This window comes from Lithobates pipiens, unplaced genomic scaffold (assembly GCF_037356315.1).
Source record: "Lithobates pipiens isolate NorthernLeopardFrog02 unplaced genomic scaffold, aLitPip1_a1.2 Scaffold_24, whole genome shotgun sequence".
NCBI classification, from domain to species: Eukaryota; Metazoa; Chordata; class Amphibia; order Anura; family Ranidae; genus Lithobates; species Lithobates pipiens.
Genome location: NW_027507786.1, coordinates 21235388 through 21307476, shown reverse-complemented (window position 1 = coordinate 21307476; position 72089 = coordinate 21235388). Strand labels below are relative to the sequence as shown.

At 47.7% G+C, this 72089-nt stretch overlaps 2 protein-coding genes across 2 annotated transcripts in view; one reads left to right on the top strand and one right to left on the bottom strand.

Moving 5' to 3' along the window:
• The first annotated feature begins 17064 nt into the window (after positions 1-17064).
• Positions 17065-37633, top strand: CYP2R1 (cytochrome P450 family 2 subfamily R member 1). The gene is made up of 5 exons (XM_077453682.1): positions 17065-17322; positions 27865-28006; positions 31711-32343; positions 33557-33886; positions 36522-37633. Exons 1-5 carry the CDS (start codon positions 17116-17118, stop codon positions 36695-36697), a joined length of 1488 nt encoding a protein of 495 aa, XP_077309808.1. The 5' UTR covers positions 17065-17115; the 3' UTR covers positions 36698-37633.
• An 18246-nt stretch (positions 37634-55879) lies between these two features.
• Positions 55880-72089, bottom strand: part of PDE3B (phosphodiesterase 3B) — a 140151-nt gene continuing 123941 nt past the window's right edge. Inside the window, 5 exon segments of the mRNA XM_077453679.1 lie at positions 55880-58961; positions 58964-59009; positions 59011-59033; positions 66516-66762; positions 70358-70519. Of these exon segments, the coding sequence (XP_077309805.1) occupies positions 58804-58961; positions 58964-59009; positions 59011-59033; positions 66516-66762; positions 70358-70519 (636 nt within the window). The 3' untranslated portion in view covers positions 55880-58803.

The window sequence follows — 72089 nt, the reverse complement described above, 5'->3', positions numbered from 1 at the left end:
TATGGGTGGAGGACAAATGATGGGTGTATGGGTGGGAGAGAGTAGATGGGTGTATGGGTGGGGGATAGAAGATGGGTCTATGGGTGGGGGATGGAAGATGGGTGTATGAGTTGTGGATGGATGGATGTATGGATGGGGGATGGAAGATGGTTAAAACATGGCTAAATGGGTGGAGGACAAACAGTGGGAAGGGGATTCAAGAGAGATCTATGGGTGGGAATCTAAGATGGGTCTATGGGTGGGGCATGAAAGTTGGGTCTAGGTGTGGGGATGGAAGATGGACCTATGGGTGGGGCATGAAAGGTGGGTCTATGGGTGGGGCATGAAAGGTGGGTCTATGGGTGGGGCATGAAAGGTGGGTCTAGGTGTGGGGATGGAAGATGGACCTATGGGTGGGGGATGAAAGGTGGGTCTATGGGTGGGGCATGAAAGGTGGGTCTATGGGTGGGACATGAAAGGTGGGTCTATGGGTGGGGCATGAAAGGTGGGTCTAGGTGTGGGGATGGAAGATGGACCTATGGGTGGGGCATGAAAGGTGGGTCTATGGGTGGGGCATGAAAAGTGGGTCTATGGGTGGGGCATGAAAGGTGGGTCTAGGTGTGGGGATGGAAGATGGACCTATGGGTGGGGGATGAAAGGTGGGTCTATGGGTGGGGCATGAAAGGTGGGTCTATGGGTGGGGCATGAAAGGTGGGTCTAGGTGTGGGGATGGAAGATGGACCTATGGGTGGGGGATGAAAGGCGGGTCTAGGTGTGGAGATGGAAGATGGACCTATGGGTGGGGGATAAAAGGTGGGTCTTTGGGTGGGGCATGAAAGGTGGGTCTATGGGTGGGGCATGAAAGGTGGGTCTAGGTGTGGGGATGGAAGATGGACCTATGGGTGGGGGATGAAAGGCGGGTCTAGGTGTGGGGATAGAAGATGGACCGATGGGTGGGGCATGAAAGGTGTGTCTAGGTGTGGGGATGGAAGATGGACCTATGGGTGGGGGGATGAAAGGCGGGTCTAGGTGTGGAGATGGAAGATGGACCTATGGGTGGGGGATGAAAGGTGGGTCTATGGGTGGGGCATGAAAGGTGGGTCTAGGTGTGGGGATGGAAGATGGACCTATGGGTGGGGCATGAAAGGTGTGTCTAGGTGTGGGGATGGAAGATGGACCTATGGGTGGGGGATGAAAGGCGGGTCTATGGGTGGGGCATGAAAGGTGGGTCTAGGTGTGGGGATGGAAGATGGACCTATGGGTGGGGGATGAAAGGTGGGTCTATGGGTGGGGCATGAAAGGTGGGTCTATGGGTGGGGCATGAAAGGTGGGTCTAGGTGTGGGGATGGAAGATGGACCTATGGGTGGGGGATGAAAGGCGGGTCTAGGTGTGGAGATGGAAGATGGACCTATGGGTGGGGGATGAAAGGTGGGTCTATGGGTGGGGCATGAAAGGTGGGTCTATGGGTGGGGCATGAAAGGTGTGTCTAGGTGTGGGGATGGAAGATGGACCTATGGGTGGGGGGATGAAAGGCGGGTCTAGGTGTGGAGATGGAAGATGGACCTATGGGTGGGGGATGAAAGGTGGGTCTATGGGTGGGGCATGAAAGGTGGGTCTAGGTGTGGGGATGGAAGATGGACCTATGGGTGGGGCATGAAAGGTGTGTCTAGGTGTGGGGATGGAAGATGGACCTATGGGTGGGGGATGAAAGGCGGGTCTATGGGTGGGGCATGAAAGGTGGGTCTATGGGTGTGGGGATGGAAGATGGACCTATGGGTGGGGGATGAAAGGTGGGTCTATGGGTGGGGCATGAAAGGTGGGTCTATGGGTGGGGCATGAAAGGTGGGTCTAGGTGTGGGGATGGAAGATGGACCTATGGGTGGGGGATGAAAGGCGGGTCTAGGTGTGGAGATGGAAGATGGACCTATGGGTGGGGGATGAAAGGTGGGTCTATGGGTGGGGCATGAAAGGTGGGTCTATGGGTGGGGCATGAAAGGTGGGTCTAGGTGTGGGGATGGAAGATGGACCTATGGGTGGGGGGATGAAAGGCGGGTCTAGGTGTGGAGATGGAAGATGGACCTATGGGTGGGGGATGAAAGGTGGGTCTAGGTGTGGGGATGGAAGATGGACCTATGGGTGGGGCATGAAAGGTGTGTCTAGGTGTGGGGATGGAAGATGGACCTATGGGTGGGGGGATGAAAGGCGGGTCTAGGTGTGGAGATGGAAGATGGACCTATGGGTGGGGGATGAAAGGTGGGTCTATGGGTGGGGCATGAAAGGTGGGTCTATGGGTGGGGGATGAAAGGCGGGTCTAGGTGTGGGGATGGAAGATGGACCTATGGGTGGGGCATGAAAGGTGTGTCTAGGTGTGGGGATGGAAGATGGACCTATGGGTGGGGGGATGAAAGGCGGGTCTAGGTGTGGAGATGGAAGATGGACCTATGGGTGGGGGATGAAAGGTGGGTCTATGGGTGGGGCATGAAAGGTGGGTCTATGGGTGGGGCATGAAAGGTGGGTCTAGGTGTGGGGATGGAAGATGGACCTATGGGTGGGGCATGAAAGGTGTGTCTAGGTGTGGGGATGGAAGATGGACCTATGGGTGGGGGGATGAAAGGCGGGTCTAGGTGTGGAGATGGAAGATGGACCTATGGGTGGGGGATGAAAGGTGGGTCTATGGGTGGGGCATGAAAGGTGGGTCTATGGGTGGGGCATGAAAGGTGGGTCTAGGTGTGGGGATGGAAGATGGACCTATGGGTGGGGGATGAAAGGCGGGTCTAGGTGTGGAGATGGAAGATGGACCTATGGGTGGGGGATAAAAGGTGGGTCTTTGGGTGGGGCATGAAAGGTGGGTCTATGGGTGGGGCATGAAAGGTGGGTCTAGGTGTGGGGGTGGAAAATCGACCTATGGGTGGGGCATGAAAGGTGGGTCTATGGGTGGGACGTGAAAGGTGGGTCTAGGTGTGGGGATGGAAGATGGACCTATGGGTGGGACATGGAAGGTGGGTCTAGGTGTGGGGATGGAAGATGGACCTATGGGTGGGACATGAAAGGTGGGTCTAGGTGTGGGGATGGAAGATGGACCTATGGGTGGGGCATGAAAGGTGTGTCTAGGTGTGGGGATGGAAGATGGACCTATGGGTGGGGGGATGAAAGGCGGGTCTAGGTGTGGAGATGGAAGATGGACCTATGGGTGGGGGATGAAAGGTGGGTCTATGGGTGGGGCATGAAAGGTGGGTCTATGGGTGGGGCATGAAAGGTGGGTCTAGGTGTGGGGATGGAAGATGGACCTATGGGTGGGGCATGAAAGGTGTGTCTAGGTGTGGGGATGGAAGATGGACCTATGGGTGGGGGGATGAAAGGCGGGTCTAGGTGTGGAGATGGAAGATGGACCTATGGGTGGGGGATGAAAGGTGGGTCTATGGGTGGGGCATGAAAGGTGGGTCTATGGGTGGGGCATGAAAGGTGGATCTATGGGTGGGGCATGAAAGGTGGGTCTAGGTGTGGGGGTGGAAAATCGACCTATGGGTGGGGCATGAAAGGTGGGTCTATGGGTGGGACATGAAAGGTGGGTCTAGGTGTGGGGATGGAAGATGGACCTATGGGTGGGGGATGAAAGGTGGGTCTATGGGTGGGACATGAAAGGTGGGTCTAGGTGTGGGGATGGAAGATGGACCTATGGGTGGGGGATGAAAGGTGGGTCTATGGATTGAAGATAAAAGATGGGTGTTAGAAATGACGGGTGAAATATCCTGACATCTCACCTTTGAGACAGAGATTGAGGACACAGACTCTTCAGTTCCTTTCTCTGAGGCTCCTGATTATTCATAAAAATAAAATGAAAGCAGCCAAGTGCCAAAAGACACCCAATAGGCAGCGATCAATCCAATAGGAACGATCTCAGCTATTGCTATAGAGATGGAGAAGAAATCTACACGTATATTATATATATATATATATAGTCAAAGGCATAACTATAACCTTCAGGGCCTGGGTGCAAGAAACTGTGAAGGGCCCCCTGATCCTGGTGCCCTTTACTCCCATCGTGGGACCCCTTTTTTGCGGTCCTGCAGCGGGCTACCTTCCTGCAGGGGGAGGCGGAGGGGGGGGGGGGGCGACAGGGAGGCACACAGGGGCCCAGGGCAGCAGGACATCAATAGGGAGGTGGTGGGAGCAGCATGTAGAGGAGCTGGTGCCCTCCATTTCCCTCCTGCAGCCGCTCAATGTCTGTGGGAGGTGGAGGAAGCCCGGGGGGGGGGGGGGGGCACCAGGGAACCACACAAGGTCCCAGGGTAGTAGGACAGGAATAGGGAGGTGGCAGGGGCGGCATTGCTCTCCATTTCTCTGATGCAGCTGCTGGAGAGGGAGGGGGGGGGGAGAAGCGGGCATTCAGAGGCAGCGTGGATCGATCGGTTCCTCTTCATGCCTCCGCCCTGCCACCCTCCTATCCAGGTGCACAGGAGGGCCGCAAGGGCCCCCTGGAGCACGGGGCCAGTTCGTAATGGCGACCCCTGTATGTACGCTCCTGACCACAGTAATCAGCAATGCTAAAGGGTGACTCTAACAATAAAAAGCAGTCACCAAACCGTGGATTGAAACATAAGATAGAAGAGGGGGGTCGCCGATTTGGTAAACATTGAAACTAGCACCACAAGGTACGCCGGTGATGGAAATATGGAGGAGAGGAGACACCACACAAGCCCATAGTGCTGCACAAGGACCTCTTCAAATGGGTGGACCAATCGCTTCCTCCCCTCAGTTTTTTTTCCGGTGGACCCGATCGTACCCTCCATTGCCCTCTATGGAGCGGCCGATGTCAATGGACGTGTCTGCTGACACCCCCCTGCATGCAATCCGATAGAAATAAACAGATGGGGGGGTCCGTTCCCCATCCATCTAGCTGATGGGATGAAAGTCGGATTTAAATTCCCCTCCCCCCCCCCTCCTTGTGTCCTGTTGAGGATCAAAAAATCGAAAAATTGGGGCTCATTCCACACACAATGTCATATGTGTCCTGATTGGACGCCCGGCTGCGCGTGACGCCACGTTATGAATTGCACTTCGGGGGCTCTCGGTGGCGGCGCTGCGCAGGAGAACCGCCGTTTCTTACCGCCGGGCCACTCCGCGTCTGATCCCATCAGCTTTTTCTTGGAAGTCGAGTATCGATGGGAAGCGACAAGCTGATTAGAATCGATCTGTTTGCTAATTGAGCGATCGTTACTCCTGAGAGGACCTCTAATGATCCGTCATGTGACGGGAGGGATGCACATTACAGGGGGGGGGGGGGGAGATTAGTATGAGCTGGAGTGCCGCTGACATCACCCGGCCTGGCCGCAACGACCGCAGGGGTGACGAAACAGGAAACATCCGATAAGAGGGAACGCAATCTCAAATATTTAGTAGAAAACTGAAAAAAAAAAAAAAAAAGCCGTCTACTCTTCAAGGATTTTAGGAAGATTATCGCCTGCTTCTGTCCTGCAGATATCGAGATCATTCCTGCACATTATACCTTTATATATAGACCGGCAAGTTGTCACTGCGCTGCTTACCTAATGGCTCATTTACATGTGCGGTTATTACCACCTCCTCTCTGAAAAGCAATCCCCGGTGATGATTTCTTTTCAGAGGGTGTTTAACAGGCAGCAAGAATGTGACATTTTGTCTCCTCACCATCTGCTTTAATATTCAAAACGGCAAACCACCGCTGCATAACGGCATGCATTACATGTGGCTGCAGCACTGCCACACTTAAACGGCGCCCCCCATAGAGCCTAATTCAGTATAAGAAATCCATTTGGCTAGGTTTACGCTTGTGGTTGGGGGAGGGTAAAAACTCGAGGCTGATCTGCATTTCACCGCTCCCCCTTAGGTTAGATGTAGACTTGCAAATTAAAAAAAAAACACTGCGTCTCTAAAGAGCGATCCACGTTTGGATCACTTTTTAAAGGAGATTGACAGGCGGTGAGGAGGCAATGTGACGCTCCCTCACCACCTATTCTAACCACATTTATGTTGAACCAACATGAGGAAACTGCAATTACAGGGCATTTGTGTGTCGCTTCCCCTGTTTGATTGCAAGGGTCGCGTTTGGTGGGCTTACCGCCTGCTGATCGAAAGATGCTGGAACGTTTTTGTCGCAGGTGCAGAGCGGAGCATTGTGCCCACGGCATTTAAACACCTCTGTCCACTGTAATTGCAGCTGAAGGGGAGGCGGTAAAAATCAAGCGTGCATTATTAACGCCCCCAACACTCAACCTAAAGCTGCCAGGGCAGCCGGAGGGGGAAGGAATGCAGCTAAACGGGGCCACGCTGCAAGTGCCCCACACCCGAGTGCAAGACATGTGGTTGCGGTGTGATGGTGAGTGTTTTCCAGGACTAAATCTGTCTTTGTGTTCTGGAGCCCTGAATACAAGATCAGCAGTCACAGGGAGATCCCCCAACTGTTGTCCAACCAGCCTGGAATGGAGCTTCTCACCGGCAGGAACTGTGTCCTGGCAATGGGACTGAGAGCCTATCCACTCTGCCCTTTAGTCCTTCCCTGGTTGGGTCTAAAATAATAAGAATGGTATAGAAACTCTATTGAGATTAACTTACTAATACTTACCAGTGGCGGCTGGTGGTAATTTTTTAATTTGGGGGGGACAACAAACAGTGCACCCACAGCCACCCCCTGCTCCGGAGCACTTACCCCATCTATGGCAGGCATCACGGGCGGCAGGCATCACCAGCAGCGGGGATTGCGGGCGGCTTCCCCTTCTCTCCTCCGTGGGCATCACGGGTGGCGAGCATCATGGGCAGCTGCCCCTTCTCGGCGGCTTCCGTCTCCTCCCTCCTCCTCGGTGGCCAATCTGAACTCTTCTCCTTTCGGCCAATTGGGAAACGGGTCCCAGGCCCGCTTCCTGATTGGCGGGGAGAGAAGATTCAGTGTGAAAATAGCGAATGTTCATTCTCTATCGTCGCACAACTGGGCGGGCTCGGTTCGCAGTGCTCTGCGTCCCAAGCCAACCCTATTTTGAAACCTATTAGAGCCTCTGGCTCTAATCATGTGCTTCAAGAAAAATACCCCCCCCCCCCATTGGAATTCATAGATCCAACGTCCTGCAAGGGGTCGGACACATGGATAGGGGGGTGGTGCCCGTGTGCCCTTAATGGACGGGCCACCCCTGATAATATACAGCAAGCTGACCCCTACATACACACATACATACATACACACATCCATACATACATACATACACACATACATACATACACACATACATACACACATACATATACATACATACATACATACACACATCCATACATACATACATACACACATACATACATATACATACATACATACACACATACATACACACATACATACACACATACACACATACATACACACATACACACATACATACACACATACATACATATACATACATACATACATACACACATACACACACACATCCATACACACATACATATACATACATACATACATACACACATACACACATCCATACATACAGTGGTGTGAAAAAGTGTTTGCCCCCTTCCTCATTTCCTGTTCCTTTGCATGTTTGTCACACTTAAGTGTTTCGGAACATCAAACCAATTTAAACAATAGTCAAGGACAACACAAGTAAACACAAAATGCAATTTGTAAATGAAGGTGTTTATTATTAAAGGTGAAAAAAAATCCAAACCATCATGGCCCTGTGTGAAAAAGTGATTGCCCCCTAAACCTAATAACTGGTTGGGCCACCCTTAGCAGCAACAACTGCAACCAATCGTTTGCGATAACGTGCAATGAGGCTTTTACAGCGTCCTGGAGGAATTTTGGCCCACTCATCTTTGCAGAATTGTCCTAATTCAGTTACATTAGAGGGTTTTCGAGCATGAACGGCCTTTTTAAGGTCATACCACAACATCTCAATAGGATTCAGGTCAGGACTTTGGCTAGGCCACTCCAAAGTCTTCATTTTGTTTTTCTTCAGCCATTCGGTGGTGGACTTGCTGGTGTGTTTAGGATCATTGTCCTGCTGCAGAACCCAAGTTCGTTTCAGCTTGAGTACACGAACAGATGGTCGGACATTCTCCTTCAGGATCTCTTGGTAGACAGCAGAATTCATAGTTCCTTTTATCACGGCAAGTCTTCCAGGTCCTGAAGCAGCAAAACAGCCCCAGACCATCACACTACCACCACCATATTTTACTGTTGGTATAATGTTCTTTTTATGAAATGCAGTGTTCCTTCTACGCCAGATATACTTGGACACACACCTTCCAAAGAGTTCCACTTTTGTCTCATCGGTCCACAGAATGTTGTCCCAAAAGTCTTGGGGATCATCAAGATGTGTTGTGGAGAAATTGAGACGAGCTTTGATGTTCTTTTTGCTCAGCAGTGGTTTTCTCCTTGGAACTCTGCCATGCAGGCCATTTTTGCCCAGTCTTTTCCTGATGGTGGAGGCATGAACGCTGACCTTAACTGAGGCAAGTGAGGCCTGCAGTTCCTTGGACGTTGTTGTGGGGTCTTTTGTGACCTCTTGGATGAGTCGTCGCTGCGCTCTTGGGGTCATTTTGGGCAGCCGGCCACTCCTGGGAAGGTTCACCACTGTTCCATGTCTTCGCCATTTGTGGATAATGGCTCTCACTGTGGTTCGCTGGATTCCCAAAGCTTTGGAAATGGCTTTATAACCCTTTCCAGACTGATAGATCTCAATTACTTTCTTTCTCAATTGTTTCTGAATTTCTTTGGGTCTCGGCATGATGTGTAGCTTTTAAGGATCTTCTGGTGGACCTTACTGTGTCAAGCAGCTCCTATTTAAGTGATGCCTTGATTGTGAACAGGTGTGGCAATAATCAGGCCTGGGTGTGGCTAGAGAAATTGAACTCAGGTGTGGGCAACCACAGTTATAGTATGTTTTAACAAGGGGGGCAATCACTTTTTCACACAGGGCCATGATGGTTTGGATTTTTTTTCACCTTTAATAATAAACACCTTCATTTACAAATTGCATTTTGTGTTTACTTGTGTTGTCCTTGACTATTGTTTAAATTGGTTTGATGTTCCGAAACACTTAAGTGTGACAAACATGCAAAGGAACAGGAAATGAGGAAGGGGGCAAACACTTTTTCACACCACTGTACATACACACATACATACATACACACATACATACACACATACATACACACATACATACATACACACATACATACATACATACACACATACATACACACATACATACATACACACATACATACACACATACATACACACATACATACATACACACATACATACACACATACATACACACATACACACACACATACACACATACATACACACATACATACACACACACATACACACACACATACATACACACATACACACATCCATCCATACATACACACATACATACATGCATAAAGTAGCACAGACCTAGCTCTCTGGCACTGTGCATGTGAGATAATAACAAAGAGGTACTCTGTCTGTCACAAGGGTTTAGATATACACTCAGCAGCTGCAGTTAAGCCATTGGATGATAGGAATACTTACATAATAGCCTCTTCTGGGGGGAAATACAACAGCAGCAAGTCCATGGACAGGACATGTGGCTCAGTTTTCTCTCACTTCCTGGAAACTCCCCTTTATAAAGACATCAAAGTCCTCCAATCTGGGGTTTCTGACCCAGCTTGCAGGGACAGGAAGTGATTAAATAACTCTATAACAGTATGAAGCACATCCACTTACAATGACAGACAGTAGAGGGCAGCAGATCCCAACATGTGCTAAGAAGGGCTACACTGATAGGAGAAGAGAGCAGAGTGACAGAGAGGGGAGCTTTCTTACAGTACTGCTCCTCATTTTGCTGGTGAGAGAGTAAAATCTGATCTTTTTCCCCACATTGTCCTCCAATCATCTCCAGCCTCCTCCTATTACAGCGAAGGCCCCGCCCATTTCCTTCCTGGAATTCTGTAACATGGACCCACTATGTCCTGTGAGGGGGCACTGCTGTGCCACCCCTTTTCACAGAGACCCCGCCTTCTGAGGGGAGGGGTTTTGGGAGGCGGGATCAGCACAGGAATCAGCAAGATACCATGGGATATGTAGTCCTTAGCAATGAAGAAGCAGCAAGGCATGCTGGGAATCCAGGAAGTTGTGGAAAGAGGTGGCCAGTAGACAGGCAGCACTCACAGAATGAAAGGAGTAAGGAGGATGTTTCCAGTAATCTTATGTCGGATTGTCAGTAATAACGATTGTTTGTAATCTTATTCCAATGCTGATAGTATAGAATGGATCTGTATGCTGTGACCGGAGATCTCCTTTATCTGCAGCAGAGAAAAATCAGGGCTCTGTGTACTATGTGATGGAGCTGTGCAAATCTCAGGACTGGATGGACACAAATACAAATCCTTTGGCAGATAAAACGGCCACACCACACACATTACAATCTTTGTAACTTCGGATTTACCAAAACTGTGCACTATGGCAACCTATATACACCATCCATTAAATTTGTATCCAATCAGGTACATACTTACATTAGATAGCTGTTGATAGATCTAACGTAGATTGTACAATCAGATTGTAATGTGTGTGGATAGATCTGCATGTATTTCTGTATTCAGCTCTGTGTCTGGAGTTCAGCATTAGCAAGAGGATTATTCTGTTAATAAAAGTATGTTGTAGTAACAGAAGGAGGCGGGGGGGGGGGGGGTCGCTTTGGTGGACCCTCTGACCTCCAGAGCCCAGGGACCGCCCTACACTCTGCCCCCCTGTAGTGTCACCCGGGTAATGTCAGATCCATCAGACCAAAACCCTGAGTTAGGTAACATTGTGATGTTGGGGGAACTCCGGAGAGGGTTGTACGAGACAGAAAATTAGGAAGTAAAATTTCCTGTGAAAAAAAACCTCAAACATTTCCTGTTAAATCGCCCCCCAAATTCTGCATCATCCGGGAGGACACGTCAGATGAGTGACACGGGAGACGAGTCAGGAGGACACGTCAGATGGGTGACACGGGAGACGAGTCAGGAGGACACGTCAGATGGGTGACACGGGAGACGAGTCAGGAGGACACGTCAGATGGGTGACACGGGAGACGAGTCAGGAGGACACGTCAGATGGGTGACACGGGAGACGAGTCAGGAGGACACGTCAGATGAGTGACACGGGAGACGAGTCAGGAGGACACGTCAGATGAGTGACACGGGAGACGAGTCAGGAGGACACGTCAGATGAGTGACACGGGAGACGAGTCAGGAGGACACGTCAGATGGGTGACACGGGAGACGAGTCAGGAGGACACGTCAGATGAGTGACACGGGAGACAAATCAGGAGCACACGTCAGATGAGTGACACGGGAGATGAGTGACAAGGGAGACGAGTGACACGGGACAAGAAACAGCTCATAAAAACTCCAGGAACGCCAAAGTGGAACCTCAGAAATGCGCTCGGAAAACACGGCAACTGAATTATATTGTAACCATTTGTGTCGGAAATATTGCTTTAATAATAATGTCCCTCTGGGTGCGGATGGTGAACAGTTCTACACAGAGCCCACAGAACCCACAGAGCCCACAGAACCCACAGAGCCCACAGAACCCACAGAGCCCACAGAGCCCACAGAGCCCACAGAACCCACAGAGCCCACAGAACCCACAGAGCCCACAGAGCCCACAGAACCCACAGAGCCCACAGAACCCACAGAACCCACAGAACCCACATAGCCCACAGAACCCACAGAGCCCACAGAGCCCACAGAACCCACAGAGCCCACAGAACCCACAGAGCCCACAGAGCCCACAGAGCCCACAGAGCCCACAGAGCCCACAGAGCCCACAGAACCCACAGAGCCCACAGAACCCACAGAGCCCACAGAACCCACAGAGCCCACAGAGCCCACAGAACCCACAGAGCCCACAGAGCCCACAGAACCCACAGAGCCCACAGAACCCACAGAGCCCACAGAACCCACAGAGCCCACAGAACCCACAGAGCCCACAGAACCCACAGAACCCACATAGCCCACAGAACCCACAGAGCCCACAGAGCCCACAGAACCCACAGAGCCCACAGAACCCACAGAGCCCACAGAGCCCACAGAGCCCACAGAACCCACAGAGCCCACAGAACCCACAGAGCCCACAGAACCCACAGAGCCCACAGAGCCCACAGAACCCACAGAGCCCACAGAGCCCACAGAACCCACAGAGCCCACAGAGCCCACAGAACCCACAGAGCCCACAGAGCCCACAGAGCCCGACGCCAGGCAGGTCTCCTGACAATGCCGACATTCCACTTCTGGGATCTCCACTTATCATTCTGACATTCATCTTCTGCTTTTACCCACTTCAATAGCCTAATACTTCTCTTTGCTGGTATCCACCGACTGGTCCATAAATATAAGCCAATGAAAATACAGCCAGTGCCTTCCCTGGTCTTAGATCCACTTAGTTTCTGAGCTGACAACTGCCTCCTTGCCACTCCTGAACAACCAGAGTCTGCCTATGCAGGGCAACCACTACCACTCCTCCCTAACTAGACTCCATCTTTGTAGAGCCCACTACCACTCCTCTCCAACTAGACTCCATCTTTGTAGAACCCACTACCACTCCTCTTCAACTAGACTCCATCTTTGTAGAACCCACTACCACTCCTCTTCAACTAGACTCCATCTTTGTAGCGCCCACTACCACTCCTCTTCAACTAGACTCCATCTTTGTAGAGCCCACTACCACTCCTCTTCAACTAGACTCCATCTTTGTAGAGCCCACTACCACTCCTCTTCAACTAGACTCCATCTTTGTAGAGCCCACTACCACTCCTCTTCAACTAGACTCCATCTTTGTAGAGCCCACTACCACTCCTCTTCAACCAGACTCCATCTTTGTAGAGCCCACTACCACTTCTCTTCAACCAGACTCCATCTTTGTAGAGCTCACTACCACTTCTCTTCAACCAGACTCCATCTTTCTAGAGCCCACTACCACTTCTCTTCAACCAGACTCCATCTTTCTAGAGCCCACTACCACTCCTCTTCAACTAGACTCCATCTTTGTAGAGCCCACTACCACTCCTCTTCAACTAGACTCCATCTTTCTAGAGCCCACTACCACTTCTCTTCAACCAGACTCCATCTTTGTAGAGCCCACTGCCACACCTCTAGAACAACACTTTATTTTTGTAGGACCCACCTCCACCCATCTCCAACTAGACTCTATCTTTGTAGAGCCCACTACCACTTCTCTTCAACCAGACTTCATCTTTATAGATCCCACTACCACTTCTCTCCTACTAGACTCCATCTTTGTAGAGCCCACTACCACTCCTCTTCAACCAGACTTCATCTTTGAAGGGCCTATGACCACTCCTCTATAACTAAACTCCATCTTTGTAGAGCCCAACACCAATAATCCCAAATAGACTTCATCGTTGTAGATCCCACTACCACGTCTCTCAAACTAGACTCCATCTTTGTGGTGTCCTACTACCACTCCTCTTAAACCAGACTTTGTCTTTGTAGGGCCCACCACCACTGCTCTACAACTAAACTCAATCTTTGTAGAGCCCAACACCACTCCTCTACAATCAGACTTCATCTTTGCAGGGCCCACCACAACTGCTCTACAACTAGACTCCATCTTTGTAGAGCCCTCTATCCCTCTTCTTCAACCAGACTTCATCTTTGAAGGGCCTATGACCACTCCTCTATAACTAAACTCCATCTTTGTAGAGCCCAACACCAATAATCCCAAATAGACTTCATCGTTGTAGATCCCACTACCACGTCTCTCAAACTAGACTCCATCTTTGTGGTGTCCTACTACCACTCCTCTTAAACCAGACTTTGTCTTTGTAGGGCCCACCACCACTGCTCTACAACTAAACTCAATCTTTGTAGAGCCCAACACCACTCCTCTACAATCAGACTTCATCTTTGCAGGGCCCACCACAACTGCTCTACAACTAGACTCCATCTTTGTAGAGCCCTCTATCCCTCTTCTTCAACCAGACTTCATCTTTGCAGGGCCTACAACCACTCTTCTACAACTAAACTCCATCTTTGTAGAGCCCAACACCGCTAATCTCCAACTAGACTCCATGTTTGTAGAGCCCACTACCACTCCTCTACAACCAGACTTCATTAATGTAGATCCCACTACCACGTCTCTCAAACTAGACTCCATCTTTGTGGGGCCTACTACTACTCCTCTTTAACCAGACTTTGTCTTTGCTGGGCCCACCACCGCTGCTCTACAACTAAATGCCATCTTTGTAAAGCCCATTTCCACTCCCCTTTAAACAGACTTCATTTTTGAAGAGCCCACCACCACTCCTTCATCACCAGATGCTATTTTTGTAGTGCCCACTGCCACACATCTACAACAATTCATTTTTGTAGGACCCACCTACACCCATCTTAAACTAAACTCCTTTGCAAGGCCCACCACCACTCCTTACCAATCAGACTTCATCTATGTAGGGCCCACCACTCCTCCTGGGTCCCACCTACACCCATCTCCATCTTGTACATCTTTGTAGGGCCTACCATCACTCCTCTACAACCAGACTCCATCTTTGTAAGGCTCACTGCCACTCCTCTACAACCAGACTTCATCTCTGCAGGGCCTACGACCACTCCTCTACAGCCAGAGTCCAACTTTGTAGGACCCACCACCATGTTCTAAAACAAGACACCATCTTTGTAGGGCCCACCGCCACTCCTCTACAGCCAGACTTCATCTCTGCAGGGCCTACGACCACTCCTCTACAACCAGAGTCCAACTTTGTAGGACCAACCACCATGCTTCTAAAACAAGACACCATCTTTGTAGGACCCTCCACCACTCCTCTATAACCATAGTCTATCTTTTAGGTTCCACGACCACTTCTCTACAACCAGACTGCATCTTTCTAGGACCCTCCACATCTCCTCTACAGCCAGATCTTGTTTCCATTCTCCTTCCCGGAGATCCAGCCTCATGACTGGCCCTTGTCTTGGGAGGAAATGCCAAAATTCCTTCAATATAATATCAGCACTGAGAAGTGAGTATTGGAATCCCCTGTAACTGAGTTATAGGAAACCCCCTTTTCCCCTCTGGGGCTGAGATATGAGACCCCCATGGCTAAGTTATGGAAACTCTGTGGCTGATTTATGGGACCCCTATAGTTGTGTTATGGGACTTCCATGTGGATAAATTATGGGACCACCTTTTGGCTGACTTTTGGGACCTCTCGTGGATGAGTTCTGGAACGCCCTGAGGATGAGTTCTGGGACCCCCTGTGGAGGAGTTCTGGAACTTCTGTGGACCCCATTGTGGCTGATTTATGCCCCCCCCCCATGCGTTCTGGGACCCCCTTGTGGCTGATTTATGGGACCCCCTGTGGATGAGTTCTGGGACCCCACTTGTGGCTGATTTATGGGACCCCCTGTGGATGTTATAGGACCCCCTTGTGGCTGATTTATGGGACCCCCGGTGGATGTTATAGGACCCCCTTGTGGCTGATTTATGGGACCCCCTGTGGATGTTATAGGACCCCCTTGTGGCTGATTTATGGGACCCCCTGTGGATGAGTTCTGGAACCTGCTGTGGAGGAGTTATGGGACCCCCTTGTCGCTGATTTATGGGACCCCCTGTGGATGAGTTCTGCAACCCCCTGTGGCTTATATATGAGGCCCCCTGTGGATGAGTTTTGAAACTCCTGTGGACCCCTTTGTGGCTGATTTATGCCCACCCCCCCCCCCCCCCCCATGGATGAGTTCTGGGACCCACTTGTGGCTGATTTATGGGACCTCTTGTGGAGGAGTTCTGGGACCCCCTGTGGATGAGTTATAGGACCCTCTTGTGGCTGATTTTTGAGACCCCGTTTGTCGCTGATTTATAGGACCCCCTGTTGATGAGTTATGGAACCCCTGTCGATGAGTTCGGGAACATCCTGTGGAGGAGTTATGGGACCCCCCCCCCCCCATGGATGAGTTATGGGACCCCCTGTGGATGAGTTATGGGACCCCCTGTGGTGGAGTTATGGAACCTGCTGTGGAGGAGTTATGGGGGTCCTGTGGATGAGTTCTGAAACACCTGTGGATGGGTTTTAGGACCCCCTTGTGGATGAGGTCTGGGACTCCCTGTGGCTGATTTATGGGACCCCCTGTAGATGAATTCTGTAACTCCTGTGCACCCCTTTGTGGCTGATTTATGCCCCCCCCCCCCCCCCATGGATGAGTTCTGGGACCCCCTTGTGGCTGAATTATGGGACCTCCTGTGGATGAGTTATAGGACCCCTTTGTTGCTGATTTATAGGACCCCCTGTGGCTGATTTATGGGACCCCCTGTGGAGGAGTTCTGGGACCCCCTGTGGATGAGTTATAGGACCCCCTTTGTCGCTGATTTGTAGGACCCCCTGTTGATGAGTTTTGTAACCTCTGTGGATGAGTTATGGAACACATTGTAGAGGAGTTATCGGACCCCCCCCCCCCTGCATGAGTTATGGGACCCCCCCCCCCTGCATGAGTTATGGGACCCCCTGGGGAGGAGTTGTGGAAGTCCTGTGTACCCCCTTGTGGCTGATTCCTGCCCCCCCCCCCATGGATGAGTTCTGGGACCCCCTTTGTCGCTGATTTGTAGGACCCCCTGTTGGTGAGTTTTGGAACACCCTGTGGAGGAGTTATGGGACCCTCTGTGGCTGATTTATACCCCCCCCCCCCCCCCCCATGGATAAGTTCTGTGACTATTTATGGGACCCCCTCAGTACTTGTAGTAAGTTGTAGTGAGTGTAGTGAGGACTCTCCTCCTATCACACTGTCACTACAGATAAATTCTCCGGGGCCCCGCCCCCTCACACAGTATACAATGTATCCTCGCAGAACACTCACCCCGGTGACGTCACACAGCGCGTGCTCCAGCCTGCCATTCATGGCTCTGCGACCAATGGAGCGCCGGGGGCGTGGCTGTGGAGAAGACGAAGAGCTCAGGGGCGGAGCTGAGTCTGCAGGGACAGGAATGCAGGAGGCGGGTCCCTGAGGGCGGAGAGCCAAGGTGAGGACGTGTGAGGGGCGGGGCAGGAGGCGGGGCGGAGGGGAGTAGGGCAGCGGGCGCTGTGTTATGGGGCGCAGTAGGTGACATGTGGTCGGACGTCCTCCTTGTGCCGCTCTACTGCGCCGCCCTGCTGGTCACCGTGTGTACCGTCCGCCACCTCCTGAGACAGCGGAGACCCCGGGGCTTCCCACCGGGACCTACCGGACTGCCCCTCATAGGGAACATCCTGAGCCTCAACTCCACCGAACAACCCCATGTCTACATGACCCGGCTCAGCCACGCCCACGGGGAGGTAATACTGCGGCCAATACGATGATTACTGACACTATTATTTATTATTACTAATATATTATTATTATTATTACTATCATATAATAATCATAATACTGATATATATAATCTATACTTCCCCCACCCCCAACATGTGTATGTGGGGGGGGGGGGGGTAATAATGTTATAATCACTATTATTACTACTATTCTATAATACCTCCACCCCGTGCCAGGACAATCAAGGAATCTAGAGCCCGGGGCAAACTACCCCCCCCCCCCCCAAGATGTAGGAGCAAAAATCCCCCCACAAAACACAGAGCACTAATCTGCATGTGCCCCCCCCCCCCACATACATTCCTCTCCTCCCAGTACAAATCCCCCCTCTCAGCATAAATCTTCCCATCCCCCATACCCCCCCCCCCACAAATCCTTTACCCCTAAAATTTCCCTTCCAAGTACACATCTCCCCCCCCCCCCCATATCCCTCCCAGCATGAATCCCCCTACACCACCGCTCTTGTCACCCCCTGCCCCCCCCCCTATTTTTCATTTCAGCTCCTAGTAAAAATCTCCCCCCTCCAAACACAAATCCCACTAGACCACCACTCTTAGCACCCCCCATATTTAATTTCCCTTTTTATAACACATCCCCCCTCCCAACACAAATCCCCCTACACCAACCCTATTGGCACCCCCCCCATATTTTATTTCCCCTTCTAGAACTATACTTACCCCCCCTGCCTCCACCCGAGTTCCCCCTTTGAACACAAATCCCCATCCCCCTCCAATCTCCTTGTGCCTCCCCCCACTATTATTATATACTGCCCCCCTTTACTATTATTATATACTGCCCCCCGTTTACTATTATTATATACTCCCCTCACCTACCGTGTAATTGACCAGACGAGCCACCACAATGGGGAGCGACTGATATTACCATTATTATATACTGCCCCCATTACTATTATTATATACTGCCCCCCATTACTATTATTATATACTGCCCCCCCCATTACTATTATTATATACTGCCCCCATTACTATTATTATATACTGCCCCCCCCATTACTATTATTATATACTGTCCCCCATTACTATTATTATATACTGCCCCCCCCATTACTATTATTATATACTGCCCCCCCATTACTATTATATACTGCCCCCCCCCATTACTATTATTATATACTGCCCCCATTACTATTATTATATACCTCCCCCCATTACTATTATTATATACTGCCCCCCATTACTATTATTATATACTGCCCCCCCATTACTATTATTATATACCTCCCCCCATTACTATTATTATATACTGTCCCCCATTACTATTATTATATACTGCCCCCCCATTACTATTATATACTGTCCCCCATTACTATTATTATATACTGCCCCCCCATTACTATTATTATATACTGCCCCCCCATTACTATTATTATATACTGCCCCCATTACTATTATTATATACCTCCCCCATTACTATTATTATATACTGCCCCCCCATTACTATTATTATATACTGCCCCCCATTACTATTATTATATACTGCCCCCCCATTCCTATTATTATATACTGTCCCCCATTACTATTATATACTGCCCCCCCATTACTATTATATACTGCCCCCCCATTACTATTATTATATACTGCCCCCCATTACTACTATTATATACTGCCCCCCCATTACTATTATTATATACTGCCCCCCCATTACTATTATATACTGCCCCCCATTACTATTATTATATACTGCCCCCCCCCCATTACTATTATTATATACTGCCCCCCATTACTATTATTATATACTGCCCCCCCATTACCCCCCCCCCCATTACTATTATTATATACTGCCCCCCCATTACTATTATTATATACTGCCCCCCCATTACTATTATTATATACTGTCCCCCATTACTATTATTATATACTGCCCCCCCATTACTATTATTATATACTGCCCCCCCATTACTATTATTATATACTGCCCCCATTACTATTATTATATACCTCCCCCATTACTATTATTATATACTGCCCCCCATTACTATTATTATATACTGCCCCCCATTACTATTATTATATACTGCCCCCCCATTACTATTATTATATACTGCCCCCATTACTATTATTATATACCTCCCCCATTACTATTATTATATACTGCCCCCCATTACTATTATTATATACTGCCCCCCCATTACTATTATTATATACTGCCCCCCATTACTATTATTATATACTGCCCCCCCATTCCTATTATTATATACTGTCCCCCATTACTATTATATACTGCCCCCCCATTACTATTATATACTGCCCCCCATTACTATTATTATATACTGCCCCCCATTACTACTATTATATACTGCCCCCCCATTACTATTATTATATACTGCCCCCCCATTACTATTATATACTTCCCCCCATTACTATTATATACTGCCCCCCCCCATTACTATTATTATATACTGCCACCCCATTACTATTATTATATACTGCCCCCCATTACTATTATATACTGTCCCCCATTACTATTATTATATACTGTCCCCCATTACTATTATTATATACTGCCCCCCATTACTATTATTATATACTGCCACCCCATTACTATTATTATATACTGCCCCCCATTACTATTATATACTGCCCCCCCCCCATTACTATTATTATATACTGCCACCCCATTACTATTATTATATACTGCCCCCCATTACTATTATATACTGTCCCCCATTACTATTATTATATACTGTCCCCCATTACTATTATTATATACTGTCCCCCATTACTATTATTATATACTGCCCCCCATTACTATTATATACTGTCCCCCATTACTATTATTATATACTGCCCCCCATTACTATTATTATATACTGCCCCCCCATTACTATTATTATATACTGCCCCCATTACTATTATTATATACCTCCCCCCATTACTATTATTATATACTGCCCCCCCATTACTATTATTATATACTGCCCCCCATTACTATTATTATATACTGCCCCCCATTCCTATTATTATATACTGTCCCCCATTACTATTATATACTGCCCCCCCATTACTATTATATACTGCCCCCCCATTACTATTATTATATACTGCCCCCCATTACTATTATTATATACTGCCCCCCATTCCTATTATTATATACTGTCCCCCATTACTATTATATACTGCCCCCCCCATTACTATTATATACTGCCCCCCCATTACTATTATTATATACTGCCCCCCATTACTATTATTATATACTGCCCCCCCATTACTATTATTATATACTGCCCCCCCATTACTATTATATACTGCCCCCCATTACTATTATTATATACTGCCCCCCCCCCATTACTATTATTATATACTGCCCCCCATTACTATTATTATATACTGCCCCCCCATTACCCCCCCCCCCCATTACTATTATTATATACTGCCCCCCCATTACTATTATTATATACTGCCCCCTGGTGTGTACATGACCAGCCTGAGCCCCAGAAACATGGAGGTAATATTATATATATATATACTGTCATTATTATTATATCTGTTTATAATCATATTATTATTCTCTGTATAGACACGAGGGGATCCACTTTGCTCAGTGGGGGATCTGTTTGCTGATTGGAGGAGAACGGGGGAATGTCTGGTCACCCAATCTGCTCCATGGGTGGTCTGGTGTGACTCCGCTGACACCCGACTGTCCTCCCATCCCCCATGACAGAGGGGGACAGATCCCTTTCCGGGGATTTTTTTAGCCGACCGGATTGGATTGGAGGTAGATGGGTGTAAAGTAAACGGACACCCCCCAGTTCATAGGGATACATGGACCATCCGATCCATTCCGATCATTTATTACTATATACCAAACCCACAGTGTACAGAGCCGGGGGGTATGATATACAGTATCTCACAAAAGTAAGTACACCCCTCTGACATTTGTGTAAATCTTTTCTTCTCTCTTTTCATGTGACAACACTGAAGAAATGACACTTGTCTACAATGTAAAGTAGTGAGTGTACAGCTTGTATAACAGTGTAAATTTCCTGTCCCCTCAAAATAACTCAACACACAGCCATTAATGTCTAAACCGCTGGCAACAAAAGTCAGTACACCCCTAAGTGAAAATCTCCAAATTGGGCCCAAAGTTTTCAATATTTTGTGTGGCCGCCATTATTTTCCAGCACTGCTTTCACCCTCTTGGGCATGGAGGTCACCAGAGCTTCACAGGTCACCACCGGAGTCCTCTTCCCCTCCCCCATGATGACATCACAGAGCTGGTGGATGTTGGAGACCTTCCCCTCCTCCACCTTCCATTTGAGGATGTCCCACAGATGATCAATAGGGTTTAGGTCTGGAGACATGCTTGGCCAGTCCATCACCTTTACCCTCAGCTTCTTTAGCAAGGCAGTGGTGGTGTTGGAGGGTGTTTGGGGTGGTTATCATGTTGGAATACTGCCCTGCGGTCTATTTGCCAAAGACAGCCTCTGGATATGACGCTGAGCACGTGACCTCAACTTCTTTGGTGGACCATGGCGAGGCCTGTTCTGAGTAGAACCTGTCCTGTTATACCGCTGTATGGTCCTGGCCACCGTGCTGCAGCTCAGTTTCAGGGTCTTGGCGATCTTCTTATAGCCTAGGCCATCTTTATGTAGAGCAACAATTCTTATCTTCAGATCCTCAGAGAGTTCTTTGCCATGAGGTGCCATGTTGTACTTCCAGTGACCAGTATGAGAGAGTGAGAGCGATAACACCAAATTTAACACACCTGCTCCCCATTCACTCCTGAGACCTTGTAACACTAACGAGTCACATGACACAGGGGAGGGAAAATGGCTAATTGGGCCCAATTTGGAGATTTTCACTTAGGGGGTGTACTGACTTTTGTTGCCAGCGGTTTAGACATTAATGGCTGTGTGTTGAGTTATTTTGTGGGGACAGGAAATTTACACTGTTATACAAGCTGTACACTCACTACTTTACATTGTAGACAAGTGTCATTTCTTCAGTGTTGTCACATGAAAAGAGAGAAGAAATGTCACTGAGGGGTGTACTTACTTTTGTCAGAAACTGTGTGTGTGTATATATATATATTAGGTGTATATTGGGGGTGATGATGGTGAACTTTCTCGCTGTGTATTTCCCTCCCATACACCCCACAGACAGACGTTTGCTCCAGATTCTTGTTTCTCATTGGTTGATATTCTGGGTGTAAACTTTAAGGTTGTGTTTCCTGACACCATGTGCTTCCAGGAATTCAGTGTAGTGGTTGTCCGGGTAACGGCGTGTAAACTGCGTTCCGTGACTGAGCAGTCAAAGTTCACACAGAGAGGGTGATGCAATGTCGCCTGTTCATTGAGCGCTGTCCCCTCCCCCGACTCTGGAATAGCCCCCAGCACTGATGCTTATTACATGTTACATGGTGACACACGTGTGTCCCGATCACATGGGGATCTGGTATGGGGGATGGAGGTGCACGCTCACGTCGACTCCATAGGTATTGTAACCTGGATAGGGTCACAGCGAAGAGCGAACCCCCATGGGCTCTTCATTGGGGATCATCTGATGCTTAAAAGTCTTCGCAGAAAAATGACGGCGACTTTCTCCAGGAGTTTCTAACAATTTACAGAAGAGAGAAAAACAAAAAGTAGCTAAAACTTTTTCATCAAAATTTGCTACTTAAAGTTTATTTCTGTTAAAGAAAACAAACAAGTCATCCTATGGCGGGGGAGGCGACCCTGTGAGCACAGCGTGCCCCTGCTCATCTGCCCCGCCACTGTCCCCCCTGCTCATCTGCCCCGCCACTGTGCCCCTGCTCATCTGCCCCGCCACTGTCCCCCCTGCTCATCTGCCCCGCCACTGTGCCCCCTGCTCATCTGCCCCGCCACTGTGCCCCCTGCTCATCTGCCCCGCCACTGTCCCCCTGCTCATCTGCCCCGCCACTGTCCCCCCTGCTCATCTGCCCCGCCACTGTCCCCCTGCTCATCTGCCCCGCCACTGTCCCCCTGCTCATCTGCCCCGCCACTGTCCCCCTGCTCATCTGCCCCGCCACTGTCCCCCCTGCTCATCTGCCCCGCCACTGTGCCCCCTGCTCATCTGCCCCGCCACTGTCCCCCCTGCTCATCTGCCCCGTCACTGTCCCCCTGCTCATCTGCCCCGCCACTGTCCCCCCTGCTCATCTGCCCCGCCACTGTCCCCCTGCTCATCTGCCCCGCCACTGTCCCCCCTGCTCATCTGCCCCGCCACTGTCCCCCCTGCTCTTCTGCCCCGCCACTGCCCCCCCGCTCATCTGCCTCGCCACTGTCCCCCCCCTCATCTGCCTCGCCACTGTCCCCCCCCCGCTCATCTGCCTCGCCACTGTCCCCCCTGCTCATCTCTGCCTCGCCACTGTCCCCCGCTCATCTGCCTCGCCACTGTCCCCCGCTCATCTGCCTCGCCACTGTCCCCCCTGCTCATCTGCCCCGCCACTGCCCCCCCCCCGGCTCATCTGCCCGCCACTGTCCCCCCTGCTCATCTGCCTCGCCACTGTCCCCCTGCTCATCTGCCCCGCCACTGCCCCCCCCGCTCATCTGCCCGCCATTGTCCCCCCTGCTCATCTGCCTCGCCACTGTCCCCCTGCTCATCTGCCTCGCCACTATCCCCCTGCTCATCTGCCTCGCCACTGTCCCCCCTGCTCATCTGCCTCGCCACTGTCCCCCCTGCTCATCTGCCCCACCACTGTACTACCCTGCTCATCTGCCCCACCACTGTACTACCCTGCTCATCTGCCCCGCCACTGTACTACCCTGCTCATCTGCCCTGCCACTGTCCCCCCTGCTCATCTGCCCCACCACTGTACTACCCTGCTCATCTGCCCCACCACTGTACTACCCTGCTCATCTGCCCCACCACTGTGCCCCCTGCTCATCTGCTCCACCACTGAACTACCCCGCTCATCTGCCCCACCACTATACTACCCTGCCTCACTACTGTACTATCCTGCTCATCTGCCCCACTACTGTACTACCCTGCTCATCTGCCCTACCACTATCCCCCCGATCATCTGCCCCACCACTGTACCCAAAAGTGTAAATATTGCAAAATATACAGCCTCATGCTACATAACTAATAATCTGAATTGTTAATGTATTTTTACTTCAAAAGCATTTTTAAAATAAATTTGATAAAAAAATCCCCCCAAAAAATCAGATATAAATAGAAGAAATCAGATTTAATCATTTTTTGATTATTATCCACCCTGATAGGCATGTGCAAATCCCCCAACCCCCCACCAAACTTGTGTTTTTAAGAGGAGCTTTTGAGCAGAATGTCAGAAACCATGAATCCGACCGAGCAGTGGAGGCCAGTCCATAGGGGGCACCCGGCACCGCCCCCCCTCCCATGTAGTAAAAAAATAAAAAAAATATATATATATTTTTTTAAACATGTCCCTTTAAGAAAAAATGTTTTTCTTAAAATAAATTTCCCTCCCTATGTGCACTGGCGCCGGGCTCTGGGTGCAGTGCAATATAGGAAGCGCCACATCTATGCAATCACAAGATTGCAGACGAGGCGCTTCATTTGGCCAAAAAAAGAGCGCTCCGTGGCGCAGCCGATCGCACCACAGCTTCCGGCACGATCGACTGGCTGAGCAAGTGCATAGACTTGCACATGAGTGAGCGGTGGGCGGTGCTTCCGACATCACTCAAGGAAGTGACGTTGGCACGGCAATGCTCTGTTCTGCCCGCCTGAGAGGATCAGGTAAGGGGCTGCCGCATGGCAGCTTAGAAATTCTTGATTTTTTATTCAGCCCAGCCGCCGGTACCCCCTCCACATCCACAGGGTTACTATAGTGGTCGCACTGGACAGCATACCCCAACCCCCCCGCCACCCCCTGCTAAACAAGATTTAAAGAAAAAGTGTTATCGGTGAGCGGCAGAATACACCCCCCCCCCCCCAAAGAAGCTTTAAAAAAAGGGTTATTAATAATAACCCTTTTTTTTTTTAAATCTTGTCTAAGGGGGGGGGGGGGGGTTTGCCGCCGACCACCAATAATAACCCTTATTTTTTTAAATCTTGTTTGGAGTGGGTACGCTGCGGACCACCGATAATAACTTATTATCGGTGTTTGGCAGCATACCCCCCCAACAAGATTTATAGGTTGTAGATATGTGCGATTTGCATGTTGTAGATATGTGCAATTTACAGGTTGGAGATATGTGCTATTCGCAGGTTGGAGATATGTGCTATTCGCAGGTTGGAGATATGTGCTATTCGCAGGTTGGAGATATGTGCTATTCGCAGGTTGGAGATATGTGCGATTTACAGAATGCAGATATGTGCGATTTACAGGTTGCAGAAAAGGTGCCTGATGTGGTTATACACAAGGTAGGCATGATTCATCTGCTTTAGTAGAGCCTTGTGTATAATGTGCAGCCTGGTATATGATGTTGATTCGATAAGGGGTGTGGCTTGTGAGAAGTGGGAGGGGCCAAATCTGAGGGAGCGTGGTCTTGCGCCCCCCCCCCCCATCCTAAAACTTCACCAGCCGCCACTGCGACCGAGACAGAAGTACATTCACACAGCGGCAACACGACTTCCGGCGAGACTTTGGGAGGCAACTTGGACACGACTTGAGTGTGAATCACAGCGTGACTTGAGGCAGCTTACAAGGCAACTTGAAGTTGCTTCCAGGACAGGGGACTTTGCCAGTGGCCAATCACATAATAATCAGCTCTGCGGGGGGAGGGGTTTGCCTAGGAAACTATTTTTACTTCCTGGAAAGTTGCTTCAGTTAAGACCGGGGATCCGACTTGGAGGCGACTTCTATTGAAATCAATGGGTACAAGTCGCCTAGAAGTTGGATTGAAGTCGTACAGGAACCTTTTCTGAAGTCCGGGCGACTTCAGTAGTGTGCATTAAGACGGCTCCATTCACTTACATCGATTTCATCATGTTGTGCGACTTGGGGCAACTTCGGACGACGTCGGATCCAAAGTTGCTCCTGTGTGAATGGACTCTAATTAAATCACACTTGTTTAATAATAAAAGTAAATAGAACAAACACAGTCAAAACACACCCAGAGTTTGGTAACTGGAACAGACAGTCAGACAAGCCAGAAAGTCAGGAAGCCAAGAATCAGCGTAATGGAGCAGCAACTAGGATTTGGAGCCAGACAGAATGTCAGCCAAGCAAGTTTTTAAAGAGTAAGTAAACCCTGATGGGTGTTACTTCCTCTTTGATTCCCTGCAAAGGTAAAGCATAATAGACTACTATGCATCGCATCACATCACATCGCATCGCATCGCATAGTAGTCCATTATGTGTCACTTACCTGACACAGGAGCCAGCAAAGTCACCGCTGTCCCCTGTAGTCCGGAGCCTCCATCTTCTCGGTGGGTCTCGCTGCTCCGGCGCTGTCATTCAACGAAGCCACGATGACGTCACTCCCACACATGCGCACGGGAGCCGCCACTCGCAGCATACCGCCGCTGACAACAGCACGCTCTGTGCGCCTCTGTCTACAGCGCATGCACTGTAGACAGAGGTGCCTGTGTTTTGGCAAATATCTCCTGAACCGTGTAGGTTTAGGAGGTATTTCTTGGACCTTCAGGTGAGCCTTATCATCTAGGCTTACCTGTAGGTCAAAGTGATTTGTAATGGTTTACAACCACTTTAATAGGAACACTGGAGATAGTCTCTGTGATGTTGACCAAGGTAGAGATCATCTGGACTAGACGGCTTAAGTAGGCAGGACTGACGAGCAGGATACCATCAACAGGTGAGTAACTGTGGAGAGATAGAAGCTGGCAATTAGCCGACAGCTGAGCGGCCACCTCAGAGAAGGAAGGGCTGAGCCCAGCCCTGACACAGAAGAGAAGCCTAAGTGCCCAAAAATGTGTAAAAAAAAAATAAAAAAATAAAATAAAAAGCTCAAAGAAGCTCAATAAAAACATGCAAAAATGCCCAAAAAACACCATCATCTTCAAGTTGAATTAAAAGCTCAAATGCCTGTAAAAGCTGCTTATTTTTGAGCTGCAGTGTGCATGAGCCCGCACCTTCTCTCTGTAATGGTTTTGCACTGAGCAGCCCAGATCCTCCTCTTCTTGGGTCCCTCTTCGGGGCTTCTGGCCTCTCCCAGCTTGCTATGGGGGCACCCGAGTCGAGCCGCAGCTCCCTGTATCCATTCCGACACTGATCCGTGGCCGAGCCCCACCCCCTTTCTCTCCTCTCACCTTCTGTGTTCGGAATGCAGCAGGGCAATCACTCAGCATGTGACCTGGACAAGTGGGGATCACTGGAGTAGGGGTGTAGTAGAGCTGTAGTAGTGGTGTCTACTTTCTGATTTTCAGCTTCCAGGAGCATCAGCCAGGTATGGGATATACATAGTTGGTCCCAGCTTGTAATTATATATATATATATATATCATATTCATGCATGGAATTCTTATTTAAGGGAATCAGGACAGGGTGACTTGTGACATCACAGTGTTGGAATTGTGACATCACAGCTCCTGCCTCCTCAGTTCAGTGGATGTCTCTCCCTCACATTGCCTCCTCCTGTCTTCTCAGATCTTCAGTCTGGACCTTGGTGGAATCTCCACTGTCGTCCTGAACGGTTATGATGCGGTGAAGGAGTGTCTGGTGCGCCAGAGTGATGTCTTCGCTGACCGTCCATCACTCCCACTATTCCTAAAGATGACCAAGATGGGAGGTAAGTATCAGAGATCCGAATGGTGTGACCTTCCTTATTGGTTAATAGCCAACTCCAAGTTCTATATAGTATTTGATTTTTTTTATAGAGCGAAAGAGAATTTCATCCAACTGTCCATCCAGAGCCTCTGGTTTATAGACCAGATACATCCTAAATATAGATCCATTTATCCAACTGTCCATCCAGAGCCTCTGGTTTATAGACCGGATACATCCTAAATATAGAGCCATTTATCCAACTGTCCATCCAGAGCCTCTGGTTTATAGACCGGATACGTCCTAAATATAGAGCCATTTATCCAACTGTCCATCCAGAGCCTCTGGTTTATAGACCGGATACATCCTAAATATAGAGCCATTTATCCAACTGTCCATCCAAAGCCTCTGGTTTATAGACTGGATACATCCTAAATATAGAGCCATTTATCCAACTGCCCATCCAGAGCCTCTGGTTTATAGACCGGATACATCCTAAATATAGAACCATTTATCCAACTGTCCATCCAGAGCCTCTGGTTTATAGACCGGATACATCCTAAATATAGAGCCATTTATCCAACTGTCCATCCAGAGCCTCTGGTTTATAGACCGGATACGTCCTAAATATAGAGCCATTTATCCAACTGTCCATCCAGAGCCTCTGGTTTATAGACCGGATACATCCTAAATATAGAGCCATTTATCCAACTGTCCATCCAAAGCCTCTGGTTTATAGACCGGATACCTCCTAAATATAGAACCATTTATCCAACTGTCCATCCAGAGCCTCTGGTCTATAGACCGGATACATCCTAAATATAGAACCATTTATCCAACTTCCCATCCAGAGCCTCTGGTTTGTAGACCGGATACATCCTAAATATAGAACCGTTTATCCAACTGTCCATCCAGAGCCTCTGGTTTATAGACCGGATACATCCTAAATATAGAGCCATTTATCCAACTGTCCATCCAAAGCCTCTGGTTTATAGACTGGATACATCCTAAATATAGAGCCATTTATCCAACTGCCCATCCAGAGCCTCTGGTTTATAGACCGGATACATCCTAAATATAGAACCATTTATCCAACTGTCCATCCAGAGCCTCTGGTTTATAGACCGGATACATCCTAAATATAGAGCCATTTATCCAACTGTCCATCCAGAGCCTCTGGTTTATAGACCGGATACGTCCTAAATATAGAGCCATTTATCCAACTGTCCATCCAGAGCCTCTGGTTTATAGACCGGATACATCCTAAATATAGAGCCATTTATCCAACTGTCCATCCAAAGCCTCTGGTTTATAGACCGGATACCTCCTAAATATAGAACCATTTATCCAACTGTCCATCCAGAGCCTCTGGTCTATAGACCGGATACATCCTAAATATAGAACCATTTATCCAACTTCCCATCCAGAGCCTCTGGTTTGTAGACCGGATACATCCTAAATATAGAACCGTTTATCCAACTGTCCATCCAGAGCCTCTGGTTTATAGACCGGATACATCCTAAATATAGAGCCATTTATCCAACTGTCCATCCAGAGCCTCTGGTTTATAGACCGGATACATCCTAAATATAGAACCATTTATCCAACTGTCCATCCAGAGCCTCTGGTTTATAGACCGGATACATCCTAAATATAGAGCCATTTATCCAACTGTCCATCCAGAGCCTCTGGTTTATAGACCGGATACATCCTAAATATAGAGCCATTTATCCAACTGCCCATCCAGAGCCTCTGGTTTATAGACCGGATACATCCTAAATATAGAGCCATTTATCCAACTGTCCATCCAGAGCCTCTGGTTTATAGACCAGATACCTCCTAAATATAGAGCCATTTATCCAACTGCCCATCCAGAGCCTCTGGTTTATAGACCGGATACATCCTAAATATAGAGCCATTTATCCAACTGTCCATCCAGAGCCTTTGGTTTATAGACCGGATACATCCTAAATATAGAACCATTTATCCAACTGTCCATCCAGAGCCTCTGGTTTATAGACCGGATACATCCTAAATATAGAACCATTTATCCAACTGTCCATCCAGAGCCTCTGGTTTATAGACCGGATACGTCCTAAATATAGAGCCATTTATCCAACTGTCCATCCAGAGCCTCTGGTTTATAGACCGGATACATCCTAAATATAGAGCCATTTATCCAACTGTCCATCCAGAGCCTCTGGTTTATAGACTGGATACATCCTAAATATAGAACCATTTATCCAACTGTCCATCCAGAGCCTCTGGTCTATAGACCGGATACATCCTAAATATAGAACCATTTATCCAACTTCCCATCCAGAGCCTCTGGTTTGTAGACCGGATACATCCTAAATATAGAACCGTTTATCCAACTGTCCATCCAGAGCCTCTGGTTTATAGACCGGATACATCCTAAATATAGAGCCATTTATCCAACTGTCCATCCAGAGCCTCTGGTTTATAGACCGGATACATCCTAAATATAGAACCATTTATCCAACTGTCCATCCAGAGCCTCTGGTTTATAGACCGGATACATCCTAAATATAGAGCCATTTATCCAACTGTCCATCCAGAGCCTCTGGTTTATAGACCGGATACATCCTAAATATAGAACCATTTATCCAACTGTCCATCCAGAGCCTCTGGTTTATAGACCGGATACATCCTAAATATAGAGCCATTTATCCAACTGTCCATCCAGAGCCTCTGGTTTATAGACCAGATACCTCCTAAATATAGAGCCATTTATCCAACTGTCCATCCAGAGCCTCTGGTTTATAGACCGGATACATCCTAAATATAGAGCCATTTATCCAACTGTCCATCCAGAGCCTCTGGTTTATAGACCAGATACCTCCTAAATATAGAGCCATTTATCCAACTGCCCATCCAGAGCCTCTGGTTTATAGACCGGATACATCCTAAATATAGAGCCATTTATCCAACTGTCCATCCAGAGCCTCTGATTTATAGACCGGATACATCCTAAATATAGAACCATTTATCCAACTGTTCCTCCAGAGCCTCTGGTTTATAGACCGAATACATCCTAAATATAGAAACATTTATCCAACTGTCCATCCAGAGCCTCTGGTTTATAGACCGGATACATCCTAAATATAGAGCCATTTATCCAACTGTTCCTCCAGAGCCTCTGGTTTATAGACCGGATACATCCTAAATATAGAGCCATTTATCCAACTGTCCATCCAGAGCCTCTGGTTTATAGACCGGATACATCCTAAATATAGAGCCATTTATCCAACTGTCCATCCAGAGCCTCTGGTTTATAGACCGGATACATCCTAAATATAGAACCATTTATCCAACTGTTCCTCCAGAGCCTCTGGTTTATAGACCGGATACATCCTAAATATAGAGCCATTTATCCAACTGTCCATCCAGAGCCTCTGGTTTATAGACCGGATACATCCTGAATATAGAGACATTTATCCAACTGTCCATCCAGAGCCTCTGGTTTATAGACCGGATACCTCCTAAATATAGAGCCATTTATCCAACTGTCCATCCAGAGCCTCTGGTTTATAGACCGGATACCTCCTAAATATAGAGCCATTTATCCAACTGTCCCTCCAGAGCCTCTGGTTTATAGACCGGATACATCCTAAATATAGAGCCATTTATCCAGAGTCGTTGGCTCATCATACATCCTTTTTGGTATATTTGGTTATTGTGGTAATTTTTATTTGCTTCATATTTTAGGTCTGCTGAATGCGAAGTATGGGCGGTGTTGGACGGAGCACCGGAAGTTGGCGGTGAGCTGCTTCCGTAATTTCGGTTATGGTCAGAAATCTTTTGAAAGTAAAATTTTAGAAGAGTCCTTCTTCTTCCTGGACGCCGTGGACACCTATAAGGGGAAGCCGTTCGATCCGAAACACCTGATCACCATCGCCGTCTCCAATATCTCCAACCTCATTCTGTTTGGGGAGCGCTTCCGCTACGATGACAACGAGTTCCTACATATGATCGAGATCTTCAGCGAGAACATCGAGCTGGCCACCAGCGCCTGGGTCTTCCTCTACAACGCCTTCCCGCTCATCCGCTTCCTGCCTTTTGGAAAGCACCAGCAGCTGTTTAAAAACGCCGATGAGGTCTATGACTTCCTCCTGCGTTTAATCGAGCGATTTTCAGAAAACCGCAAGTCACATTCGCCGCGGCATTTCATAGATGCGTATATGGATGAGATGGAGAAGTATGGCGCCGATCCGAACAGCACATTGTCCACGGAGAACCTGATATTCTCAGTTGGGGAGCTGATCATTGCCGGGACCGAGACCACGACCAACGTCCTACGCTGGGCCATCGTCTTCATGGCGCTCTACCCCAACATTCAAGGTGGGCTTCTAATGCCTTCTTACAGGGTTTCCCGGGTCTGTACACCCGCTGTGCCCATTATGAGGGGTTCCCATCATCCCTGTGCTGAGTTCCCAGGTCTGTACACCCGCTGTGCCCATTATGAGGGGTTCTCACCATCCCTGTGCTGAGTTCCCGGGTCTGTACACCCACTGTGCCCATTATGAGGGGTTCCCACCATCCCTGTGCTGAGTTCCCGGGTCTGTACACCCGCTGTGCCCATTATGAGGGGTTCCCACCATCCCTGTGCTGAGTTCTCGGGTCTGTACACCCGCTGTGCCTATTATGAGGGGTTCCCGGGTCTGTACCCCCGCTGTGCCCATTATGAGGGGTTCTCACCATCCCTGTGCTGAGTTCCCGGGTCTGTACACCCACTGTGCCCATTATGAGGGGTTCCCACCATCCCTGTGCTGAGTTCCTGGGTCTGTACACCCGCTGTGCCCATTATGAGGGGTTCCCACCATCCCTGTGTTGAGTTCCCGGGTCTGTACACCCGCTGTGCCTATTATGAGGGGTTCCCATCATCCCTGTGCTGAGTTCCCAGGTCTGTACACCCGCTGTGCCCATTATGAGGGGTTCCCATCATCCCTGTGCTGAGTTCCCGGGTCTGTACACCCGCTGTGCCCATTATGAGGGGTTCCCATCATCCCTGTGCTGAGTTCCCGGGTCTGTACACCCGCTGTGCCCATTATGAGGGGTTCCCATCATCCCTATGCCGAGTTCCCGGGTCTGTACACCCGCTGTGCCCATTATGAGGGGATCCCACCATCCCTGTGCTGAGTTTCTGGGTCTGTACACCCGCTGTGCCCATTATGAGGGGTTCCCACCATCCCTGTGCTGAGTTCCCGGGTCTGTACACCCGCTGTGCCCATTATGAGGGGTTCCCACCATCCCTGTGCTGAGTTCCCGGGTCTGTACACCCGCTGTGCCCATTATGAGGGGTTCCCACCATAACTGTGCTGAGTTCCCGGGTCTGTACACCCGCTGTGCCCATTATGAGGGGTTCCCACCATCCCTGTGCTGAGTTTCCGGGTCTGTACATCCGCTGTGCCCATTATGAGGGGTTCCCACCATCCCTACTCTAAGAATTAGAGGTATGATGGGCTTCCGTGAATCCTGAGGTACTGATCACCCCCTGATTGCTGACTCCTGTATCTTGCTAAACACTGCGTTTTTATTCTTCACTCTCTTTTAGGTCAGGTCCAGAAAGAGATTGATTCCGTAGTTGGACCAAACCGGATGCCAAGCTTAGAAGATCGTCCCGCCATGCCGTACACCGAGGCCGTCCTCCACGAGATCCTGCGATTCTGTAACATCGCCCCGCTGGGGATTTTCCATGCTACATCTAGAGACACTGTGGTCAGAGGGTACTCCATCCCCGAGGGCACCACCGTCATCACCAACCTCTACTCTGTGCACTTTGACCAGAAGTATTGGACCAATCCGGAGATCTTCTACCCAGAGAGGTTCCTGGACAGCAGCGGGCACTTCATGAAGAAAGAGGCCTTCGTCCCCTTCTCTCTGGGTGAGACCTACAGAGAACCCGCCATGGCAGCCAACAATCTAGAACCCGATCTAGTCCCCATTCAGTTGTGTCCATAGACATCTTTTATTCTAATATCGATGTTCTTCTCCCACAACGAGACAATATAAAACCTTCAATGAGTTTTGGGGGTTCAGATATGTTCCCCCTTCTTCGGGGCTCCAAAACAAATGCAATATTAACACCATAAGGGTTGTAGGTTTTCTTCATATGTCTGTCATATTTTCACATGCACTATATTACCAAAAGTATTGGGACACCTTCCTTTACACACACATGACCTTTAATGACCCCCCCCACCCCCAGTCTTAGTCCGGAGGGTTCAATATTGAGTTGGCCCTTTGCAGCTATAACAGCTTCACTTCTTCTGGGAAGTCCGTCCACAAGGTTTAGGAGGGTGTCTATGGGAATGTTTTATTATTCTTCCAGAAGCGCATTTGTGAGGTCAGGCAATGATGCTGGATGAGAAGTCCTGGCTCGCAGTCTCCGCTCTCATTCATCCCAAAGGTGTTCTATCAGGTTAAGGTCAGGACTCTGTGCAGGCCAGTCAAGTACCTCCACGCTAAACTTGTTCATTCATGTCTTTAGGTGCATGCTGGGAGTCGAGAAGCCAGAAACAAAAACGCCTTAAAAGTGTGTTTAAAAGCGCAATATGTTGTTTGTGTGCCCCATTCACATAGCAGGAACTCGCATTCCCACTCACGATTTTTCACGCGGTTCCGCGTGTCACCCATAGGTTAAACCCAGTCGCTCCAATAGGTTGCCCTGTGTGCGTTTTGTCACCCAAAGGAAGCTCCTGCGCCTTTTTGGGGGCGGCAAGCTTTGCGCAATTTTTGCTGCCATTGCAGCGTGACAATCGCAGCAAAATCGGCAGCCAAATGCCCGTCCCACATTTTGCAGCGATTGCCACGTGATTTGGAATTGCGGCGATTCCAAACCGCCAATGTGTGATCGGGGGGGCCTGAATTTCAGCCCGAGCTGTTCAATTCTATAAAAGATACAAAATGTTTCTATACGATGTATCAGATTTGTTCTCCGATCATAATAAATAAAAAGAGAGGCTCAGTGACCGTTCCATAGAACAGGAAATCATTCATCAAAGCTGATAAAGAGAACCTGTCACCTGACCAATGGACGCCCATCGAGCAGCACAATATGCCTGTACAGTCCTATAGTCCCAACAGGCGGGGGGTAATTCTGTGTGCAGCGGGGGCCCCGAAACCAATTTGTATCCACCAGTGCCCCACAATGCAGCGCCCTCTACATTAACCACTTCAATACCGGGGGGGCACTTAAACACCTTCCTGCCCAGACCATTTCTGAGCTTTCAGCGCTGTCGCATTTTGAATGACAATTGCACGGTCATGCTACACTGTACCCAAATGACATTTTTATCATTTCTTTCCCACAAATAGAGCTTTCTTTTGGTGGTATTTGATCACCTCTATGGTTTTTATTTTTTGCTAAACAAATAAAATAAAAAAAGTCCAAAAATTTTGAAAAAAATGTTTTTTTTTTGTTTTTTTTTAGTTTCAAAACTTTGTAAATAAGTAAGTTTTCTACTTCACTGATGAGCACCGATGAGGTGGCATTGATGGGCACTGATGGGTGGCACTGATGGGCACTGATGAGGTGGCATTGATGGGCACTGATAGGTGTCACTGCTAGGAGGCACTGATGGGCACTGATATGTGGCACTGCTAGGCGGCACTGATGAGGTGGCATTGATGGGCACTGATATGTGGCACTGCTAGGTGGCACTGATGGGCACTGATAAGGCAGCACTGATGGGCACCGATGAGGTGGCACTGATGAGGTGGCGTTGATGGGCACTGATATTTGGCACTGCTAGGCGGCACGGATGGGCACTGCTAGGTGGCACGGATGGGCACTGATAGGTGGCACGGATAGGCGGCACAGATGGGCATGGATAGGTGGCACTGATAGGTGGCACGGATGGGCACTGATAGGTGGCATTGTATTGTATTCTATTGTACTGATGGATGCCAATCAGTGGCAAAGAATAATGCATGCCAATCAGTGATGCCCATTGTGGGCACTGAGTGGCATCCATTGTGGGCACTGAGTGGCATCCATTGTGGGCACTGACTGGCATCCCTGGTGGTCTAGGGTGGCATACCTGGTGCTGGGCATCCCTGGTGGTCTGGTGGCGTCCCTGGTGGTCCAGTGTGGGCATTCTCAGGGGGGCTGCGCTGATAATCGATCAGCACAGACCCCCCCCTGTCAGAGGAGCAGCCGATCGGCTCTCCTCTACTCACGTCTGACAGACACCTCGCAACAACGATAGCCGCGATGCGCGTCCCGGGGGGCGCGCAGTGGCTCAAAATCCATCATATGATGCCCGGTCAGGATTTTGAAACCGCTTTGCCGCCGTCATTCTGCTATAGGGCGGGCGGCAAGTGGTTAATGTGAGGCCATTGCAGGTGAAAGCTTCCATAGTTTATGATGGTGTCGGGTGCTGCACAGAATTTTACCCCTCCATGGCACGGAGAACAGACCAGAGTGTTAATGAATCCTTTCCATGATTTATAGGAGGTTCTTATCATAAAAATAAAATGTTTTTGATTTGTTTAATGAAATTTTTTTTGATTTACAGGCCGCCGCCACTGTCTGGGTGAACAACTTGCCAGGATGGAGCTTTTCCTGTTCTTCACCACCCTTCTCCGCCGCTTCCACCTCCATTTTCCGCACGGCACAGTACCGAATCTGAAACCAAAGCTCGGGATGACCCTGCAGCCGTACCCATACCTGATCTGCGCTGAGAAGCGTTAGAGGTGTGACCCAATGGGCGGCTGATCGGGCTGGGATAGGAGACGAGGAAGAATGGCGCCTTATCCTGGATACCGGACCGCCGGCAGCCATATTGGTGCTTCCTGATATGTTTCAAAACCTCCGAGGTCAGCAGGAAACCGGCCAGTATATTATCCTACATCTTGAAGTGATGACATAGGGTTTGGAAAGCAGAGCCAGGGACCTCGCTCTCGGGGATTACTTGATGTGGGACTATTTACTTGTATTCTCTCCCTGTCAGGACAGACATGTCAGGCTGTAAGGACCACATAGAGGCCATTCTGTGTTCAGCCCCGATAATAGACACTCATATATGTAAATTTGATTAATGCTGTTGCGCACAACCTTTGCCAGATGAGTATAATATTAATTTTAGGAAGCTGCTCACATATAAAAGTGTTCCCTGCACTCCAAAATCGAAATAAACAGTGTTTATGTGGCGCTACCTAGATAAAGGAATCATTTCTTATAAATATGGATTCTCAGTGAAATACATAAATTATAATAAATAATAATAGTGCATTAAAAAAAATATATATATAAAATTGCAAAGGGAATGTTACCAATATAAAAAGATACAAAATTAATTAGATAAATATATCAATAGTGCAAAAGTGTAATTGATAAAATCCACCAAAAAAAAAAAATTGTGTTACTCCCAATAAGGATTAAATCCAATATCACAAACATAAAAAAATTAATTAGGTCTACAAAGTATTGAATATGTGCAAAAGTGCAATACGTAAAACACACAATCACATAAAACCTATGAAATAAGGGTCTTTGAGAAAGTCACGTGGTATGTGACGCAACGCGTCAGGGAGGAGCTAGGTGTCGATCGTCACTTCCGGTCCGGAAGTATCATTGTTTACATTCGTGATTCACTGGATTTTAATGTAAGTGTGGATATTTTTTTTTTATAAATAAACGCTGTTCAATTATACTACACGTTGGAGGCCCCTTTATTCTCTTTCCTCATTATGGTGCAAACCGGATTGGGAGTTATGGAGATACAAAGCCGATTTCCTTGTGGTTATACTTAAGAGGAGGTGGAAGACTGTCAGCCCATTATTCCTGAAGTGTTGTCCGGTCCTTAGGGACCTTGCTTTGAGGTGAGAGGCTGGGGGGGGGGGGGGGGAATAAGGGGTGCACCCTAAGCACTGAAGTGTGGAGAAACGGAATAGTTTGCACCTTTATCCACTTTGCGTGGTCATCATTACCTGTTGGACTGTGTGCACACTCTGGATACATTTGTACAGACTGATTTATATGCACTTTGATGTTTGTGGTTGTTTGCAGCAACACCAGTTATTTCATAGCTTTTATGTGATTGTGTGTTTTACGTTTTGCACTTTTGCACTTATTCAATACTTTGTAGACCTAATTAATTTTTTATGTTTTTGTGATATTGGATTTAATCCTTATTGGGAGTAACACAATTTTTTTTATTTATTTTTTGGTGGATTTTATCAATTGCACTTTTACACATTTGCACTATTGATATATTTATCTAATTAATTTTGTATCTTTTTATATTGGTAACATTCCCTTTTTACAATTTTATATATATTTTTTAAATGCACTATTATTATTTATTATAATTTATTTATTTCACTGAGAATCCATATTTTGATAAGAAATTATTCCTTTTATCTAGGTAGCGCCACATAAACACTGTTTATTTAGACACTCATACATCATGTGATACAGTGAGGGGGGGAAAAAAGGATTTGATCGGCTGCTGATTTTATTCATTTGCCCCACTGAGAAACGATTGGCCGGTTTATTATAACATTGAGAGAATACCAACAAAAATATACAGAAAAACGCATTTCAAAAAAGTTATACATTGATTGGCATTTTAATGAGTAAAATAAGTATGTGAACCCTTCACAGAACATGACTGAGGAGTCGGTGGAGAAACCCTTGTTGGCGATCGCAGAGGTCAGACGTTTCTTGGAGTTGGCCTCCAGGTTCGCACACATCTCAGGGGGGGTTTTGTCCTCTTTGCAGATCTTCTCCAAGTCATGAAGGTTTCCAGGGTGACGTTTGGTGACTCAAACCTTCAGCTCCCTCCACATATTTTCTATGGGATTAAGGTCTGGAGACTGGATAGGCCACTCCAGTACCTTAATGTGCTTCTTCTTGAGCCACTCCTTTGTTGCCTTGGCCGTGTGTTTTGGGTCATTGTCATGCTAGAAGACCCATCCATGACCCATTTTCAATGCCCTGGCTGAGGGAAGGAAGTTCTCACCCAAGATTTGATGGTACATGGCCCCGTCCATCGTCCCTTTGATGCGATGAAGTTGTCCTGTCCCTTTAGCAGAAAAACACCCCCAAAGCATAATGTTTCCACCTCCATGTATGATGGTGGGGGATGGTGTTCTTGGGGTCATAGGACCTCCATGTATGATGGTGGGGGATGGTGTTCTTGGGGTCATAGGACCTCCATGTATGACGGTGGGGGATGGTTTTCTTGGGGTCATAGGTCCTCCATGTATGACGGTGGGGGATGGTGTTCTTGGGGTCATAGGTCCTCCATGTATGACGGTGGGGGGATGGTGTTCTTGGGGTCATAGGTCCTCCATGTATCATGGTGGGGGATGGTGTTCTTGGGGTCATAGGTCCTCCATGTATGACGGTGGGGGATGGTGTTCTTGGGGTCATAGGTCCTCCATGTATCATGGTGGGGGATGGTGTTCTTGGGGTCATAGGTCCTCCATGTATGACGGTGGGGGATGGTGTTCTTGGGGTCATAGGTCCTCCATGTATGACGGTGGGGGATGGTTTTCTTGGGGTCATAGGTCCTCCATGTATGACGGTGGGGGATGGTGTTCTTGGGGTCATAGGTCCTCCATGTATGACGGTGGGGGATGGTGTTCTTGGGGTCATAGGTCCTCCATGTATGACGGTGGGGGATGGTGTTCTTGGGGTCATAGGACCTCCATGTATGACGGTGGGGGATGGGTTTCTTGGGGTCATAGGACCTCCATGTATGACCGTGGGGGATGGGTTTCTTGGGGTCATAGGACCTCCATGTATGACGGTGGGGGATGGTGTTCTTGGGGTCATAGGTCCTCGATTTATGACGGTGGGGGATGGTGTTCTTGGGGTCATAGGTCCTCCATGTATGACGGTGGAGGATGGTGTTCTTGGGGTCATAGGACCTCCATGTATGTTGGTGGGCGATGGTGTTCTTGGGGTCATAGGACCTCCATGTATGACGGTGGGGGATGGTGTTCTTGGGGTCATAGGTCCTCCATGTATGACGGTGGGGGATGGTGTTCTTGGGGTCATAGGATCTCCACGTATGACGGTGGGGGGTGATGTTCTTGGGGTCATAGGTCCTCCATGTATGACGGTGGGGGATGGTGTTCTTGGGGTCATAGGATCTCCACGTATGACGGTGGGGGGTGATGTTCTTGGGGTCATAGGTCCTCCATGTATGACGGTGGGGGATGGTGTTATTGGGGTCATAGGACCTCCATGTATGACGGTGGGGGATGGTGTTCTTGGGGTCATAGGCAGAATTCCTCCTCCTCCAAACACAAGGAGTTGAGTTGATGCCAAAGATCTGGATTTTGGTCTCCTCTGACCACAACCCTTCCCCCGGTTCTCCTCGGAATCATTCGATGTTCATTATTGATCTAAAGACGGACCTGTACATGTGATTTCCTGAGCGGGAGGACCTGTACATGTTATTTCCTGAGCGGGGGGACCTGTACATGTGATTTCCTGAGCGGGGGGGACCTGTACATGTGATTTCCTGAGCGGGGGGACCTGTACATGTGATTTCCTGAGCGGGGGGACCTGTACATGTGATTTCCTGAGCGGGGGGACCTGTACATGTGATTTCCTGAGCGGGGGGACCTGTACAACTGTACATGTGATTTCCTGAGCGGGGGGATCTGTACATGTGATTTCCTGAGCGGGGGGACCTGTACAACTGTACATGTGATTTTCCTGAGCGGGGGGACCTGTACATGTGATTTCCTGAGCAGGGGGGACCTGTACATGTGATTTCCTGAGCGGGGGGATCTTGCGGGGGCTAGGGATTTCAGTCCCTCACGGTGTAGTGTGTCACCGATTGTTCTCTTGGTGACTATGGTCCCAGCTGAGATCATGGAGAAGATCCTCCGGTGTAGTTCTGGGCGGATTCCTCACCGTTCTCCTGATCATTGATCCTCCACGAGGTGAGATCTTCCATGGAGCCCCAGACCGAGGAGATCCATCGTTATTTTGTGAATAATAATCCCACCAACTGTTGTCACCTCTCACCAAGCTGCTTGGTGATGGTCTTGTAGCCCATTCCAGCCTTGTGTAGGTCTCCAATCTTCTCCCCGATGTCCTTGGGCAGATCTTTGGTCTCCATGGTGGAGAGATTGGAATCTGATCGCTTCTGTGGACAGGCGTCTTCTATACAGGGAACAAGCTGAGATTAGGAGCACTCCCTTTAAGAGAGTTCTAATCTCAGCTCATTAGCTTTAGAGAAGGTCAATTCCTTTTTTCACTCATTAAAATGTAAATCAATTTATATCTTTTTTGAAATGCGTTTTTCTGGATATTTTTGTTGTTATTCTGAAAGCAGTGGGCGGGGCTAGGCGTGGTCAGGTACCGCCTGCCAGACTACAAGCCTGTGGGAACGCTGTTATCCTCGCCCCCTGCAATGTCAGCTTTTAGCTCCATCATCTAGTTGGCCAGTTCCATGGGACCCTTCTCTTGACTCTGGACTCACTATATGGTAAATAAGTGATGTTAACCCTTTAATGCCACTTTATGGCTGTTTTATTAAGAGGGCTTTGATTGGCTCTCACATTGGTCACATGATTAGGATCTTGTCGGCTCCTGATGTAAAACCTTGGCCAAGAGGGGTCGGTGACGCTGCCATACACTTTGTAGGACATGGTGGGGGTGCTGTATTAATGCTAGATCGCTGTGTGCAAAGGTAAAGGAAGAACCCCAAATGTAGTCAGTGCTTTTAATTCCTGCAGTGCGCAGCCCCTTCCCCCAGACTCCCTGCAGTGTGGGCCCCTTCCCCTATACTCCCTGTAGTGTGGGCCCCTTCTCCCATACTCCCTGCAGTTTGGGCCCCTTCCCCCATACTCCCTGCAGTGTGGGCCCCTTCCCCCAGACTCCCTGCAGTGTGGGCCCCTTCCCCTATACTCCCTGCAGTGTGGGCCCCTTCCCCCATACTCCCTGCAGTGTGGGCCCCTTCCCCCATACTCCCTGCAGTGTGGGCCCCTTCCCCCATACTCCCTGCAGTGTGGGCCCCTTCCCCCATACTCCCTGCAGTGTGGGCCCCTTCCCCCATACTCCCTGCAGTGTGGGCCCCTTCCCCCATACTCCCTGCAGTGTGGGCCCCTTCCCCCATACTCCCTGCAGTGTGGGCCCCTTCCCCTATACTCCCTGCAGTGTGGGCCCCTTCCCCCATAGTCCCTGCAGTGTGGGCCCCTTCCCCTATACTCCCTGCAGTGTGGGCCCCTTCCCCTATACTCCCTGCAGTGTGGGCCCCTTCCTCTATACTCCCTGCAGTGTGGGCCCCTTCCCCTATACTCCCTGCAGTGTGGGCCCCTTCCCCCATACTCCCTGCAGTGCGGGCCCCTTCCCCCATACTCCCTGCAGTGTGGGCCCCTTCCCCTATACTCCCTGCAGTGTGGGCCCCTTCCCCCATACTCCCTGCAGTGTGGGCCCCTTCCCCTATACTCCCTGCAGTGTGGGCCCCTTCCCCTATACTCCCTGCAGTGTGGGCCCCTTCCCCTATACTCCCTGCAGTGTGGGCCCCTTCCTCTATACTCCCTGCAGTGCGGGCCCCTTCCCCCATACTCCCTGCAGTGCGGGCCCCTTCCCCTATACTCCCTGCAGTGTGGGCCCCTTCCCCTATACTCCCTGCAGTGTGGGCCCCTTCCCCTATACTCCCTGCAGTGTGGGCCCCTTCCCCTATACTCCCTGCAGTGTGGGCCCCTTCCCCCATACTCCCTGCAGTGTGGTCCCCATTCTCCCTACAATGACGAGCCCCTTCCCCCATACTTTCTTCAGTGCCAAAACCCTCCCCCATACTTTCTTCAGTGCCAAAACCCTCCCCCATACTCCTTGCAGTGTGAACCTGCTTCCCCACACTCACTGCAGTGCTGAGCCCCTTCCCCCACACTCCATGTTGGGCTGAGCACCGCCCCCACACTCCCTGCAGTGTCTAACCCTTCCCCTGCACTTTCTGCAAACCTAAGTGTCTCCCCTACTCTCCCTGCAATTATGAGCCCTTCACCCATATCCCCTGCAGTGTGGATCTGCTTAACCCATACTCCCTTCAGGCCAGGCTCCTCCCTCATACTCCGTTTAGAGCCAAGACCTCCCGCATACTCCTTTTCAGTGCTGAGTTTTTCCTCCACACTCCCTGCAGTTCTTAGTCCCTCCCCTACTCTCCCTGCAGTTCTGAGCCCTTCACCCATACTCCCTGCGGTGTGGGCCTGCTTCCCCATACTCCCTGCAGTGTGGCCCTGCTTCCCCATACACCCTGCGGTGTGGCCCTGCTTCACCCATACTCCCTGCGGTGTGGCCCTGCTATCCCATACTCCCTGCAGTGTGGCCCTGCTATCCCCATACTCCCTGCGGTGTGGCCCTGCTTCCCCATACTCCCTGCGGTGTGGCCCTGCTATCCCCATACTCCCTGCGGTGTGGCCCTGCTATCCCCATACTCCCTGCGGTGTGGCCCTGCTTCCCCATACTCCCTGCGGTGTGGCCCTGCTTCCCCATACTCCCTGCGGTGTGGCCCTGCTTCCCCATACTCCCTGCGGTGTGGCCCTGCTTCCCCATACTCCCTGCAGTGTGGGCCTGCTTCCCCATACTCCCTGCAGTGTGGGCCTGCTATCCCATACTCCCTGCAGTGTGGCCCTGCTATCCCATACTCCCTGCAGTGTGGCCCTGCTATCCCATACTCCCTGCGGTGTGGGCCTGCTTCCCCATACTCCCTGCGGTGTGGGCCTGCTTCCCCATACTCCCTGCGGTGTGGGCCTGCTTCCCCATACTCCCTGCGGTGTGGGCCTGCTTCCCCATACTCCCTGCAGTGTGGCCCTGCTATCCCATACTCCCTGCAGTGTGGCCCTGCTATCCCATACTCCCTGCGGTGTGGGCCTGCTATCCCATACTCCCTGCAGTGTGGGCCTGCTTCCCCATACTCCCTGCAGTGTGGCCCTGCTATCCCATACTCCCTGCAGTGTGGGCCTGCTTCCCCCATACTAATTTCAGGGCTGCCGCCCCCCTCCTCATACTTACAATAATGCCGAGCCCCTCCCCTACATTCCCTGCAGCGTGGGGGTCTGCTGGTAACCAGGTTTGGATTTACACCTTTTACAAAAAAGAATATCGCCCCCATATTGACTTCTATCTCATCCAATCAGAGTGAAGATGGTGCACTCTGTGCTTTTAAGTGACTTTTAGTGACTTCTTTTTTTTATATATATATAACACTTCCAGAACACTTTGGGATATAGTTATAAAGCGGAGAATCTGACATTCACCCAACATTCACTGCGGGGGAATCTTTCAGGGCCATGTGTGTTATATGACATCTGAGATGGATTCACCATGGGTGAAAGCCTCATTCACTGCTCTATAAATCTTCCGTGTTATATTGTCTGTATATTATATGTACTCCAGCCGTGTACTATACTCCTATTTATAGACATTATTATTATTATTATATTCTGTTCACATTTTATAACAACAAAATAAATATTTTTGCTCAGCAGAAATCTGTTTTTTCTTCTCATTTGTGTCAAATCCAACAAATGTGAGCGTGTAGAGGAGCGCAGGCTGACATGTACGGTATGACATGTACAGGAGCTCAGGGTGACGTGTACGGTATGACGTGTACAGGAGCTCAGGGTGACGTGTACGGTATGACGTGTACAGGAGCTCAGGGTGACGTGTACGGTATGACGTGTACAGGAGCTCAGGGTGACGTGTATGGTATGACATGTACAGGAGCTCAGGGTGACGTGTACGGTATGACGTGTACAGGAGCTCAGGGTGACGTGTACGGTATGACGTGTACAGGAGCTCAGGGTGACGTGTACGGTATGACGTGTACAGGAGCTCAGGGTGACGTGTACGGTATGACGTGTACAGGAGCTCAGGGTGACGTGTACGGTATGACGTGTACAGGAGCTCAGGGTGACGTGTACGGTATGACGTGTACAGGAGCTCAGGGTGACGTGTACGGTATGATGTGTACAGGAGCTCAGGGTGACGTGTACGGTATGACGTGTACAGGAGCTCAGGGTGACGTGTACGGTATGATGTGTACAGGAGCTCAGGGTGACGTGTATGGTATGACGTGTACAGGAGCTCAGGGTGACGTGTACGGTATGATGTGTACAGGAGCTCAGGGTGACGTGTACGGTATGACGTGTACAGGAGCTCAGGGTAACGTGTACGGTATGACATGTACAGGAGCTCAGGGTGACGTGTACGGTATGACATGTACAGGAGCTCAGGGTGACGTGTACGGTATGACATGTACAGGAGCTCAGGGTGACGTGTATGGTATGACATGTACAGGAGCTCAGGGTGACGTGTACGGTATGACATGTACAGGAGCTCAGGGTGACGTGTACAGTATGACATTTTACAGAAGCTCAGAGTGATGTGTATAGTATGACGTATATAGGAGCTCAGGGTGATGTGTACAGAAGCTGAGTGACGTGTATTGTATGATGTGTACAGGAGCTTAGGGTGACATGGACGGTATGACGTGTACTTGAGCTCAATCTGACATGTATGGTATGATGTGTATAGGAGCTCAGGGTTACATGTATGGTATGATGTGTACTTGAGCTCAATGTGACATGTATGGTATGACATGTATAGGAACTCAGGGTTACATGTATGCTATGAAAATGGTCCACTTTAGGGCTGAATTTCAGGTATGGTCTTTATTGCATAGTTCCATTAATCCAGCTTGTAACCGTACATATTCCAGACCTTTGGGACAGCTATGGAAGTGGACGGGGGGGGGGGGGGGGGGGTCGCTCGCTCAGTGTGGGTGCGGTTCACTGAACGTCTTGTACTTTTCTCAATGAATGCAAGATGATCTCTGATTGGACAGGGTGTGGAGGCGGGTTAGTGGTTGCTATGGAGCAGGGTAGTTGTTCAGCACAGGATCCAGAAGACGGCAGTGATCATTATAGTGACAGTGACTATTCCACTCATTCTCCGATTCCACATCTGTCCCACAGGCACGGCATATTCTGTACTTCCATTGGTCCAAGCCTTAAAGTGGACCTGTCATAAGATCCATGTTCTGATGGTACACGCAGAGTGTTCTCTGATCACTGGGAGAGGAGACTGAGGAAACTCCTCGTCCTGCCTGCAGCAGAATGATGTCCTCATGGCAGCCTAGGCAATGCCACTGACTGGAAGTGAAGAAAGACTCTTTATTGATGAAAGGTGGAGATTTTATAATGCTGATGTATATTTATAACATGTCAGGAATGTAATCATTCCAATGTACTGTGTGAAGTCCCTGGAAAGTTACAAATGTAATCAGTGATTTTATTTATTTTTAAATTTCTGGATTTTCCACAGATTTCCAAATTTAAAGTGGAGGGCCACCCTAAAATAATTTTTTTTTTTTTTTTTTTTTACTTACCTGAAACCACAGTTGCTAGGCAGTCTTCCTAATCTGCCTCTTCCTATTCCACTGTGTTTGCTCCTCTTCGGCGAGCGGCCCCGTTGCCTTCTGGGACATGTTTGTGTCCCAGAAAACAACCGGGCCATTCACATAGCGGCGAGCGACTTGCGCAATGCGCAGTAGGAAATGGGCAGTGAAGCCACAAAGCTCCACTGCCTGTTTCCCTTCGTTAAGATGGAGGCGCCGGCAGCCGATCTGATGGACCGATCGCCCTCGCTGGACAGGTAAGTGTCCTTATTAAAAGTCTGACTTTAAATTTTTTTTTTTTTTTTTAAATTGCATCTGGAGCGCCCCTTTAAAGTTACTGAAGGTCTGCAGGGAACACCAACTGCCGAGCCCCCTGATTGGAGGCTCCGTGTGAAGCTGTGCAGCTCAGAATCATGTAACAGGAATCTGCGCGGGGGGGGGTCATACAAAGTCCAGAATAAGACATTTCAGATGTACAGCGGGGTGGTGACCGGGCGACACCAACACCTAAATAGAATAGCGGCAAATGAGGAGAAGCTGGAAATCTGTGGAAAATCCAGAAATTAAAAAATAAAAAATAAATCATTGATTACATTTTGTAACTGTCCAGGGAATTGAAACTTCCCACACTCCGTACGTTGCACCTTCCCTTTGCCACCGCCGCCCCCTCCCCCCTAACGTCGCACCTTCCCTTCACTCCCATACAGGTTCATCTCATAAAAATTAGAATATCATCAAAAAGTTGATTTATTTCAGTAATTCAAAAATTGAAACTCATATTATATAGATGTGTTACACACACACACTGATATATATATATATATATATGAGAGGGGTGGGTGGTGTGTGTGTGTATATGTATGGGGAGAGGGAGCGAGAATTATATATATATGTATGTGTTACACACAGTGATTTCTTCCTTCTAATGTTGATGGATTACAGTGAGGGACTCCCCAATATTCAGGAGCTCAGAAAATTTGATTATTACAAAAGACCAATAAAACAAAACTATTTAATCCAGGAATGTTGTGTTGGTGAGAAGTCTGCCCATGTACAGTATGGTATACACTCAGTACTTGGTCGGGGCTCCTTTGGCATGAATTGTGGCACGGAGGAGATCAGTCAGTGGCACTGCTGAGGTGTTATGGAAGGTCAGGTGGCTCCGATAGCGCCCTTCACTCACTGTAATCCACCAACATTAGAAGGAAGAAATCCCTGTGTGTAACACATCTATATATATAAAAACACACACACACACACACACACACACACACCATCCCCCCTCTATATACACCCCACCACCTCTATCTATATATATATATATATATCTCACTCTGTGTGTAACATCTATATAGAATATATCCACTTTTTGAATTGAATTACTGAAATAATTGATCTCTTTGATGATTTCTAGTTTAGGAGATGCTCCTCTATGTATCATGTTTTGGGGTTCCAAGTAACATTCTAGCACAAAAAAATGCCAGAAAAGGCCGTCATATGATGTGATTTACAACAGAAAAAAACATCAGTAAAACAAAGCAAAAAAAATTATCAAATACATATCCCATCAGCATCCCTCCCACCTCCTTACATTGAAGTATCCATCAGAGTCCCCATCAAAGTCTCTCCTTACATCGGAACTCCCCATCAGAGTCTCTTCTCACATTGGAACCCCCCATTAGAGTCTCTCCTTACATTGGAACCCCATCAATCTCTCCTTACATTGGAACCCCCATCAGAGTCTCTCCTTACATTGGAACCCCCATCAGAGTCTCTCCTTACATTGGAACCCCATCAATCTCTCCTTACATTGGAACCCCCATCAGAGTCTCTCCTTACATTGGAACCCCCATCAGAGTCTCTCCTTACATTGGAACCCCCATCAGAGTCTCTCCTTACATTGGAACCCCCATCAGAGTCTCTCCTTACATTGGAACCCCCATCAGAGTCTCTCCTTACATTGGAACCCCCATCAGAGTTTCTCCTTACATTGGAACCCCCATCAGAGTCTCTCCTTACATTGGAACCCCCATCAGAGTCTCTCCTTACATTGGAACCCCATCAATCTCTCCTTACATTGGAACCCCCATCAGAGTCTCTCCTTACATTGGAACCCCCCATCAGAGTTTCTCCTTACATTGGAACCCCCATCAGAGTCTCTCCTTACATCGGAACTCCCCATCAGAGTCTCTTCTCACATTGGACCCTCATCAGAGTCTCTTTTCACATTGGAACCCCCCATCAGAGTCTCTCCTTACATTGGAACCCCCGCATCAGAGTCTCTCCTTACATTGGAACCCCATCAATCTCTCCTTACATTGGAACCCCCATCAGAGTTTCTCCTTACATTGGAACCCCCATCAGAGTCTCTCCTTACATCGGAACTCCCCATCAGAGTCTCTTCTCACATTGGACCCTCATCAGAGTCTCTTTTCACATTGGAACCCCCCATCAGAGTCTCTCCTTACATTGGAACCCCCATCAGAGTCTCTCCTTACATTGGAACCCCCATCAGAGTCTCTCCTTACATTGGAACCCCCCATCAGAGTCTCTCCTTACATTGGAACCCCCCATCAGAGTCTCTCCTTACATTGGAACCCCCCATCAGAGTCTCTCCTTACATTGGAACCCCCCATCAGAGTCTCTCCTTACATTGGAACCCCCCATCAGAGTCTCTCCTTACATTGAAACCTCCATCAGAGTCTCTCCATACACTGGAACCCCCCATCAGTCTCTACTTACATTGGTTTCCTCATCATTTCTTCTCTCACATCGGAGCCCCCGATAAACGTCAGCCACACCTCTTATCAGAGTCTCTGCTTACCTTGGAGTCCCAGAGTCCCTTCTTACATCAGAGTCAAAATCTTGACTCTTGATCACATCTTGCAGCAGGCCGCATCGGGCCTATAGGAAGCAGTTTGGGGAATCCTGGCTCCATTCCACATGATATGAGAGGAAGTCATTCCATGATTACTAATGTTTCTTGCATTATTTAAGAAATAAATATTTTTCTATTTAAGAACCCAACCAATAACACCGACATCTCTGTGAACCAAGGACTGATATAATATAGAACGAATCCATGAATGAAGGACTGATATAATGTATAATGAATCTCTATGAATGGAGGATTGATACAATGTATAATGAATCTCTATGAAGGATTGATGAAATGTATACTGAACCTCTGAATGAAGGATTGATGAAATGTATACTGAACCTCTGAATGAAGGATTGATGAAATGTATACTGAACCTCTGAATGAAGGATTGATGAAATGTATACTGAACCTCTGAATGAAGGATTGATGAAATGTATACTGAATCTCTGTGAATGGTGGATTGATACAATGTATAATGAATTTCTATGAATGAAGGACTGATACAATGTATAATGAATCTCTATGGAGGACTGATGAAATGTATACTGAATCTCTGTGAATGAAGCTCTGATACAACATAACAAAATTCCTTCATAATAGAAAATTGCGGGGCAGTTACAAATGTACATTTGGTGATTTCTGATGAATGTGATGAAGCGTTGCGCTCTGAAGGAATCGAAGATTGTCTTCTGATCGGTGAAGATAAAGTTTTATTTTCTTTGTGTGCAAAATCCCAACATTGCAGAAAACAGATCCCGGAGCCGCGCTCCTCCCCCTCCCCCACAACAAGCTTCGCACATATCACTCCAGAACAACAAAGTGCCATAAAATCTGCTGCGACTTCCATGGGTGGCCAAATCTGGGCACCAAAACCTTGGCTCATTGGGCAACTGATCCTATTGGCAATCTGGCACTGTAGGAGCCTGGCATATACGCCAATGAAGCCTCGTGCCCAACCGTACTCCTCTACGGCAGTGGCAGAGACATTCACACGCTGGGAGCGCACCCGATCGTTCAGAAATGTCTGCGTTGGTATTGGCCCTGCCAGGATTGTCCGCCGCTGGCCACAGACAGGAGATAGTCTATGAAAACGACCAGAAACTGTCATCTAGTTATGGATGCCACCTCCACCTACATCTAATATTTCAGTGTCGGATGAGCCCATTTCCTCGCGGTCATTCCAGTCTCCTCCCAGAAGGTGTTTCTCTATCATGGCCGAGTCTTGTATTTATCCTATATGATGGAGAATCCGTCCTGGGAGGGTGACACCATCATCTGACTTTGTAACTGATGTTCATAGATGGAAAGGAAATTAAAAATCAGTTCTGGATGGAGCTGGCATTTAAACGGGCACCTGTGAAAATAGTAGTAGTTGTGCTTCTCTAAACTTCCCTGTACCTCCATATCCCGGCTCAGCTGTGCCACTGATCAAATAGTAATGAAGGGGCTTATCCCCCCCAAAATGCACGTCTAGATGAAGCCTAAACAGGAAGAAACGCGTTGGACAGAGGCTGCCTTGGCATATAACTTTTAGTATGACAGGTGCTCTTTAAATAGAAATGACCGGGCCGCACACTGATGCCATCACCAATGTAAAACCAGCTTTAATAAAGGATTCACAACATACAGTCTCATCTGACCTCCTGCTCCAACACGTTTCTCCCCAACAGGGCTTAATCCATGATGTGTTGGACAGGCAAGACTGTTGCGAGTCCTCTATTAAGTTAAAGCTGGTCTTACATTGGTGATGGGATCAGTGTGTGGCCCATTCATTTCTATTCAAAGAGCACCTGTCATACTAAAGGTTTTAGGCCAAGGAAACCTCTGTCCAGGGTGTTCCTGTTTAGGCTCCATTTCAATGAGGAGGTTCAGCTGCATTTTTACCGCCCGCCAGCCCTTCCCTCTCCTTAAGTCTCAACAGGCAATGAACAGGGGGTGTTTACTTCCCGCTGTCACAATGCTTTACGCCCCACGGCAAAGTTTACCCAACATGCAGCAATGGGCAGGAAGTGAGTCTGCCAAACGCTGCATGTTCTGGCACATGGGAAAGCACCACAAACAACCCTGCAAGCGCACAGTGATGAGGCATCACATCGTTTCCTCACCTCACGTCAGTTGTCTCTGAAGTGCGATTCAAATTCGGATCAGGCTTCAGAGTAAAGGGAGATTTAGATGCATGTCTATATCTAGCCTAAGGATCAATCCATGGGGTTCGAGGAGGCGCATAGGAAAGACTATTCGGTTTGAGTCCTCTATCATATTAAAGTAGGTTTTACATCAGTGACGGCTTTAGTGTGCGGCCCGTTCATTTCTATTCAAAGGACACCGGCCCTACTGCAAGTTATATACCAAGGAAGCCTCTGTCCACCTCCTGCTCCAACGTGTTTCTCCCCATTAGGGCTTAATCCATGACATGTTGGAGCAGGTAGTGGATAGGCAAGACTATAGGTTGCAAACCTCCTATTTATTAAAGCTGTTTTTACATCAGTGTGTGGCCCTTTCATTTCTATCCAAAGGACACCAGTCATACTAAATGTTATATGCCAAGGAAGCCTCTGTCCACCTCCTGCTCCAACGTGTTTCTTCCCCTTAGGGCTTAAGCCATGATACGTTGGAGCAGGCAGTGGACAGGCAAGACTGTATGTTGTGAGTCCTCTATTTATTAAAGTTGTTTTTACATCAGTGTGCGGTTCATTCATTCCTAGTCAAAGGACACCTTCCATACTAAACTTATATGGCAAGAAAGCCTCTGTCCACCTCCTGCTGCAACAGGTTTCTCCCCCCTTAGGGCTTAATCCATGATGCGTTGGAGCAGGCAGGGGATAGGCAATATGTTGTGAGCCTTCTATTTGTTATATTAAAGCTGGTTTTACATCAGTGTTCAGCCCATTCATTTCTATATAAAGGGTACCTGTCATACTAATAGGTCTATGCCAAGGAAGGCTCTGAGTGCCCTCAGGTAAACAAGTCACACTGCAGATGAACAGGTGCAACCGGAGCCCTGAAAAGAGGGACACTTCCTGGCTACAAAGTTATGTGCTGGTATGAGAAGTCCCCCTTTAAACCAGAAATGAGGAGAAGCAACTGAAGGGAGCCGCTAGCTCACCCACCAGCTCGCCCACCCATTGCTGGAGCAACCACAGCGACATGCCGGCCTGGGACTAGCACTGCCTCTGGGGGAGGGGTCAGTACAATGGTCACCCACTGGAATGTTTAAAGGACTCACCATAAAAAACACATTTAGCTTGAGTTCAATGGTGGATGCAAAACTGAAAATCGACAAGCCCCCTCTCTCACCGGCTGACTCCCCCCCCCCCCCCCCCCCCAGTATAAGAGCAATAAGAGCGCCAGTTCTTTTGGTGCCAATTTATTTAAAAATAAATAGAATAGATAAATATTCAGTTCTGGTGGCTGCTCTCTGGTTTGCACTGCACAACACTGGCCACAAGAGGGAGCACTAATCTATGAGGCTCCTCATTGGCAGATGAATGTATCCATAATGTCATATTAAAAGTCAGCTCCAGCCAAACAGTGGAACACAAAACCCAAATACCTTGGGATATCCTAATGAGCCCCCCTTCCCCGCTAAGCTAGGGTCACCCTCCCAGGAGGGATTCTCCATAGTGTAAGGAAGTACACAACGCAAGCTTTGCGGTCTCTGTGTCACTGCCCCGCCTCCTGCCCACTCTGTGAGTCACTGAAGAATGCCAGCACAATGGTAACGCCCATGCGGAGCTCTGTCACTGTCCCCACCTCTGGCCCGCTCTGTGAGTCACTGAAGAATGCCAGCACAATGGTAACGCCCATGCGGAGCTCTGTCACTGCCCCCACCTCTGGCCCGCTCTGTGAGTCACTGAAGAATGCCAGCAATGGTAACGCCCATGCGGAGCTCTGTCACTGACCCCGCCTCTGGCCTGCTCTGAGAGTCACTGAAGAATGCCAGCAAAATGGTAACGCCCATGCGGAGCTCTGTCACTGACCCAGCCTCTGGCCTGCTCTGAGAGTCAAAGAATGCCAGCAAAATGGTAACGCCCACGCGGAGCTCTGTCACTGTCCCCGCCTCCGACCCGCTCTGAGTCACTGAAGAATGCCAGCACAATGGTAACGCCCATGCGGAGCTCTGTCACTGCCCCACGCCTCTGGCCGGCTCTGTGAGTCACTGAAGAATGCCAGCACAATGGTAACGCCCATGCGGAGCGCTGTCACTGTCCCCGCCTCTGGCCCCGCTCTGTGAGTCACTGAAGAATGCCAGCACAATGGTTATGCCCACGCAGAACTCTTTCATTGATGTAAGCTCTCCTAAGCACCTCCCCGTTAACATACAAAGCAGACACCTCTGCTGCAAGCCCGATTTCAACTTTCAGGTGCAAATTTCAGCCAATGGCACTAACCGAATGGTAATTTAATACACTTTGAGGTAAAGTACATGTCAACCAACGGCTGTTTTTATATTTTTTTTTTTGCTGGGTGCAGTGGAAATAAAAATCAGACCCCAGTTTTGTTATTGAAAAAATAAAATAAAATCACCCGTCGGGCAAACACATCATAGCGCTAGTGCCTCATCTCCGCACTCACACAAGCCCCGCCCCTGCTGCGATTTAACCCCTCAGTGTCAGTCGTATTTAGTGTATGTAGTCAGAGTGGCTGATGGACCCGGTACAGGATTGTCAGCACCTCTACAAGGCTTCCTGCGTGCCGCGGCGGCACGAGGATGCAGCGTACGGAAAAAAAAACTAGTAGTCATCGTCACTTTTCACACTGGACTGCGGCATTCATGGGTAAAGGACGCATCTGAGCAATAGGGGGGGGAGGGGGGGGTGTCAGTTGCATCCAGGGGGGGTTTCATCTTTTACCCCTCGGCACCTGAAATGTTAGCGTTACATGTGAGGAATAGACGGGCCCCTCCCCCAGAGGGGGGGGGCGGCGACCTAAAATACATATGGGGGGGGGATCAGATAAAACGGGTAATAATAATACGTATTATGTAGAATCTGCTATAAACGATCGGATAACGTTTGAGGAGCTGACACATCGTATCACACGGGTGTTACAAATGTTACACATTTACCTACCAATCCTGAGAAAAAGAGTGGAAAAATATATATAATATATATTTATATATATATAATAATAATAATAATAATAATCGCCTAATTAAAAAAAATAAAATCCCTTCATTACTGAAATATTTAAGCTTTTTTTTTTTTTTTTTCTTTTTTTTTTTTTTATCTTTTTTTTTTTCTTTTCTTTCTTTGAGGGTCTACCACAGAACGGCAAACTGAAAAGGAAACAGAAATAAACTGGTATAACCATCATGTGTGTGAAGGTTCAGGTACCCGGGTCACGGTAGAGCTAGTAGTAGGCGGTCGCCTTCAGTTGGGCGGGGTGACGTTTTCGCAGCCCCCCCCACAAGCCACGTCTTCAGTTCCCGGAGGATATCCCAATATTTATATCTACACAGCAGGTACCTTCATCCAATCACCACGGAGTGTGTCCGTGCGGAATGTCCAAGAGCAGGATGGGGGGGTTTGAAAGTGGAGGAACCCCCCCACCCCCCCCCGATGCTTGGCGTCTGTCTGCACATGTGGTAATCCTTCTAGTCACATGGCCGAAGTGGGAATTCTCTTAGTGGTCAAAGACAGATTGGGGGGTGGGGGGGGGGGGGGGATTTACCAAACTGGAGAGTGCGAAATCTGGTGCAGCTGTGCATGGGAGCCAATCAGCTTCTACCTTCAGCTTGTTCAATTAAAACAAATTTACCTGGAAGCTGATTGGCTGCACCAGATTTTGCACGCTCCAGTTTTAGTAAAACCCCACCCCCTCCCCCCCAATGTGTGTTGAGGGCTACCACCTGACCCCGGCAATTCTCACCTTCAGCCATGTGATTAGGATTAACACCTATGCAGACTTTCTGACACCAAGGATGGGATGATGTATTAAACCAAGTGGGGGGGGGGGGGGGGGGGGGGCGCTCGCACACAGTGGCGGCCTGTTCATTAGGGGTGCCGCCCCCATATGAATAATGGATAGATTCATGCACGAGTTGAGAGGAATCTTAATATAGCGTGGTCTTAACCCAAAGGGTCCTGATGTGCATAGCATGAACCTATCCATGGCTGCCGTGGCCACCCCTTATTCAGGCGCCCGGCCCCTTTGTCGGAAGCCGGGTGCCTGAATTACAGCGGCGGGGGGTGTTTTTTTGAAGCACCTCATTAGAGCCAGAGGCTCTAATAGGTTTCAAAAATAGGGTGGACTCGTGGCGCAGAGCATTGCGCCATGAACCCACACCCAGGTGGTACAACAGCGAATAAATTTTGTAACACTGATCCCCCAATCCGGACAATCAGAAGCAGGTGTGAGACCAGTTTCTGATTGGCCACCGAGGAGGGGGGAGCAAATGGAAGCCGTGGTGACCCATGGAGAGCATGGGAAGCGGCGATGGGGGTAAGTGTGACTGACTGTCCGACCAACCAAATAACTAAAAAGGGAGGGGGGGGGGGGGGGTCGTGGCATACTGTTTGCCCCCCCCCCCCCCCCCCCCCCAAAAAAAAAAATCCACCAGCCGCCACCGGTCTTACAACTTTCACACCTCCCATCCTGCTGTTAGACAATCAACACTGCTAAGAGGTCCAGATACAACTTTATTGCAATAAACGCCAAGGGGACAATCCAAAAAGTAGCCAGCACATTTCAGGGCCTTCTAGTCAAATGGCTGAAGTGTTAATTTTTGTCCCATCGCCAGGGTAGAGATATTAAAATGGCATGATATGTGAAAGACAGATGGAATGATGGCTGCCACCCATCTGCTCCATATAATGCCGTTCCAACATCTCCCCGACATTTATGCAATTCACACCTTCAGCCATGTGATTAGAAGGATTAACACCTATGCAGACACCAAGGATAAGAGGCTGTAACTAGATCGGGGGGGGGGGGGGGGGGGCTTCCACAACTTTCACACCTACCACCCTGTTCTTGGACAATCAACATCTGTTGAGAGGTCCAGATACAACTTTATTTCAGTAAAAGTCATGGGGATAATCCAAAAAGTAGCCAACACGTTAAAAGGGCCCCAAGGGTGTCTTCATCAGGGCTAAAAAAAACAAAAACACAGCTTTTTATAGCCTTGATGATTTTTTTTAGATTGCCCCTCTAACTTTTTTTGGAATAAAGTTGTATCTGGACCTCTTAGCAGTGGCCTGGCACTTCAATCTCATTTGTGTTACATTACGCTACAAGCCAAGGAGACCAAGGAGATCCAAAAGCTGCCAGTTCCCCAGGAGCAAGAGCGGTCTCCAAACTGCAGCCCAGATGCCGGATGTGGCCCCTTGCTTGCTTTTATCTGGCCCTCGGGGGGGGCCCTAGTTTATTCATCGACACCAACTAAGGGTCACAATTCCTCCCAGTGACACCAACGATGGGGCCCAACAAAACCAATGATGGGGCACAATTCTTCGGTAATGACACCAATGATGGGGACCAGTAAAACCAATGATGGGGCACAATTCTTCGGTAATGACACCAATGATGGGGACCAGTAAAACCAATGATGGGGCACAATTCTTTGGTAATGACACCAATGATGGGGACCAGTAAAACCAATGATGGGGCACAATTCTTCGGTAATGACACCAATGATGGGGACCAGTAAAACCAATGATGGGGCACAATTCTTCCCAATGACACCAACGATGGGGCCAAATAAAATCAACGATGGTGCACAATTCCTCCCAATGGCAAAAATTAGGCACAATTTCTACCAGTTACATCAAAGATGAGGCATAGTTCCTCCCACTGACACCAATGGGTCCCACTGATGGAGCACAATTTTTTTTCCCAGTGACACCAATGATAGGGCATCCTTCCTACTAATGACATGAATAATAAGCCACAGTTCCTCTTACTGACACCAACAATGGAGCCCAATGACCCCAACGATGGGGCACAATTCCTCCCATTTACATCAACGATGGGGCACAATTCCTCCCATTTACATCAACGATTGGGCACAATTCCTACCAACAACACCAATGATGGGGCACAATGACACCAATGATGGGGTACAGTTCCTTCCATTGACACCAACAATGGGGCCCAAATGACACCAACGATGGGGCAACAATTCCCATCAATGACACCAACAATGGGGCACAATGACACCAATGATGGGGCACAGTTCCTTCCACTGACACAAACGATGGGGCCCAATGACACCAATGATGGGGCACAGTTCCTTCCACTGACACCAACGATGGGGGCCCAATGACACCAACGATGGAGCAACAATTCCTATCAATGACACCAACGATGGGGCCCAATGACACCAACGATGGGGCACAATGACACCAACGATGGGGCACAGTCCCTACCGCTGACACCAACAATGGGGCCCGATGACACCAACTATGAGCATAATTCCTCCCAATGACACCAAAGATGGGGCAGTGTTTACTTCAACCTAATGCTGGGAACATGTCTACTCCAATGGACCACAGTCTGTCTCCCCCCCCCCCCCCCACCAAAGACTGAAGGACAGAAAAATTGTTTGGAAAGCTTGGAGACCCCCGATCTGCATTAACATCTATACTTTAAGATCGCAAGACCAGTGAGACGACCCTATGCGTCCGGCGCTATTTTTCCCTCTTTCCTCATACTGGACAATCAACATTTGCCTTGACACCTTCCGTGGTGATTGGACGAAGATGTTGGGGGGTAATCTTTCTGAAACTCATTAGAACTGAAGAACTGGGTTGGAGAAGCTACAAAACAAATCGACAATATTTTACGGAACAAGTCCAGCTGAACGTGAACCGTTACTACTAGCCTGGTCCTGGAACTTCAATACCTGAAAACAAAAATATTCCTTAAAATAAAAGTAAAACACAAGCGGATTATACACAACACATTTAAAAGCATCAGAAAACGACGCATCTGGGTTTTTTTTTTTTTTTTCTTTTTTCTTTCCAATCTTAAAAATTAGATTTTTTTTTTTCCGTCAAAGTCTATCAAACGGATGGAACCAATGAGACGGCGATAATAAAAAAAAAAAAATAACAAAACAAAAAAAAAAACAGAAAGACCCATTCCGCACAGTATTTTTCAGATTCAGGCACAGTTTTCCATAATTAAAAAAAATTGGTGACGGTTCCATCAAGAAAAAAAAAAAAAAAAAAAAAAACTTCTGTGGCTGCTTTGGTAAGAAAAGTCGCATTTTTTTTTTTTTTTTATGATTGTAAACGAAGTACCTTAAGGAGAAAAAAAAGCTTTGTATTCAGCAAGGCAGCATCAAGATTCGGTACTGAGATACCAGGTAGGGCACAAAGGATTTTGCATCGACTCGTACAATAAACGTCATTATATATAAATGTTTGTATATCCACATTACGAAAAGTGCATAGAGTGGCCGGGGCAGCCAGGTCCGCTCACAGTAATAAGGCCTTTTTTTTATTTATTTTTAATTTTTTTTCTTCCTTGCAAACTTTACAGTACGTGAAACGCCTCGCGGTGGGCACACGTTGGCCGCACCGTCCCGACGCACTCTGAGGAAAATTTTCAGCATCTCCTCTCCTCTCCCGACTGTCTTTCTTCCTCCTCGTCCGCTTCTTCGATGACCTGGATTTCATCCGACGGCGGTAGCGAGGATCCTTCGCCGGGCGCTTTGCTGTTGTCTGCTTTGGCCTTCTCCTCTTCCTCGATGGTCTTCTTCATATCTTGTGATTCTCTCGGAGGTGGTGCATGATCTGGGAGTACATCCGCCCTTCTACGCTTCCGTCTCTGTGGCTCTGAAATGAGAAGTTACGGAGGACGAGAATGAATTTTGTAAAAAAAAAAAATAAAAACATAAAACAAAAAACAACAAAAAACGCAAACTTAAGTTTGGTTCCTAAAGTTCATGTTCACCTTTCTCTTCTAATAAACAGCAATGCGTATTTACAACGTGACCATCAACACCTCTATTGGCTTGTTGGACATCCCATTCCAAAACCATGGCCATTAACATGGAGTTGCCCCTCCACCCCATGGCAAATAGAGTTGCCCTCTCCCCTAACGGCCTTTAATACGAAGTTGCCCCTACCCCCATAACCATTAATATGGAGTTTCCCCGCCCACCCCCATAGCCATTAATTTGAAGCTGCCCACTTCTCCCCTGGCCATTAATATGGAGGTGCCCCCTTCTCCCCTGGCCATTAATATGGAGCTGCCGCCTCCTCTGGCCATTAATATGGAGCTGCCCCCTTCTCCCCGGCCATTAATATGGAGCTGCCCCCTTCTCCCCCGGCCATTAATATGGAGCTGCCCCCTTCTCCCCCGGTCATTAATATGGGAGTTGCCCCCTCCTCCCCTGGCCATTAATATGGAGTTGCCCACTTCTCCCTGGCCATTAATATGGAAGTTGCCCACTCCTCCCCTGGCCATTAATATGGAGTTGCCCCCTTCTCCCCTGGCCATTAATATGGAGTTGCCCCCTCCTCCCCTGGCCATTATATGGAGTTGCCCCCTCCTCCCTTGGCCATTAATATGGAGCTGCCATCTCCTCCCTTGGCCATTATATGGAGCTGCCCCCTTCTCCCTTGGCCATTAATATGGAGTTGCCCCGTCCTCCCTTGGCCATTAATATGAAGCTGCCCCCTCCCTCCCTTGGCCATTAATATGAAGCTGCCCCCTTCTCCCTTGGCCATTAATATGAAGCTGCCCCCTTCTCCCTTTGGCCATTAATATGGAGCTGCCATCTCCTCCCTTGGCCATTAATATGGAGTTGCCCCGTCCTCCCTTGGCCATTAATATGGAGTTGCCCCGTCCTCCCTTGGCCATTAATATGGAGTGCCCCCTCCTCCCTTGGCCATTAATATGGAGTTGCCCCCTCCTCCCTGGCCATTAATATGGAGTTGCCCCCTCCTCCCCTGGCCATTAATATGGAGTTGCCCCCTCCTCCCCTGGCCATTAATATGGAGTTGCCCCCTTCTCCCCTGGCCATTAATATGGAGTTGCCCCCTCCTCCCCTGGCCATTAATATGGAGTTGCCCCCTTCTCCCCTGGCCATTAATATGGAGTTGCCCCCTCCTCCCCTGGCCATTAATATGGAGTTGCCCCCTCCTCCCTTGGCCATTAATATGGAGCTGCCATCTCCTCCCTTGGCCATTAATATGGAGCTGCCCCCTTCTCCCTTGGCCATTAATATGGAGTTGCCCCGTCCCTCCCTTGGCCATTATTATGAAGCTGCCCCCTCCTCCCTTGGCCATTAATATGAAGCTGCCCCCTTCTCCCTTGGCCATTAATATGGAGCTGCCCCCTTCTCCCTTGGCCATTAATATGGAGCTGCCATCTCCTCCCTTGGCCATTAATATGGAGTTGCCCCGTCCTCCCTTGGCCATTAATATGGAGTTGCCCCCTCCTCCCTTGGCCATTAATATGGAGTTGCCCCCTCCTCCTTGGCCATTAATATGGAGTTGCCCCCTCCTCCCCTGGCCATTAATATGGAGTTGCCACCTCCTCCCCTGGCCATTAATATGGAGTTGCCCCCTCCTCCCCTGGCCATTAATATGGAGTTGCCCCCTCCTCCCCTGGCCATTAATATGGAGTTGCCCCCTCCTCCCCTGGCCATTAATATGGAGTTGCCCCCTCCTCCCCTGGCCATTAATATGGAGTTGCCCCCTCCTCCCCTGGCCATTAATATGGAGTTGCCCCCTCCTCCCCTGGCCATTAATATGGAGTTGCCCCCTCCTCCCCTGGCCATTAATATGGAGTTGCCCCCTCCTCCCTTGGTCATTTATATGGAGCTGCCCCTTCTCCCCTAACCATTGATATGGAGCTGCTGCTACTCCCATGGCCATAAATATGGCACTGCCCCTCCCCCATGGCCGTTAATATGGAGGTGTCCCTCCCCCCATGGCCATTAATATTGAGTTTCCCCCTCCTCCGTGGCTATTAAAGTGGGAGTGAACTCCCATGCATGATTTTTACCTATAGGTATAGTAAATATCTCCTAAACGTGCACTGTTTAGGATATATTTACTGTACATGCAGCCAATGACGTCACCAGCCCATCCGCTCTGAAGGAACAGCATACTGCGCCGTTCCTTCAGAGTCCTGTGCCATAAATGGAGGCTCCCACACACATCCACTGGAGTGACATCATTGCGGAGTCCCCGAAAACCAAAAGGAAGACCAGGTGAAGATGGAAGCACTTTCAGCTGTGACTGAGCACCGCTAGAGAGCTTCGCTCTAGGGTACGTTTCATATAATGCACTAGTATGTGATGCATACTAGCACATTATGACATGGCCTTGCAGGTTTAAAAAAAAAAAAGCCAGCGGTTTACTACTGCTTTAATATGGAGTTACCCACGGTGCTCTCCCCATGGCTATTAATATGATGTTACCCCCCCCCTTTGTGGCTATAACATCCTCCACTCTTCTGAGAAGGTTTTTCACAAGACTTTGGAGAGTATCTGTGGTCATTTGGGCCCAAAAAGACCTTTCTCACACTTAGCAAACCAATTAATCCCAAAGATGTTCAGTAGGGTTGAGGTCAGGGCTCTGTACAGGACACTTGAGTTCCTCCACACCAAGCTGGCCAAATGACCAATCCATGTCTTTATGGAGCTGGCCTCACAGGGGCACCGTCATGCTTTGGTGTGGAGGAACTCAAGTGTCCTGTACAAAGCCCAGACCTAAATCCTACTGAAGACTTGGGATGAGCCTGATGTTCGACTTAAACATCGGGTGTTTGCCGAATAGCGAACAATTTGGGGTGTTCGCAGCAAATTCGAAAGCCATGGAACACCCTTTAACAGTCTATGGAAGAAATCTAAAGTGCTAATTTTAAAGGCTTATATGCAAGTTATTGTCCTAAAAAGTGTTTGGGGACCCGGGCCCTGCCCCAGGGGACATGGATCAATGCAGCACAAAGTTTTAAAAACTGCATTTTTTTTCGGGAGAAGTGATTATAATAATGATTAAAGTGAAACAATAAAAGTTAAATATTCATTTAAATTTCATACCTGGGGGGTGTCTATAGTATGCCTGTAAAGGGGAGCAAAATTACATTTCTAAAGGAAAAAAGGTCATTTAAAACTACTCGCGGCTACAATGCATTGACGTTCCCGGCAATACACATAAAAGCCATTGAAAAAAGCGGCATGGGATTTCCCCACAGTCCATTACTTATGAATATAAAGGGTAAACCTGAACCAAAATTTAAAAAAAACATTTTTTGTGGGAGTCTCCCCCTAAATTCCATACCAGGCCCTTCAGGTCTGGTATGGATATTAAGGGGAACCCCACACCAATTTATTTTTTTTAAATGGCATGAGCCCCCCTCTAAATCCAAACTTAAGGGGAACCCCGCGCCCAAAGTAAAAAAAAAATGGAGTGGGGGTCCCCCCAAAAATCCATACCAGACCCTTATCCGAGCACGCAACCTGGCAGGCTGCAGGAAAAAGGGGGGGGAATGAGAGAGCACCCCCCCTCCTGAACCGTACCAGGCCACATGCCCTCAACATGGGGAGGGTGCTTTGGGCTAACCCCCCAAAGCAACTCATCCCCATGTTGATGGGGACAAGGGTCGCATCCCCATAACCCTTGCCCGGTGGTTGTGAGGGTCTATGGGCGGGGGGCTTATCAGAATCTGAAAGCCCCCTTTAACAAGGGGACCCCCAAATCCTGGCCTCCCCCCTGTGTGAAATGGTAACGGGGTACAAAAGTACCCCTACCATTTAAAAAAAAGAAAAGTGTGAAAATGGTAAAAATGACATGACACAGCTTGGGGACAAGTCCTTTATTAAAAATAAAACTGTCCCACGAAGTCTTCTTCTCTTGCTCCGCCGACGGACCAAAAAAAATAAAATAAAACGAGACCGACCGTCCTGCCTCCATGGGAGGCTCCCCACCGTATGACGCGACTTCGAATTGACAGTTCTTTTTTAACTGAGGGCGGGGCCACACGGTGACGCCGCCCCCCCCCTCTGACGCTATGGGGAAGCCATAGGAACGTCCCTGTGCGTCACAGGGGGGCGGGGTCACCCGGCAACGCCACCGTGTGGCCCCACCCTCAGTTATACAAGAACTGTCAAAGCGAAGACGCGTCATATGGCAGGGAGCCTCCCATGGAGGTGGGTCGGTCGTGCTTTTTTTATTTTTCGGTCCGTCGGCGGAGCAAGAGAAGAATTATTCTTCGTGGGACAGTTTTATTTTTATTTTTTTAATAAAGAACTTGTCCCAAGCCCTGTCATGTCGTTTTTACCTTTTTCATACTTTTTTTTGTGAAATGGTAGGGGTACATTTGTACCCCGTTACCATTTCACGGTGGGGGGAGGCCGGGATCTGGGGTCCCCTTGTTAAAGGAAGCTTCCAGATTCCGATAAGCCGCCCCTTAACCTTCGGGTGAGGGCTGTGGGGATGAGGCCCTTGTCCCCATCAACATGGGGACAAGGTGCTTTGGGGGGCTACCCCAAAGCACCCTCCCCATGTTGAGGGCATGTGGCGTGGTACGGTTCAGGAGGGGGAGCGCTCTCTCACCCCCCCCTTTTTCCTGCGGCCTGCCAGGTTGCGTGCTCGGATAAGGGTCTGGTATGGACTTTTGGGGGGACCGGCACGCCATTTTTTTTTTTTATTTGGGCGCGGGGTTCCCCTTAATATACATACCAGACCTGAAGGGCCTGGTATAGAATTTGGGGGGACCCCTACGCAACTTTTTTTTAAATTTCGGTTTGGGGTCCCCCTTAATATTCATACCAGACCCAAAGGGTCTGGTAATGGACTGTGGGGGAATCCAATGCTGTTTTTTTCAATGACTTTTATGTGTATTGCCGGGACCGAGAATTCATCATAGCCGTGAGTACTTTTAAATTACTTTTTTTCCCTTTAGAAATGTCATTTTGCTCTCAGACTGTTCTAAACACAGGAAACATGCGCCCCTTTACAGGCATACTACAGACACCCCCCAGGCACGAGATTTAAAGGAATATTACACTTTTCTTTTATTCACTTTAAGCATTATTAAAATCACTGCTCCCAAAAAAATGGCCGTTTTTAAAACTTTTTTTTTTGCATTGACCCATGTCCCCTGGGGCAGGACCCGGGTCCCCAAACACTTGTTATGACAAGAACTTGCATATTGCCCTTTAAAATCAGCCATTTTGATTTTTCATGTTCGTGTCCCATAGACTTTAACAGTGTTCACATGTTCAAACACATTTTTTTGCCTGTTCGCATGTTCTGCTGCGAATCAAACCGGGGGGGGGGGGTTAGGGTTGGTGGGGGGGGGGGGGATAGGGTTGGTGGGGGGGGGGGGGGGGGGTTGGGCTCATCCCCTACTGAAAACCTTTGGGTCAAAATCAGTACCTGACCTCACAAATTTTCTTTTGGACAAGAGAAATAAAATGTTCAAATTCTCAAATTCATCCCAAAGGTGTTCAGTAGGGTTGAGGTCAGACCTTGGGACTGGCTTTGGGCACACCCACGCCTAACTTTTCCAAGACTGTTTGCCATGAGGTTGGTAGCGCAGGGAGGAGGCTAGAACCCAAGTCATGCAAAAGAGCATTTGTCAAGTACTGATGTTGGATATGAAGGGTCAAAGACAGCGCCCCAATCAATCCCAAAAGGTGTGCAGGACACTGGAGTTCCTCCACAATAAAATGGTCACACCAGGTCTTTATGGAGAGCTGGCTTTGTACACAAGGGGGGGCCACAGTCATGCTGGAACAAAAAGGGTCTTCACCAAACTGATACCACAAGGTTGGAAGAGCACAATAGTCTACAATGTCATTGTATGGAGTATTACCGGGACCCTTCACCGGGAACTCCTGAATGCCTTCATATGTAGAGGACCTCACATACCCCTACAAATAGGATATTGGTGTATGGCATAAAACATTGGAGTATTATTAGAACGGATTTTAACCCCTTCCCGCCGAGCGTACGTAGATCTGCGTACTCGGCTTCCAGGGGTTATACCAGGATGATGCCCGCCCCTGCAGGCATCATCCCGGTACCGTTTTTTCCAGCGGGCGATTGGCTATGCAGCCATAACAACCGAAGCAGCTAAAAGACGCTCGGCTGTTAGGCCGCCCCCCCTCCCGCCGCTGTTACCGGTGCTCCCGCTCGATCGGGAGCACCGATTCACAATGTGATGCCTCCGGCTGCTGGGGAGGAACTGGAATGACACCGTAATCGGCTTCGTTCCAGTCTCCTCATAGTAAACACGGAAGTGACGTCATGGCGTCACTTCCCGTTTACTCGGCTGCCAATGGCGCCGGTTTAAAAAAAAATATCCGGTATTCAGAATCGCCGTTTTCAGCGATCTGAATACATTGAAGTGTAACGGAGGGGTGGGGAGGTCTTTTAGACCCCCGATCCCTCCATAAAGAGTACCTGTCACCACCTATTACTGTCACAAGGGATGTTTACATTCCTTGTGACAGCAATAAAAGTGATCAAAAATTTTATTTTATTTTTTTAAAACAATTTATTAATTTAAAAATAAATTAAATAAATGTAAAAAAAATTTTTTTAAAGCGCCCGCCGTCCCCTGTGAGCTCGCGAAGCAAAGAAAACGCATACGGAAGTCGCGCCCGCATATGTAAACGGTGTTCAAATCACACATGTGAGGTATCGCCGCGATCGTCAGAGCGAGAGCAATAATTCTAGCTCTAGACCTCCTCTGTAACGCTAACCTGGTAACCGTAAAAATGTTTTAAAGCGTCGCTTATTGAGATTTTTAGGTACCGTACTTTGTTGTCATTCCACGAGTGCGTGCGATTATAAAGTGTGACGTGTTTGGTATCTATTTACTCGGCGTAACATCATCTTTCACATTATGAAAAATTGGGCTAATTTTACTGTTTCGTTTTTTTTTTAATTCATGAAAGTGTCCCTTTTCCCAAAAAGTTGAGTTTAAAACACCGCTGCGTGAATACCGTGTGACATAAAATATTGCAACAATCGCCGTTTTATTCTCTAGTGTCTCTGCTAAATATATATATTTAATATATATATATATATATATATATATATATATATATATATATATATATATATAAATGTTTGGGGGTTCCAAGTAATTTTCTAGCAAAAAATATGGATTTTAACTCGTAAACACCAAATGCCAAAAATAGGCTTAGTCATGAAAGGGTTAAAAATGCCATATAAAAATATAAAAAATGGTTGGAAGTAATTTTGTTAAAGCCCCCCTACACCCCCATTCCACCCACCCCTTCAACATCTGTCCTGTAATACAGAGGACACAAAAGTACTGTCTGTACATACCGGGATTGTCCTCGTCCCCCTCTTCATCGTCCGACTCAAAGTCATCACCGTCCTCATCATCCTCGCTCTCCATTTCCTCTTCCTCCTTGTCTATCCACCTCCCCGGCAGCAATCCGGCGGCATCGTACGACTTACACAGAGGCCCCACAATGTGCGTGATGAAGGATTCCTGCAGCTTGGCCAGCTGGGGAGACGAGCGATCCATGAAGGGGCTGATGGGAAGACCCAGGTTTGCCTCTTCGTCACCCTGGATGAAATAATAACAAACTCAAAAACAAAATAATAAAATGGAAATCATCGTCCTTAATCACGGGAAATCGTCCCGGCTATACATCATTTTACTGCTATAGTTAGGATCATTCTTTCCCTCCTCCCTGCTCAGCCAAAAAAAACGTTAGGCTTGTGCAATTCATTTCGTAACGAATCGAAATTCGGCCGAATTTTGCATCTTTCGGACATTCGGATGCATCCGAATGTCTGAATAAAAAAATAATGAATAACAACGAATACGAACTAAATATAACAAATGAATTCGAATGAATTTGGTAATTCTTTAAAGATCTAATGAAACAAAAGGTCAGCTCAAAGTAAATCTTATAGTCCAATCAGCTAATTAATTTTGTGCCGGAGGTTGGATTACTGGCAAAGTGCATTCCTGAGAAGTGAGTGAGAAGGGTGTTGTGTTGTATTTGAGCCGAGGAGAAGAGACGTTGTCATTGTGTGTGATAAAAGATTCAATAAATAAACGACTTTCCAAACTACGAATCATTATCACGAATGTCTATACTAGGGCTGCAACTAATGATTATTTTCATAATCGATTAGTTGATAGATTATTGTTTTGATTAATCGATTAATCGGTTAATAGTCGTAAAAAAAAAAGTGTGGTGTATAATTTAGTTAATATGTACAGTTTTAAAAAAAGGCAATTTATTCTTAAATATCTCTATATGCAGTGGTGAATATAAATAACCAACTATATGGTTAGGGAGCAAAATCTCGAATCCACTCTGAGAATGACAGAAGAGATATACTGTATATATTAGAGGGGATATATACTGTATATACTATTAGAGGAGATATACCATATACACTATTGAAGATATACTGTATATACTATTAGAGGGTATATACTATTAGAGGATATATACTGTATATACTATTAGAGGAGAGCTATACTGTATATACTATTAGGAGAGATATACTGTATATACTATTATAGGCTATATACTGTATATACTTTTAGAGGAGAGCTATACTGCATAAACTATTAGAGGGGATATACTGTATATACCATTAGAGGGGATATACTGTATATACCATTAGAGGGGATATACTGTATATACCATTAGAGGGGATATACTGTATATACCATTAGAGGGGATATACTGTATATACCATTAGGGGGGATATACTGTATATACCATTAGAGGAGAGATATAGTGTATATACTATTAGAGGAGAGATATCGTGTATATACTATTAGAGGAGAGATATCGTGTATATACTATTAGAGGAGAGATATAGTGTATATACTATTAGAGGAGAGATATACTGTATATACTATTAGAGGAGAGATATAGTGTATATACTATTAGAGGAGGGATATAGTGTATATACTATTAGAGGAGAGATATAGTGTATATACTATTAGAGGAGAGATATAGTGTATATACTATTAGAGGAGAGATATAGTGTATATACTATTAGAGGAGAGATATAGTGTATATACTATTAGAGGAGAGATATCGTGTATATACTATTAGAGGAGAGATATCGTGTATATACTGTTAGAGGAGAGATATCGTGTATATACTGTTAGAGGAGAGATATCGTGTATATACTATTAGAGGAGAGATATAGTGTATATACTGTTAGAGGAGAGATATAGTGTATATACTATTAGAGGGAAGATATAGTGTATATACTATTAGAGGAGAGATATAGTGTATATACTATTAGAGGAGAGATATAGTGTATATACTATTAGAGGAGAGATATACTGTATATACTATTAGAGGAGGGATATAGTGTATATACTATTAGAGGAGAGATATAGTGTATATACTATTAGAGGAGAGATATAGTGTATATACTATTAGAGGAGAGATATAGTGTATATACTATTAGAGGAGAGATATAGTGTATATACTATTAGAGGAGAGATATAGTGTATATACTATTAGAGGAGAGATATCCTGTATATACTATTAGAGGAGAGATATCCTGTATATACTATTAGAGGAGAGATATCCTGTATATACTATTAGAGGAGGGATATAGTGTATATACTATTAGAGGAGAGATATAGTGTATATACTATTAGAGGAGAGATATAGTGTATATACTATTAGAGGAGGGATATAGTGTATATACTATTAGAGGAGAGATATAGTGTATATACTATTAGAGGAGAGATATAGTGTATATACTATTAGAGGAGAGATATAGTGTATATACTATTAGAGGAGGGATATAGTGTATATACTATTAGAGGAGAGATATAGTGTATATACTATTAGAGGAGAGATATAGTGTATATACTATTAGAGGAGAGATATAGTGTATATACTATTAGAGGAGAGATATAGTGTATATACTATTAGAGGAGAGATATCCTGTATATACTATTAGAGGAGAGATATCCTGTATATACTATTAGAGGAGAGATATCCTGTATATACTATTAGAGGAGGGATATAGTGTATATACTATTAGAGGAGAGATATAGTGTATATACTATTAGAGGAGGGATATAGTGTATATACTATTAGAGGAGAGATATAGTGTATATACTATTAGAGGAGGGATATAGTGTATATACTATTAGAGGAGAGATATTGTGTATATACTATTAGAGGAGGGATATAGTGTATATACTATTAGAGGAGAGATATAGTGTATATACTATTAGAGGAGAGATATAGTGTATATACTATTAGAGGAGGGATATAGTGTATATACTATTAGAGGAGAGATATAGTGTATATACTATTAGAGGAGGGATATAGTGTATATACTATTAGAGGAGAGATATAGTGTATATACTATTAGAGGAGGGATATAGTGTATATACTATTAGAGGAGGGATATAGTGTATATACTATTAGAGGAGAGATATAGTGTATATACTATTAGAGGAGGGATATAGTGTATATACTATTAGAGGAGAGATATAGTGTATATACTATTAGAGGAGAGATATCGTGTATATACTATTAGAGGAGAGATATCGTGTATATACTATTAAAGGGTCAATCTGGTAAATATCATCAGATTTATTAACTTTAACCCCATTTTGTTACTGGCCGATTAATCGATTATGAAAATAGTAATCGATTAATTTCATAATCGATTAGTTGTTTCAGCCCTAGTATATACGTACATAAATAGCGAATTTCAACAAATACGAACGAAGGAATTCGATAATCTACGAATAATAACGAATTATCCGAAAACGTAGTAATGTAACATAACGAATATAACGGAACGAATTGATGTATTTTACGAATGACAGCGAACCCCGAAACTAAACGAAATTTTCCGCTGTGCACAAGTCTAAAAACCCGTCACCAATTTTTCATTGGAAAAGCCAAAACTCTGAGTTTTACTACCACTGGGAGCCGTTCATCTGTTCCGCGCAAGTCTCGCGTTTTGGTGCCACTTCATGATTTTAGAAGAACCCGGGGGGGGGGGGGGGGGGGTTTCCCTTCCTTACACGCCGAAACGGATTTCTGGAAGACGTACGCATTGGAAGCAAAGTGACCCCAAAACTATTCAAATTTTGCCCGTTTTATATCGACCCGTCAACGTGAATTCTTTATTGCGTTAATTTCTCTTACCTGTTCATAGAACTCGTTGACGATTCCTTCCGTCCACTTCAAATGCAGCTCCCGCGTCTTCGCCGGCCCATTAATGTCCGCCAGTTTGATGCACACTTGGCACACCAGAAGGCGGTCATTCTCATTGGTCCAGTCGATGCCGTTACTGCTAACATCGTTCACCTGAGGAGAAACCGAGATTAAATAAAAGCAAAAATCTACCTTCATTTTTTTTCCCCTTCTGAAACATTTTTGTGTCTAACTTTTTGACAAACGTCCGATGTCTTCAGAAGTAAAAAAGCAAAAAAAAAAAAAAAAAAAACACACACACCTAGGAAAAACACATTTCATGCATATATTCTGGATCATGTGTACACTATATGACCAAAAGTCTGTGAACCCCTGATGCATCAAACCTCTACGACAGTGATTCTCAACCAGGGTTCTGTGGATCCCTAGGGTTCCTCCAGAGGTTGTAGGGGTTCCTTCAGCATTGGGCCATTTCTGCCCCTCAGATAAGTTCCCACCGACATTCCCATTGATCTTTTTAGCTCTCTGTAAGGAGGTGATTCTTCCCAATGACCACAAGTGTAAGGACCATTCTTCCCACTGACCATCACACTAATGTATCATGAGGTGTAGAGTTATAATTTTTTAGCAGGGGTTCCCCAAGACTGGAGAACTATTTCAAGGGTTCCTCTGTGTTGAAAAGGTTGAGAAAGGCTGATCTACGAGCTTGATGGACATCCCATTCCAAAACCATGGCCATTAATATGGAGTTGCCCCTCTCCCCATAGCATGGCCATTAATATGGAGTTGCCCCTCCCACCATGGACATTAATATGAAGCTGCCCCCTCCCCCCCATAGCATAGCCATTAATATGGAGTTGCCCCTCTCCCCATGGCTATAAATATGGAGCTGCCCCTCTCCCCATGGCTAAAAATATGGAGCTGCCCCCTCCCCCCCCCCATAGCATGGCTATAAATATGGAGTTGCCCCTCTCCCCATGGCTATAAATATGGAGTTGCCCCTCTCCCCATGGCTATAAATATGGAGCTGCCCCTCTCCCCATGGTTATAAATATGGAGCTGCCCCCTCCCCCCCATAGCATGGCCATTAATATGGAGTTGCCCCTCTCCCCATGGCCATTAATATGGAGCTGCCCCTCTACCCCCCATAGCATGGCCATTAATATGGAGTTGCCCCTCTCTCCCCATGGTTATAAATATGGAGCTGCCCCCTCCCCCCCATAGCATGGCCATTAATATGGAGTTGCCCCTCTCTCCCCATGGTTATAAATATGGAGCTGCCCCCTCCCCCCCATAGCATGGCCATTAATAAGAAGTTGCACAACCCCCCCTCCTCCCATGGCCATTAATATGGAGCTGCGCCCTCCCCCCATGGCCATTAATATGGAGCTGCCCCCTCCCCCCATAGCATGGCCATTAATATGGAGCTGCCCCCTCCCCCCATGGCCATTAATATGGAGTTGCCCCTCTCCCCATGGCTATAAATATGGAGCTGCCCCCCCCCCCCCCATAGCATGGCCATTAATATGGAGACTAAGCCCTCACTGCATGGGTTAACTGCTTGTTTAGTCTATGGGACAGTAACAGCACTTCTGCTTACCTGATCCTCCACTTCCCTGACAAAACTGCACTCTCCTCCGCTCCGACAGGTGGTGTGCCCCTAAGCATGCTCATCTCTAGAGCAAGGCTATGGTTCCTGCATCGGTCTTGGTGACATCAGAGG

Coding starts and splice junctions, on each gene's coding strand:
- CYP2R1 (XM_077453682.1), top strand. CDS start 17,116: ATGTGGTCGGACGTCCTCCTTGTGCCGCTCTACTGCGCCGCCCTGCTG. Junction 28,007..31,710: donor AAAGATGACCAAGATGGGAG/GTAAGTATCAGA, acceptor TTCATATTTTAG/GTCTGCTGAATGCGAAGTAT. Junction 33,887..36,521: donor CTTCGTCCCCTTCTCTCTGG/GTGAGACCTACA, acceptor TTTGATTTACAG/GCCGCCGCCACTGTCTGGGT.